We start from the raw sequence: 72089 nt of genomic DNA, 5'->3' as shown, positions 1-72089 counted from the left end.
TGCACATGACAGATTTGATAATCTTATGTCCTAAATAAGGATGTTGCATATTGTTATCCAAAGATGTTGCAAGGTCACTGCCTCACAAACCAATATGATTATTTGAAGTTTTTGGAGTTGTGGTGAATCCATAGTTCAATGAAATAAGGTGTGAAGGAATTTGTCTCTCAAAATGTATCTTGGGTAACCGCACCAATGTCACTAATAAGTTTATTAATAGTATTGGAAAAGATTGTTTGCATACTACTCCAAAGATTAAATTTGAGAACTTATGCGTTGATAGAGACAATTTATTTGTTGATATGTCCATGAGATTTGACGTAGAGATGTTTGCAAAGGATAAAAGTTCAGTGGTTGAGGTCACAATATATTATGTTCTACAGAGGCATAAAGCTTGTAGTTGGGTTTAATGCATTGATTGTAGAAGGTTATAGCTTATATTAGCTATGTTGTAATTGAAGGTAGGTTTTTGATTTATGAATGTTGTGAAAAGGATTGGAGTTGAATTTACAGGGTATTGAGAAATCTTGTATGACCATATTGTGAGTATGCAGAGATCTTTATATGTTGCCACAATCATGTTGAGTGGAGATTTATTTATGAGTAAAAGAATATTTTGGTGTATCTTGTTTGGTAATCAATGTATTGAGCACAAAATTGTGTTGCAATGAGAGGAGAAAAGTTCTCAGACTATGGCTCAAAACTCCTTGTTGCCATAAATAAGGCTTGGACCAAGTGTGTTCTACACACTTGTGTTGAGATATTTTGGGATCCTAAAGTATGATATGATGGATTGAATTTTTTTTTACAAACTTGTGTAGAAATATTTATTTTAGTTGCATTGTAGGAAGCAATGTGTTGTTTTGAAGTTGCAGAAAATTGTACTACTCTGGAAATATTTTTGTATAATTGACTAAAGGTTATTTTAAAGTATGCATTACAATGTAAATACATTTGTTAATGATGCTAGGGTGTCATTGTTTTACCCTTGCTATTGTTGAGATATGATCAAGGAAAGTGCTCCAGAAACAGAGGGAGTTGAAAAGAGAACTTGTTTTAAGAACCATTCTTGAGAGACCTGATAGTCCTAGGTTTTGTAAACCCTAGATAAATCTTGAAGGATATGATTAAGAAAACCCTATGATTTTTGGACAAAACCATAGATCTAGTCCTCGATAAATGTTTTCACTAAAAGAAGAAACCCTAGCTCATGAAAGGGAAGCAGCATGATGATGATGAGGATGAGAATGATGAGTTTGCAAATGGATTTCATTTGTGCAAAAAAGCAAGGGTAAAGAGAAAGTTGTCAATTCCTTACAATCCTCAAAGATAATTACTTGATGTATTTCCTCCTTGATTGTTATTATTTTATTTCTGATCAACCTTTTGTCATTGTATCTTTTACTTGGTTATAATCGTTCTTCCATGACTTCCTGATGATGCTTACAGGTACATTATGAAGGTTGCCAAGACTTTGGTAGCAGGTGGAAGCATCAGGAAGAACGAAGCAAAGTTTATGACAAGAGGACTATCTCAGCAAGAGTGATTTACATTCAAAAGGGAGAAATAGTACCATTCCATATGGCTAGAAGAGATTCCAATTTAGAGGGAGTAGTTTGCCAAGCCAGCAAGTCTGAAAGAAATATGTATATGGAAATTATATTGAGACTTGAAGGGAATTTAGTTGTCACTTCCATGGGGATCTACAAGTAGATGGAAGCATAGAGAAGTACAAATCAAGATTCATGAAAAGTGTCCTAGTAAGAGGGAGAAGACTATGTTGAGACATTTTCTCCAAATTATCAAGTACACTTCTGTTAGAATTATTATCTCTATGATTTATGTTGAAGGTTACACCAGATGGATGTAAAGATTGTTTTTTCTTGATGAAGTAATTAAAGAATAAGTGTACATAGAGCTATGGCAAAGTTTTTGAAGTGCATGAAGGAGTCTCCTTCTTGCAAACATAAGAAGGCTTTGTACATGCTCCTTAGACTTGGTATTATTGGATTAATAGATCAAGGTTGATTTTATTATCATATGACATGTTACTAACAAGAACATAAGGACCCATGTGATAGAGTGAGCAGTTAAGCTTTGCTTCAACTTTAGAAGGAGTTGACCTCTGAGTTCAAGATGAAGGACCTAGACTTAATGCACTACCTCCTTGGTCAAAGAAAGCACCCATTCAGGGTGACCAGAAAGTAGTTGTGATGTTGGCTCCAGTAAAGGAATAATTGAGCCAACATACATTGAAGCATCAACATGGTATAGTTAGTTACGGGATAGTTGGTTATGGTACAATCAGTTATGGTTTGAGATATGTCTCAAATATTGAAGTACAGTTGCAGGGATACACAGATTGAGAAATGAGTGCAGAAGATAGAATGAGTACATTAGGATGTTACTTCAATTCAAGCTCCACTATGATTTCTTATATGAGCAAGAAGCAGACATTTATCGCACTCAGTACTGCAGAAGCTAAGTATATTGCAACCTAGTTGGTAAGTTGTTAAGAAATATGGCTTCACTTCCAAGATTGTTTGATCAAGTGCAGGTGCCCACCATGATGACAAGTTGAAGCACATTGAGATTCAGTATAGAGACATGGTACAGTAGGGAGCAGTGTGGCTCCAACACTTTTCTATGAAAAAAATGTTTCTGACAAAGCCTCTATCCAGGGATGAATATTGTATACTTTGAGGACAAGCTTGGAGTAGTTGAGAGTGCCTCTCTCAGCAAGAGGGAGTGTTGATCTGATAGCATCAGGGGCAGTCATTCTCCCTGAATCAAGTATATTGACCAGGCTTAGGAAGAATGGTCTAATAGAGGACAGTCATTCTTCCTAGGTCAAGTATGTTGACCAGGATTAGAAAGAATGATCATAGGGGCCCAAAATTACTCAACCACGGGCTTGAGTGGGTGCCTTTCAACATCAGGCTCGGGATTACTCTCCAGATAGGTTGAGTGAGCCCATTTAGCACCATGGCCTAGAAGTACTCATGTAGAGTGAGGCCTTTGGATTTGGGACAAGGATTACTCAAATTGATTGAGTGTGTCCCTAGGATTTCACCATGGGCCAAAGATATTGACCAGGCTGATGGTAAACTAGGACTAGTCTGTATACCATGGGTCATAGGTACCAACCAGAATTATGGTGACTAGTTGATGCTAATGATGTACCATGGGTCAGAGATGTTGACTAGAATTATGGTACCTAGTTGATGTTGTATATTTTTAAAATGGGTCAAAGTTATTGACCAAGATTATGGTAATCTGATGACGTTGATGTTGATGAGTTGTTTTAACCTTTTCTTAGAGAAAATTTTCAACAAGAGAACATCTAGATAGTCATGATGAATACCTTCCTAGATAAGAGGTAGTGTTGAATTTTGTAGCTATGGTCAGTCTTCATAATAAATGTTTTAGCCCTTCAAAAAAATATAATACATGTTCTTCATGTCGACTTCAAAAGAGAGGGAATTTTGAATTTATAAACTTGAACTTTTGGCTCCAAAAAAACCATGTCGTCCCTCCTAAAGATCAAGTCGGTTTGCCCTTATAGACACACCTATTTGGGTTCATCCATTCACTATATATACTCATTAGAATTCATCAATTCAAAGGCAATTCATATCACTTTTGTGCAAGTGAAGGAGAAGAGAGATAAGGGTAGATCAAATTGAAAGAGAAATTTGTGTTTTTGGACAAAACAAATCTAGGCAAAATATATTTTAGCATACCAAAATTCCCAAAGGCAACAACAAATTGATTCCTGAGGCAAGAGGCCGAAATTTCAAGAGTGTCAAATTTGTCTTTGGTTGGCCAGGTTTGACCTTGGCATATTTGTGGTCATTTTGACTTTGTTTTTTACTGGAATTTCAGATTGTATCTCTTGTTGAGTTGAATGATTTCTCTAAGAAAAAGGTTGTTGGGTTTTTCCCCCAAGTGGGTTTTCCCAGGGTAAAATATTTTATCTCTTGTGTTTGGTTGTCTCTTTATGATCCTACTGTCAATTTTTGTTCTATTGTCGAATATATTCTATGTAATTGGTTAATGATGAAATGTGAATATAAGGGGATCTAAAGTAGAAATCATTGGAAGTAGTTATCAACTAGAAGATCTTGAAAAAATCAACAGGAACAACCTCCCGACTATGTTCAAAGTGATTCCCACCTTATTTTTCTCCTTAAGAAATCTCTCTATGTTCTTAAACAAACTCCTCGAGCTTGATATGCAAAAATGGATAGCTTTCTTCTTGACACAAGATTCTCTATATGTCATTTTGACCCCACTGTCTACACCAAAAAAGTATGAATCCATCTCATAACCCTTGTTCTTTGTGTTGATGACCTTATCCTCACTAGTAGTGACCTTAAACCTTTATCCCATGTGAATTCAAGCCTTCAAAAGAAGTTTGAAATGAAAGACTTAATATATTTGGATTATTTTCTTCGCCTTCAAGTCTTGCAAACCAAGGAAGGAATTTATCTTTACCAATATAAGTGTGCATGTGACCTTTTTCATTGTTTTCACATGGAAGATTGTAAAACAACACATTCTCCCTTTCAATCTAGAGTCAAAATTATTGCTACCTGCACTACACCTGAAGTTGATGCCACTTTGTACCGTTAATTAGTTGGTAGTCTCTTATATTTGAATCATAATCATCCTGATATTTTCTTTGTTGAACTTGGTCTTGTTTCTCAGTATATGCAATCCCCACATGAAAGTCATTGGAAAGCAGTAAAAAATATACTTTAACATATTCGGGGTACAACTCAATTTGGGATGGTGACCCTAATGATCATAAGTCTACTGTAGGTTATGTTTTCAATATTGGTTTTGAACCTGCTACTTGGGCTTGTAAAAAGCAGCAGGTTATTGCTCTTTCTTCAGCAGAAGTAGAATACTAAGTAGTGGTTAATGCAAGTTAAGAAGTCTTATGCATTCAACAGATCCTTTCAAAGTTTGGATTCTAACAGCAACATTTTACCATCCTCTGGGGCGACAATCAGATTGTCATCAATCTCGCAAAAGATCTAGTTGAACGTCAGTACAACAAACACATAAGTCGAGCTACAAATTCACTTCATCAAAAAAAGGATTCATGGTTGAGTTATTGAAGTGTTTTTCCCTATAGATAATCAAGTTGCAGACATTTTCATAAAATATCTTACAAAAGTGAAGTTTACTAAACTTCAATGTATGTTAGAAGTTCATAAAGTTGTCATTAAGGGGGATAAGCTCCAATACCTTCTTCCTTCACCTATTGTGTCACCTTTTTAAATCCTTCAATCATATCCCAAGTTATTATTAAGGGGGGATGTTAATATATTTAGACACTTAGGAGTTAGTTAAGTTCAACTTGGTTTAATGTGTCTATTAGGTAAAAGTGTGTTTCTTTAGTATGCATAACTTGCATTCTAATGGTCACGATATGTTTTAGACATATAGTGATATGATGGTTCATATTCTCCTCAATACTAATGGTAATTGATTTGTGGCTTAACACCTGATTGGTCCATGATCTCTATTTAAATGGCATGGAGTGTTGTGGCCAATGATCTATTATGAGAACTCTCTTATGTAAAACATTTTATTTTGCATTAATAAAATTTCCTCAAGTGGTCACGTTGGCTAGGGTCGTGGATTGTTTCCTTCACATAGGGTTTTAACCACATAAAAAAATTGGTGTTGTGATTTTTATCTCATTGTGTGAGTGATTATTGAAGGTGTTCTTCCTATATGGAATGCCATGTTTACCTGAATACTTCCCACTTCTTCATCCTCTATGTTGCATCTATCAAGTGCATTTGAGCTATCTCCAACATTTCCTACCAACTTTTTATAAAATTTAGAGATAAATTACTCCTCCCATAATATACATGCATGACCATGTGTGGGGCAATGGGAATCCTCCCATTAACCAAATCAAATGGATTGTATCTCATAGAAGCACTCTTCTACAGGTTGTAACTAAACTAAATTGCATCCAACATGCTCGCACAATTCTCCTGATCAACCCTCACATAATTCTTGAGGTAATCCTCTAGTATGGATTTGATATGTTCTATTTGTCCATATGTTTATAGATGAAAATTGAAACTATGCAACAACTCTTCCCCACAAGTTTGAATAATGAGTTCCAAAACTTCCCTATGAATCTCGTATCTCGATCTAGCACAATTTTCAACCGCAAACCCCACTAATTTACCTTGTTCCAGAAGAACTCTGTCTCTTCTGCACTACATAGTACCTTCGTAGGTACAAATATGGCATACTTAGAGAACTAATACGTAATTACCAACACTCCATTATATCCTTGCACCACAGGCAACTACGAGATGAAGTCCATCGAGACACTTGCCCAAGGCCTCTCTAGAATCAGTGAAGGGTGAAAAAATATTACTTTTCCTCTATTGTTAGGATTATCCTATTGACATATGATGCAATACTTCACATACTCCTCCACATCACGCCTCATGCTTCCCCAAATGTATCCTCTTTCCAATAATGTCACCATCCTCCATAATCTTGGGTGATCAACCCAAGGCAAGTCATGACACTCCTTCAAGATTTCCCTCCTAATTCCACCTACTCTCGGAACGTATATGCAGGATCCACAGAACAAGAGACCATCCTGCAATACAAAATTTATCGTCTTTCCCTCCTTTCACCTACTCCATTATGTTCTTTATTGTCTTGTCGCTTTTGAATCCATCATGAATTCTTCTTTACAGCTCTTCAACAAACTGAATCCAGTTATCTCCTAGAGTAGGAAGGTTCTCTTCTTCTTCCTCAATTGTTTACAACTATGCCTTTTTGCTCAAGGCATCCATAACTGCATTGAGTTTCCCCATCCTAGACTCAATCGTCATGTCAAACTCGACCAAAAGGTCTTGCCATCGAGCCTGCTTCTGAAACAACTTGGGTTGGGTTGCAAAGTGGCTCGTTGTGATGTTGTATGACTTCATTATGAATGGATTTCCTAATAAATAGTGTCTCCATGCCTAAAGACAGTGTACTATTTTCATCATCTCTTTCTCATGAACAAGATATCTCCTCTCCTGATCTTGGAACTTCCTACTCTTGAAAGCTACAGGGTGACCATATTGCATCAAACTCCTCCTATAGAAAAATCAAATGCATATGTCTACACCTCAAACAATCTCTCATAATATGGCAGTTTCAATAAGGTAGGTGTTACTATCTTACGTTTAAGCTCTTCAAATGAAAGTCTACTCTTCTTGTTCCACTTCCATGGCATGTCCTTCTTTAGTAATTATGTCAATGGGGAGGCTATCTTTGAATAGCCCTCCACAAACTTTCAATAGTAATTGGTCATCCTAGTGAAGACCCTCACATCATGTGCACTGCGAGGCTTGTCTCAATCTGTTGTCACTTTTATCTTCTCATGGTCCATGCAAATACATTCTTGGCCTACCTAATGGCCCAAAAATGGTATCTCCCCTTAGGAAAACATGAATTTGGTCTTCTTCAAGTACAAATGATGTTGCCTCAATGCCTTAGATACTTGTGCTAAATTTCTTATATTCTCTTCCAAATCATCACTGAAAACTATAATATCATTGAAGTATACCACGACAAACTTATCTGAGAACAGATGTAAAACTTCATTCATCAAAGTCGAAAATATAGTAGGGGCATTTCACAAACCAAAAGGCATAACTAGGAATTCATAACTTCAAACTTTGTTACCATGGTTTTCTTAGCTTCATCACCCTCCGTAATTCAAACCTGATAATAACTTTGTCTCAAATCCAGCTTCATGAACACTTTGGCCTTGGCCATATTGTTGAAGCAATCTAATGCAAGTGGAAGGGGGTATCGGTTCTTCACATTCTTGTTTAAAGCTCAGTAGTTAATACACATCCTAAACTCATTTGTATCCTTCTTCTTCTCGAAGAGTATAGGAGTACCATAAAGGGATTGAGAAGGACAAATGAATCTTGCATCAACCAACTTTGTCAATTGCCTCCTCAACTCATCCAACTCTGGTTCTAACAACCTGTAAGGTGCTCATGTCAGTGGTGGAGCGCCAAGATCAAGCTCAATGCCATGATTCATTGTTGTTCTTAGTAGAAGCACTTTCAGCAACTCATCCAGTATCATGTCCACATATGTCTCTAGCAACTCAAAAATTTCTAGTGGAATAGGTGTCCCCACTCCACATCTCCTACCTCCTTGATCATTGTTAGATATATCTAGGCATCTGGATTTTGTGTTGCTCTCTTCATACTCAAAGAAGACACAAGTTGCACCTTCTCCTTCTGTTGTTCTCATGCAATTGTATGCACAACCCACATCTTGTTGTCATCCAAGATAATGAGACGATCCATATTTGGTATCAAAACCACCCATCTTCCTTTCAAGAAATCATGTCCCAATATCACCTTGAAATCATCCATTAGAATCACTGTGAAATCCAAAAGTCTCTTCCAACCATCAATATGAACTAGCACGTATGCTACCAATCTCGTCATTGTTTTAACCTTAGAGTTGGTTGCCTTCATTGTTGTCTTGCTCACGGTTACTTTCAACCCAAGTTGTTCTGCCAAGCATGCCCTTAAGAAATTGTGTGAGGCCCTTGTGTCAGCAAGTGCAAGTACTATTTTCTTGTCGATTTCCATGTTCATAAAGGACAATGTGTGCCTCTAGTTGTCTTGTTCCCTCCCCATGACACCTATCCTCTTAACAAAATCTTCAAATGAACATGAACCAAAAAAATATGACATACCTCTTAACTTGCACATCTCCACCTTTGGTTGCATCACTGAACTGTTTCACTTTCATTGGGTGGTTGCTCTGATACCAATTTTCATGACCCATTAGGGGAATTTTGAGGTTTAAAATGGGTCTTCCCAGGAAAATAATCAAATAATAGTTATGAATTTATAAAGGAAAAAAACCTATATTTTTGTATTGTATCTTTGGTTTATCTCCTTATAGGTCTACTCAAATGTCAAGTGTAGACGTCCGTTGGACGGAATTAAATTCCACATCCAACGAGCACCCACTTTGCATAATTTTGAGTATACCCACATTGAAAAAAAATTGAAAATACATTAAGAAACGTGTTGAACACGTTTTTTTCATGTATTTTTCATTTTTTTTTTAGTGTGAGTCTACTTAGAAACACAACACACTTTTTTCATGAATTTTCAATATTTTTCGATGTGGGTCTACTCAAAAGTATGTGTAGTGGGTACTCGTTTAATGTAGAATTTAACAACTAGGTGTCTACACTTGACATTCAAGTAAAACCTAAAAAGAGATCAACCGAAAATATGATTAAAAAAGGTAGATTTCTTCTTTTCCCTCCAAAATATTTTCCCTTAGGGATGATGTCATCATCTTGAATCCTATTGGTTTTTTTAAAGTTAATTATGTTGGTGCATTTTTTGTTTTGAGACCCACTCTTTTACTTCAAAAATCCCCTAATACTAGGGCCTCCTACGGTCACAAGGGACATTTTGGGTGCATTACAATCCCTTGAGCATACAGCACTGACATGTTTCACAACTGCTTAGTGTAGCACAATGTTACTTCACTCAAACTACGTCTCACAGTGTATTACCCATGTTATTTTCTATATTATATTAAAACGCAAAATTTCTTCAAACATAGAGCAATAATAACATTGTCACATTATCTTCCATTAATACGGTCATGAGCATCATATGAAAGACATCAAGGTAATATCAACACCATCACACATGCACAATTTCAATGGAAATGACCCTCCAACCTGTTGAAGAATCAAGGGAAATTATGAATAGTAAGATTCTTCTAGACTTGATAACAATTTGTGAAGCACTTTTACAATTCATCTTGTTAGCTTAATCTTCTTCTCTTCTTATTAGTGTATGTGTGTTTACTTCATCAAACTGCTAACAAAACACAAGAAACAAGAACACAAGATATTGGCTCTCTACTAGGGAAAAACTTCTCTCTCTTAGAGAGGAAAAGTCTTTCGTAAATTTCTCTTATTGAAGCTTCTATTGATCAATAACAAACCCTAGACCCTTGACAAGAACATCCTCCAAGCACAAGTCAATTCCTTCCTCCTTCATGCACTGCGTTCCCCGGCACTTCGTCCTCCTTATTTCGGCACTTTGTTCTTCTTACAATTGTTGGTAGTCCTTGTTGCACTTGCTCTAGAAGAGACACTTATCCTTGATCTTTAGTGAGACCCTTTACTTGTGATGATCCCTTCCTTCCTCTTAACCAACCGAGCTCCTTCTTCAAGGTGTAGTTGCAAACTTGATATGACAGTCTCGCAGCCCTAAATTCTCGCATATGTGGGAGGTTTCCTTGAGTATTTGGTTCCTTTCTTCTTCAATTGAGAGAGTCTCTTCTTCGCTCTAGTGGGGGGCCTTATAGGCCTAAGTTTCAAGCCCAAACAATGAGAATTATGAGACTATTACGTTGTTGTTATGACCACAGAGATGCCTCCTTTTCTTGCACGTGTCACTGTGTTTTACCCTAGAAACCATCCTCCAACCTTCAGTGATGACTTATCCTTCTTCGCTACACTAGAGGCTACTTATACTCGTCCTTTTTCACCCTTTTCTCGGTCTTCCTTGCTCGCTGATTTCAGAGGTGGATTGTTTGTCATTTGAGGGAGTGGACAACCTCTATATATAGAGGATTGTCCCTCCTTTAGGCCGACTTGAGGCCGACATGATGACTGTAGGCCGACTTGAGTTTCCTTCATCATTTTTGCTCCTTTGATGATGTCGTTGCATGGAGAGGACTTGTCTTTGCTTGGAGGGACATTCTTTGATTCTTATACAAATATGTACATGGTGTAACATGCCCTTAAGGGTCTTCAAACTTTATTTTAACTCTTTGACTTACCTATAGCACTTTAACATGTGCTAGACCTATTTCAATGAGCAAGAAACTCATTGATAAATATAACAAAAATAATATTTATTTTCTTGAATAAATACAAATATCAAAAGTACATTTATGAAGACCGAACCTAGTTACACTTTCTTCAACACTCCCTCTTAACTAGGGAGGTATTCATAAATCATTACAAGGTGTTTAACTATTTTTCAATCTTGAAGAATTCACATAAGAGAAACCGGATTGGAAATCCATCTATTATAGTATTATAGTAACAAACATTGTTCTTAGCAAGGCCTTGACTAACGGCTCTATCTCTCATAAGATTAGAGCACAATCTTGGCGAGACCAATGACTTATAGACACCTTAGTCATTGTCTCTCAAGGTACATACCCACCCGGGTGTTCACTGAGTATGACCTTCTAAGATTATTCTTGTCTTGGGTTCCCAGCCCTCAAAGAATGATCAGGTGCTTAGTGTTTAGCTCAAAAATCAAAGTTCTCAGAATGGCTCGAACCCTGAACGACTGTGTTCGTCTCAGAAAAACGATCCTAATGCAACTCGTTTTGTCGAAAACCGAGTTCGTATGAGAAAGTTATTATGTTCTGATCGCTTTGCTAAACAGGGGAAATTTGCAACAAAAAAATGCTCAGTGATTGCACAGTCAGCAATTTGTATTGTGACGTGGCAAGTGACTAGGCAGGGTCAATTTTGGTCAACGATGAATCATAGATGGACAAGTGGCATCGGTTGATTGGGTTATACAGGTGGTGTGTTGGCGCAATGTGATTGGTTTATTTTTGGACCAATGGAAGAATGCCACGTGGCAAGCCCGGAGGCCGCCACGTGGCACCTCCCAAAGGCCTTAACAGTCTCGACATAGTGGAACAAAATTTTATGGTGGAGGTCAGGGTTGAACTTGCGACCTCCGGCATACCATCCACAAGTCCTAACCACCTCCACTACACGGTGTTTCTTACACCATATGTTTTCCATTTATATTTAAAGTTAAGCATTATGGGTTTAGGCGGTTAGGGGAGGGCCAGCGCGCAGGCTAGCCCTCCCCCATGTGAACGCAAATATGTTAACCGCATACAGTCAGCGTTAATCTCAGCGGCTCCAACCTACCAACTCTGTGACAGTTTAATATACGCCATGTGAACGCGATTACCGCAACATCAAACAGTCAGCACTTCCGATGGACCATTAACCCGGCGGTTAATGCGATGCTAACCATCACATGTGAACAACCCACCAAAAACCGTTAGATGTTAAGGATAAGGTTTGTGCTAATCCGGATTAATTTAATTAAGTGTAGTTTAACTATTAGTTAACTCTCAATTTAGTCTGGTGGAGGATTTGGCGGTGCCCCCAATTTCAGACCTGCCTCCAAATTTAGCGCACTAACTGGAATCATTCCAGATTTAGCGAAACTTATCTAGGAAAAGACTGACTGAGTCATGGAGAAGGTAATTTTCGACCAAATGGAGCTCAGGAAGAGGTTTTCTTGGCTAATTTGGACATTGTGAACACATTGGTGCAGGTATCAGGAGCCATAGAGATTTGTAAAATAACATTTTTTCCACATTGAACTAATACATAAACCCAAGTCATGGAAGCTGGACCAAAGAGATATAACCCAAGAGGGGTGAACTCCTTCATCAAAACACTGTGTTAAAGAGTCTCTTTGATGGTTTGTTGTACTTTGAATGTCAGATGTTCAGTATTTGTTTTTGAAGCTATTTTTCTCATGAATGCCATTTTAAACTTAAGGAAATTTACATGTTTATATGCACAAACAACTAAGGAAACCCCAATACAAGAAACAATAAGTAAGCACATGTTTAGAAATCTATAATTGTTATTAGCACAGCAAAAACTAATCATACAAAAACAGATCAAAAAATATTGGTCCTCTTGCCTACTCTTGTCTTGGATGCCCTACACATCCTCAAAGAGCATCAGATGCTAGATGATTACCCAATCCTCTCATTCTTTCTTCCCAAGTGAAGACAAGAATGTTGTGTCTATCTCTTCCTCTTAATTGAAAAAGACATGCCCAAGTTTCCTCTGACAAGGAACTTGCCCAAGCTCCTTTGTAGTTGGGAACTTGTTAAAACTCCCTCTTAGCTAAGGACTTTTCCATTCATCAGCAACTTCTTTGTGGGTCCTTTAGCGGCTTGATCTCCTTTCCTTCACTGTCATGAAGTCTTTGTTTGAACTTCTTCTTGGTAGGGCATCGGTCATCGATCACTTTCCTTCCTGTTTTGACATGTCATGTCTCATTTCATGGAAAGTGGACTTCTTGATATATATCATGTCCTCTTTTCATCTGGCTACTCATTTTTCATCTTGTCCATGCTTCGGAATACTTTTCACATAGATGCTTAGTCGTACTTGCTTGTTCCCATACTTTGATTTAGTAGCCCTTCATGACTTCATTATGATATTGCTTCAACATCAAATAGTGCTTTTGTTGGACGGCTTCTTCATAATGACATCTTTGTAGCGTTGAATCAGTTATATGTACCTTAATATCTCCAAGGCCTTCATAGGTGTCAAGGGTCCTTTGATCTTTTACCTTCCTTTGTCAGAGTTGCCATGCCTTCTTTTAGGAGATGTCTTATACTGGATCTTTTTCAGATAATGATTCTTCGTGTCCATGGTGTTCTTACATGCTTGATCTCTTTCTTCATTTGCTTCTTCTTGGATAGTTTAGTCAACAACCTCATACTCCTTATGGGAGCACTTCTTCTTTACCTGCTTCTTGGATTAGTCAACAACCTCATACTCCTTATGAGAGCATTTCTTCATGTTGACCTTCATTAGATTGTAGTACATGCCTTCGAGCATGTCATTGGTGAAAGAGATCCTTTTATACTTGATCATGCCATGGAACTATTCCCATGACCCAATAATATATATGATGACATGACTTAAACTTTGATGCATACATACTTCATCGTGATTCTATTTCGATCATCTTGGCTTCATTTGATGGTTCTTCTTGATTGGTGTAGCCTTTCTTGTGTCATCTTCTCTTGCCTGCATATAATCCTTTCTAGAATCCCATAAATGGGACTCCCAATGAAACATCTGCTCTTATGTATGAACCTTCTTTTGAAGATTCTATCAAAGGATCTTGAAGACCCTTATCTTGCAAATGTTTATTCCTTTGATGATGGAGGCCTTCTAAGAATTTTAATCATGGTCAATTATTCATTGTGGATGAGGACCTATAATAGGTGTGCTCTTTCTATATGAATATCTTGAGCTATATCTACACCATGCTCCTATATTATAGAAGATATATTTAAGCATGCAATCTATTCTATTTCTATATGCTCCTATACTACTCAAAAATTTGAAAGAAGACTTTAAGCAAAGAGGTTGACTTAGTCATAGTAGAGATCCGGAGGATCTTCCTTTTTCTGCTTCTTGTCTTCTTCTTTCACTTCTTGAGTTACATGAGTTTCTTCCCTTTTTCTCTTGTTGTTGTTGTCCTTCTTAAGTTTAGGACAATCCCTTTTGTAGTGTCCATATTCTTAGCATCCAAAGCATTGGACTTTGGACATATCTCTATTGCTTGATCTTCGTGGACCAAATTTTCCAAATTTTCCCTTTCTCTTGGCCATGGTAGCAAATGCTTGCTCCTTTGATCCCACATCATCTTTTGCTTTGAGTCTAGTTTCCTCTATCTCGCATAGAGACCATAGCTCACTTAGTGGGGTAGCTTCCTTCTTGGCATATATGCTTGATGTGAAGTTGCCTCAATCCTTAGGGAGAGCATTGAGTACTACAGTTGTCATTTCTCTGTCAGACATGACTTCTCCTAGCTCTTGAAATTGATCCCTCATCTCAGAGATCTTCATGAAGTAGGGAGCTATTCCTTCCTTTGATATCTTCATCCTGTACAAATCATTTCGTAGATATATCACTTCTCCAGTTGTGCTTACCGAGAATAGCTCTATTAGCTTGTCATAGATTTCTTTTGATGTTTCAAATTTGGAGACATAAGGGATGAGAGAGTCCTTGATAGATTATATTAGAATCCTTTGAGCTCTTGTCTCATCCTTATTGTACTTGACTAAGGCTTGAGTTTGTTCCTTAGCAGGGATAATGATATCCCTTTGATGTGATATAGAAGTTCATTCTCTTTGAGAAGTAAATTCGTCCTCTTTTTCCATGCAGGGAAGTTATTGGTCCCAATCAATTTGTTGCTTTCCTTGCAAAAAGACATTGATGTATATTCAAAAGGGGGCATATACTTACTTGATAAAGTTTGAGATGTAGTGGACTTGCTTTCTTCTTGAAGACTTGATGGCTTGCCTTCCTTCGATCTTGATGTTCTTCAAGTTGCTTTCTCCAAATGGACTTGCTTGATGATGAGATTTGATTGATGACTTGACTTTGTAGTGTTTTTCCTTTATGAATGATAGATGGTAGACCTTTCTTGTCCTCGATGTGATTGAGACTTCTTGGCTTGATGCTTCAACCTTGGAGATGTTCTTGAGATGTCCTTCTTAGATGAGTCACCTTATGAGTGTTCTTGAGATTCCCTTTCCTTGATGTGTAACCTTAGCTTTGATACCATATTGAAAAATCAAGGGCAATTATGTATAGTAGGATTCTTCTAGACTTTATAACAATTTGTGAAGCACTTTTACAATTTATATTGTTAGCTTAATCTTCTTCTCTTCTTATTAGTGTATGTGTGCTTACTTCATCACACTGCTATCAAAACACAAGAAACAAGAACACAAGATATTGTCTCTTTGCCAAGGCAAAACCCCTCTCTTAGAGAGGAAACCCTTTTGTAAATTTCTCTTATTGAAGCTTTTATTGATCAATGCCAAACCCTAGACCCTTGACAAGAATATCCTCCAAGCACAAGTCAAGTCCTTCCTCCTTGCTGTACTTCGTTCCCTGGCACTTCGTCCTCCTCCTTTCGGCACTTCATTCTTCTTACAACTATTGAAAGTCCTTGTTGCACTTGCTCTAGAAGAGACATTTATCCTTGATCTTTAGTGAGACCCTTTACTTGTGATGATCCCTTCCTTCCTCTTGACCACCCGAGCTACTTCTTCAAGGTGTAGTTACAGACTTGATATGAATGTCATGTAGCGCTAAATTCTCACACATGTGGGGGGTTTCATTGAGTATTTGGTTCCTTTCTTCTTCAATTGAGAGTCTCTTCTTCGCTCTAGTGGGAGGCCTTATAGGCATAAGTTTCAAGTCCAAACAATGAGAAGTATGAGATTGTTATGTTGCTTCTATTATGACCACAGAGATGCCTCCTTTTCTCACACGTGTGACTGTGTTTTACCCTAGAAACAATCCTCCAACCTTCGGTGATGACTTCTCCTTCTTCGTTGCACTAGAGGCTCCTTATACTCGTCCTTTTTCACCCTTTTCTCGGTCTTCCTTGCTCGCTGATTTCAGAGGTGGATTGCTTGTCGTTTGAGGGAGTGGACAACCTCTATATATAGAGGATTGTCCCTCCTTTAGGCCGACTTGAGTTTCCTTCATCATTTTTGCTCTTTTGATGATGTCGTTGCATGGAGAGGACTTGTCTTTGCTTGGAGGGATATTCTTTGACTCTTATACAAATATGTACATGGTGTAACATGCCCTTAAGGGTCTTCAAACTTTCTTTTGACTCTTTGACTTACCTATAGCACTTTAACATGTGCTAGACCTATTTCAATGAGCAAGAAACTCATTGATAAATATAACAAAAATAATATTTCTTTTCTTGAATAAATACAAATATCAAAAGTACATTTATGAAGACCGAACCTAGTTACAATTTCTTCAACACAACCTAATACAATGTTTGCTCAAGACATACATGATATGTTTCGTTGTAAAATGTGTTAATCAAAACACTCCACATATATCATCATGTCTTATTTCTCATTGTAAAATGCAATGGTTTTCATTATTAAAAAAATCATTTTTATAATAAAATCTCAACAATTTGTGAGAAATATAAACATAAATAATCTTTAATCAAGACAATTACAGACTTTAACCCAAAAAAATCACATCTTAGGCATAGATTAAAAAAAAAAGTAAGATTCAAGTATCACTACGTGAAGTACAGTATAAGATGCATACAAGGACATCATGTGACAAACTTTTTGTAAACTTTTTTATTGATGAGGATAGTACAGAATGGTTACTTTGTAAGTAGGTGTAGTGATGTGGTTTCTCATAAAATAGATTCGTTTTTTCAATCAAGTCCAAAGAGGGCATATTTAAATCTGACATTTGTGTTGGAGAATATTTTAGTAAAAAATATTAAAAATAGTTTCGTTTTTTCAATAAGTCCAAAAAGGGCATATTTAAATCTTACGTTTGTGTTGGAGAATATTTTAGTAAAAAATATTAAATACAAAATGTTTTCTACTGATTAGTATAAGCGTATGAAAAAATAAATTTAATTTAAATAAAAAATTATTTCTAAAGTTCATAAATAGTATTTTTTGAACAATTTTTTTAGAGTTTGCGATGTTGGAAAGTGAATCTAAAGCATTCCACTGGCATGTTTGAGGCCTTCATTTTTCCAATCAAGTCCAAAGAGGGCATATTCAAATCTTACACTTACGTTGGAGAATATTTTAGTAAGAAACATTAAATACAAAAATGTTTAATACTCATTAGTGTAATCGTATGAAAAAAATATCGTAGAAGTAAATAAATCAATATTTAATTTAAATAAAAAGTATTTTTAAAGTTCATAAATATATTTTTTTGGAACAATTTCTGAGAATTGGAGGTTGGAAAGTGAATTAAAGCATTCCATTGTCATGTTTGGGGCGTCTTTGCAATAAAAGATGGATTAGCATTTTCAATTTATTTACTGGTCTTTATTTTTGCCTTTACCAATTTTAGTAATCCAGTTTAATAAACATAAGCCAAAGTAAATTTCATAAAATATAATTGAAGTTGGCCATTTTGAAATTCTCAATACACCTTGTGAAAATCATTGATCAAAATTACCTGAAGCATAAATTAATTTTTAAACTTGCTTAAAATACCAGTCAAGCAAACAGTCCCTAAAAATATGGTTAAAGATCCAATCCACCAATACAAAGATCCAATGTTCTGGTACAGAAACTTTTTGGAAACATTTTCCAAAGTTTCTCTATGGAAATATTTTCCATACTCTCCGAGCAGATTCCAATATGAAAATGTCCTTTCCTGTTTGTAAAAATAGCATATTTTGTTTCTTTAATTTGGCATAGGTGAGTTATGAGTAAATAGTATATTTTATTATTTTAATTAAGCATCGTGAGTCCCATCAAAGCCCAAGGGGTTACTCAACTAGTTGTTGTCGATGCGGCCAGGCAATTGGTTAGTTCCATGCCAGCAGGCGTTCAATTCAAATCCTTCTAGGTTAGGCACACTAGTTTATTTCAACTGGTTTATCAATTCAAATCCAAATCCTTCTAGGGTAGACACGCTAGTTTACTTCAACTGGTTTATCAATTCAAATCCTTCTAGCGTAGGCACACTAGTTTACTTCAACTGGTTTATCAAGGATGCCAAAAAGCACTCCTTGGATTTTATCACAAAATCTTCCTTTTCCAATTATTGAGATTTTATAATCATTCCCTGTAACCATAATATTTATCAAACCCATGCCAACTTTCCTATTCCTGGTAATATAACCACATAGAAGGCAGAAACATATGACATCATCATCAGACCTACAGATAAAAAGACTATCTAAACCTAATAAGAAAGCACTTTCAAAGCAAAAATCTTGGGATGTGTGATCATAATAACTAAACGTACAGTTTTTCCCTGCCTAGAGATGGCATGTATATATAGTTCATTATGTACATGGAAAAAAACATCTAGATTACAGCGGGAGTTTCCCAAGGCAAAAGCAATTAACAAAAGCTTGCCTGCAAAACTTTATACTTAGAAAGGCCACCTGAAAACATTGACTCAGGTTTAGGAAAACATTTGCCGAGAGGATTGGAGGATCTTTTGAGTCACAGTTCTCCAGAACTTTCACATGAGCTTCCAACATTTAAAGATGTATTACCAACTACAAGTTTAATTGCCTTTCCACCGGAGAAATTTAAGATGTCAATGCACTCATGTAAATCCGCATCACACACTAGTAAAACCCACTCACAATCATCATCTAAATACTTCAGATCAAATGTACCTGCCTCTAATTTGAACCTTTTTGTGACTTCATCACGCAGTTCTGAAATTCCTGCATTCAAAGGCAAACGAAAACGTACAGTGTCTTGTTTATATGTTACTTTGAATATCGTTGATTTGTTCCCCTCTTGGATAATCCTGTCTCTTTGCATACCTGATAGATTTAAGATTCTAGAATCACATCTATGTTGTGGAGACAGGCTTCGGGAGTTTGACTGAATAGCTTCAGCTAAACATTCACCCTGCCCACTGAAGTCTATAGGCTTTTGGATGCTTGAGAATTTAACAGGTAACTTTTTGCGCTTGTGATTGACAGCTGTTTCGCTGTGTGTATTTTTTGGAATACTTGAAGTAGCTTGTCTTTTGTGCAAGCTAGTTTCTCCATTGTTAATGGATTCCAATTGGGGTGTTAAGTTTTCTCCACCTCCATGGCATTGAGATGCTGGTGGCCTAGAAAAGGCAGTGATGGTAGGTGGGTCCGCAAGATCTTCAATTGAATTGAGATAGCTCGGAATGAGATCACGCCGAGAAGTTTGAGACGATGGCTCCCCGATACTTTCTTCAGGTGACTCGCTATTCCTTGATTCGGCAATGCCCTTAGTTGCTCCATGCACATATGAGTCGTCTATATTTTTCACCTGATGAAGATTACCATTGGTATTTCCATCTATCACAACATCTTTCACATGTACAGCATGGTCGACAGAACATGTTTTTTCAAAAATAAGAGTGCTCCCTGGCTTTCTGGACTGTAATCCCGATGACACACTCAAACCTAAAGTACTCATCACCTGGCACTGTGAAGATGAAAAATCCTCGGGCGTGATGCAATCTTTTCCAGGAAGACTAGTTTTAGTGCCTATAACTTCTTCATTAGTAGCTGGAGGAATCATGTCAGGATCATGATCAGCAGCACCCTGAACAGCAGCAGGCAACGATTTACCATGATCTGATGTAGTATTGCTTGCTACTATACTTGGTGCCATTGCCACAGAGACCAAACCAGTTGAGAGATTTCCAATTTTAAATGCTCCCGCGCTTTTTACAGATTCAATAACTCCCTGCAATTTCTTCAGCGAACGGTTCACCTTGCTGATCTTGCGAGATGGCCACCTAGAAATTCCATGCTGTCTACAAATCCTTTTCAGTGTAGTTGGGCAAACTGCAATACCAAATTGAAAAACCTTTTAACCAGAGAATTATACGCAGCCATGCAAAGTGTACATGCTTTCTCCCTGAATATCAATATGGCAATAAAGTGTGCGAGGCCTATGCCCTAAAATCACAGATAACTACAAAAGGTATATGTTTTTTTCATAAAATTGTAAAAGCAAATAAATATTTAGATCCATACGACAAATGTGGGGTATGTCAGTGAGTGCAAGTCAATGTAAATAGTTATAAATATTAAACCAAGTGTTAAATCTGAATAAGATGTCAATCATAACTGTAAGCAGGCGATAGGGAGCAGTAATACTGAAAGAAGGTAAATCTAGTTTTTGTAATTGACAGTCTGTTTATCACATTGTTCTTCATAACGGACTTGAAGCAATGCAGGAAGCCATCCCAGTTAGCATGGAATTTCCATAGCATGTTGCCAAGAAACAAATAAGTGATCTGTCCAAACAAAAACAAAAAAATTGCATCTAGCATGTACCATTTTCTACAGAATCATATTTCGATATCTTTTGAAATGTGGTTTGTAAACTTTCCGTCATGAATAATGACAACAGCATACAGAAAAGCTGCTTGATATAATTATAAACACAGATACAAAGTTCATTATTCTAGATTTCAAATTATCTATTATGCGAAGTCTCTTTGTTGAAAATACTTGGAAGTACAAACAAGTCTTTCCTCGGCATCTTTCAAAGTTATGCCCCTTTTCACTGTTCAAAACTTTTAACAGATAATTGCGAGGATAAACAACATAACCTTTTTATACGATGTCAACAAGAATAGTTTAAATAACTACTATTAGGTGATTATATCAGTTTGGCTCAACTTACTGCTGGGTGAACTTAAACTCGAACGTGTAATATTTTAATATAGTTTTCTGAAAACGGGTCAGAAAACGAGCACATATAGAAGGCTGTGCAGCTGACTGTGCAACAATTGGATGAACATTAAGTATATGAACTGTTGGGATGGAAGGCTCTTAAGAGCCTCAAGAAGCTATGTCTTCCGGTAGTCCTTGAAAATACAAACACAAAGCTAAAATGATGTGGTCATGGGCATTTTTAGGTACAACTTAACTCGTCTTTCATGGCACATCCACATATGGAGGCAAGCTGAATTCTGTTCTGTTCTCATTCAGTGATTATTTCACAATCATTCTGTTAATGTTATCATTGTTATGTTTATGTTCTGTTCATGACTCGATAGCTGTGTTTCCATTCTAAGCACATATTGCTGCATCATGTTCTTATTAAGTTTATATAGCTTACCATTATGGTTGTGTAAGTGTGGTTCTTTCATTTTTTACAGATTGGGAGGATACTGCTTATAGCTCTCTTTGGCTAAGCTGTCATGCTATGAGGGGTGTTTCTATGCCATCACCCAGGGACTTGCACCTGACCTCATCTGCACCTAGTTTTTACCAGGTTGCAGATATGCTGATATGCTGTTAAGGTTGAGCCATTCCCTCTTGGGGTTTTGTTGGCTCTGTTGAAAAACCTGCAGCCTCATTTTTATGCTGAACACTTACAAATGAAGAAATTTAGTTCTGATTAGAGGATAATTCCCTGTTCTTCAGTTCAACTCAAATCCATATATAGGATGTAGATGCATCTGTAGATTTCATGATTGAAATTAATAATTTCCAGATCATACCTACTAGACTGCAGCAGAAGAATACCAAATAAATTAGCTTCATATCACCTCTTCTTTGGATTGCAACGCCCACTGCAGTGTAGCATCAACAGGAAAAGTAGAGGACTAGGTATCCCATACTATCCACAATCACCTGTGGATGATGGTGGTTCATGCCATAATCACACTTAAATATATTTCACAATGTTTCATATAAAACAGTTTTTCCAGTCAAACACCAATATAGATACTAACATCTAAAACCTATACCAGAAATTTAATCTATGCCTTTGTCAATAAAAAGGAAATATACTGCATCAGATCTTTAGTAAGCACCTTAATCTATTTATTAACATGAAAATAAAATAAATATTTGGTCGGTTCACTTGGAAGAAAGCCACTTCTTCCCTCCCATGCCCTAAGGCTCAGACTAACTGCAGTGGACAAAACACAGGAGCGCCAACAGTTCCACCTCCTTTTTTGGCCACAATAAGAAGAAATACTACAATTATCACAAGAAACCTGATCATTCTGATGACAAATGTCATGCCTTGCACACAAAAAAAGCCAAGAAAGCCAAAGAGGTATCTGCTAAACAGCAACTGGAAACTGGGATTCAGTGGTTGATGTCAGCAAACCCACATCTACTGATTCTCAACTCATATTGATAGCCACGGACTATTCCAACAACAAGAAAGAAGCTCTATCCATGTAGAACTGACAAATCAAAAATATGTTGGCCTGCATAATGTTGTCTCAGTCAAAAGAACCTTGTATCCTATACATTGCCAGAGGAGCTCAAACTGCCAACGTCAACTCACCCCAAGCCATACCAGCTTGGATGGGTCAAGGTCCAAGGACGTCAACCAACCCACCCTGATCAGACCAAGATGTTCTGTTACCTTAGCTATTGGACCTTTTAGAAACAGAGTGGACCGTGATGTTACTCAACAAGACTGCCACTACATGATTCTTGGCAAACCCTACCAGTTTGATTAGGGGCAATTTATGATGAATTATACAATACCTACACACTTCACAAAGGTTGTAAGACATACAAACTCAGTCTCTTCTTTTTTTAATTCTCTATCGACTAGTTGGAGAGTTGTTAAACAGGTAAACCTCAGCGAATACATAACCCTCCAAATCAAAGAGGACAACCACAGAAAGATCCCTCCCTCTGATCTTCAGGCACTCATAAATTCATATACCAATATTTTTTAAGGAGTCAAAAGGACTCCCTTCCTTTATAGTCACTGGCATTTTATTCACTTGCCCTCAAGTTCTTCCCTGCCTCGTTACCTTGCTTACCAAACCGCACTTGTGGAAACCACACAGATTGAGTGACAGATTAAGTAGTTGTTCTAATTTCGTAAGACAACCAAATCAGACCTAGCATCTCACCCTGTAGATCTCCATCATTCACCATCCCTGAGAAGGAACAACAAGAGTGAAGACATTGCACAGATTACAGGGCCGTGAGATAACCCTTCAAAACTGTTACCCACTTTCAAGGATTGATGAAATTCTTTACCACCTCAAGCGAGTGAGGTACTTGACCAACATTGATCTACCTTTTGACTATCACCAATCCCATGCCTAGAGATGTATGGCAAAGAGTTTTCAAGACTTAACTTGGGTTTCTACAAGTGGTTGGTCATGTCTTTTGACCTCACCATCGCCCTTACCACTTTTATGGAGATCATCAATGACAATTTTTGCCCTCACCTTGGAGGCTTTGTTTGTGTTCCACTTTAATAATATCCTGATATATAATAAAAACTGGGCAGAACATTTGGAGCACATTCACATAGTCTTGGATCTTCTTCACAAAACACAAGAAACCTTTGTTTGGTAAGACTTGTGACTAATACATGGGTTTTGTTATTGATGCAGCAGTTCATACAAATCTAGGGTTCTAGAGTGGCCAACTCCTAATACCATTTTGAATCTCAATTTTTCCAGGAGAATAAATTTCTATAGAAAATTCATCTACCATTACTCCCATATAGCTCGCCCCTTCAACCAAATTGACAATCAAGACTCTCAATGGACTCCAGAAGCAGATAGAGCATTCTGGAAGCTGAAGGATGCCCCTTGTTAGGCACCTATGATTGCACTCCCAAATCTGCAATAACCATTTGAAATAGAGATTGTTGCCACTCAATATGCAATTGGCACCATTCTTAAGCAAGGAGGACACCCAACTGCATCCCATTCAAAACCTTGACTCAAACCAAGCTCAATTCCCGCATTATGACAAGGAGGCCTACTTGTTTCAAGTACTCAAGCAATGGCAACACTACTACTAAGGAAACCATCATCCACACTAATCATCAATGCCTTCAATTTTCAAATTCTTAATCTAAAATTTAGGCACAACACCATTTGAAATGAATGTCCTATGTACAACAATTTCATTTAGTTATTAAGAACAAAAAGGGCAGCTCAAATACAGTTGTTGGTTTGCTTAGCAGACCCCCTCCAAGTCTCTTCACATACTCTATGTAAGGTATGCAGCATATGAAGAACGGAAAGACATTTATGTCACTGAACCGTGTTTTGTTCCTATTGTGGAATCCATCCAACATTCCACAGTAATTAATCTGACCCATTCCTTAGACTATACACTCAGAGATGGCTTGTTTTATATGCTGAATCCACTGTGTTCCAATACGGCCAGCATATCTTTGTCTCAAGAGGATCACTCTTCATCCTATGGAGGGCACCTTGGCATATAGCAAATATTGTTGCATTTACAACAACACTTCTTCTGGCATTCCGTGAGAAAACAAGTGGATGACTATATCAATGATGCCTTTGTAGCCAAACCACAACTTTAACAAGAAACTTGTCCTACACTGGCCCTTACTAGTGCCCTATAAACCATTGGAATCCATTTCTGTTGAGAGGCCTCTTAGGCTGATGGGTCATCACACATTAGATATTAAATATTTAGTAAATATATCAATGTAAATGTAATAAAGGATAAAGTACGCCTAACAAAAGATTGATTCGAAGCCGATACAACTGCTCCCACCATTTCTCCTATATATAAATACTTATGCTCCAACCATTTCTCCTATGTATAAATACTTATGAAAATGAATAAGAACTCATTTGGATATGCTTCCCAATTATATCTCTTCTTCGTTGAATACATGTGTGTTCTTGATGTTCTTGGCAAAATGTAGGCTCTTCTTGAATGTGTGTTGAAGCCCTGCTTTCAAGCTTTGGCTCCATTGTCAATGGTACAAGAACCGGGATTTCAGCAATGATGAGATTGAAGAACCGCAAATTATTCGAGAAGATGCTCTTAAAAAGACTTTCAAGTTCGAAAAAAAAATGCTCATGAATGCTGCTCAACAAATCTGCACAAAAAATGAAAGAGATGATGAGATCAGCGTGCTCATGGATGCTGCTTGCTGCACAAAAACCAGCAAATTATGGGATGAAGAAATTATGATGCCTCTTCAAGTACAAGCTCATGGATTAGCCGTGTCTCTTGGTTTTTGCTTTCTCCAAATGTCGTCAGTTCATGTCATGTGATTGTCAAATTCTCCACATGAATGCTGAACTTTTTTGAGTGTTGAAAACCAATCTCATTAACTTAATTCTGAAGAATTGGTGATGCAAAATCCAATGGATGGTTGAAATAGGAACAAACACAGAGTCCATGTGGTAGGTAAGAGAAGACTATGGGTTCGCCGCTCCCATCATATGTACACAATAGGATTGAAATGTCTTCAAAAGAAAGGAGGAGAAATCAAGATATTGCCAGAACAGATTTCATCATTGATGCACAGTCAAAAAAGAGGTAGACAATTGGTAACTTACTGTTATGCTAATAATTGATGGTGGGAGAATGGTGCCACGATGAAACGAATTATCTTTTCTTGTGTTTAGGTCTACTTTTTGATAGACTCCGAGCTGAGCAAAGTTACTCAGAGAAAAGCAGAACAATTCCCCAGGGGAAATGGGGTGCACACAAGGGCAAAGCCAAGGAGAACATCTGCCATTAGTTTATGTTAGGAATTTAAATTAATTCCACTTGCTGTGTCATGATTTACTAGAGAAGCTTCCCAGCTAGATGAGTTAGAGAACATTGATAAAGAAGACATTGAGGACAAGGAAGAGAGGGTTGAAGATGACAACGAGGATGGAGAAGAAGATGTAAAGCCAAGAAAGTCAAATCAACCTGCATCTGAGAAAGGCAGCATTGTATAAAGAAGTGGACCTGCTGAAGAGCATCTTCCCGAGTGCAAGCAACAATAAAGCACCAAAAACGTCCTATATTACAGGCTAATACGTGTGGTCGTATATTTGTCCTAATTTCATTCACTTACTGAAGGTTTTTTCAGGATGTCTCTGCAAATGAAAGAATTTGTCATGTTGTCCAAGAGATATCGAATAATAATCCCCAATATCTTCCTGGTTGATGCTTCCTTTTCATTGCCTTGGACAGCGATCCACGAGTCTTTGATGATCGATACTGATAAGAGAAAGGCCAAGAGTTTTCTGCAAAATTTCCAATCTCAACTGGGGTTGAATCCATCTCATTGAGACTAAAATTGTTCAACCACTCAACCGAACTACATTACTATATGATTGTTCAACAGAACCTAGTTGGGTCTCTGTTGACTAGTGGTCAAATGGACTGCATGCGGGCTAGACCCGGTCAGGGGACCAGGGTGGGGAGCACACTCCATGGGCAAGGAGACACCCGGGGAACATTTCCCCAGTGTGGAGGATGTGTTTCCCCAAAAGGAGGACATTATGGACGCCCTCCTCCTCAAAAAGGGGGACATATGGACACCCTCCTCCCCCAAAAGGGAATGCCTGGGCAACCCCTCCAGATTTTTTGTCCAACAACACCTGAAGAGAAAACAAGATAGAGGACAGAGCTTTGACGAGTCTGTGACCTTGGTAATTAATGGTCATATTGTTGGCATTATGGTTCAAGTGTTGTCCTTGATGGCAACTCACTCAGTGGATGGTACAGGTGCTCAAAGGTTAGTACAGGTGATGGCAACTCAATCAGAAGACAGATCTCAGTACAGCATGGCAAGAAAGCTCATACACGCTCTTTCGTTAAGCCCAAGTCGCGTGTACACGCAAGTTAGATTCAGAAAAAGCGCGTGTATGTGGAAAGGTTCCTTTGGTTCATGGTGGTTAGACCTTGGAAGTTGTGCCTATGATTTCGGACCATTATGTCTCGACGGGCGTGTCGATCCCTAGTTTTAAAGTTGATGGTATTGTGTTACTATGGTTTTGGCTCTTGGTATTGAGAAAGGCCTAAGGCTATATAAGGAGAAGAAGATCATTAGGCAAAGATCATCTTTCGACAAGGCATGAATATCTAAGAGAGAAAGAGATCTAATATGCAGGTTCTGAGTTGGTTGATCTGAGCTAAGGAGAGATCTCATCGGTTGATGGAGAACTAGATCTAAGGAGAGATCGGGATCAAATGGTTTGAAATGCACTATCATGTTATGGTTGATTATGCGTATTTCTAGATCTGCATATTGTCGCAATGTTACGTTCTGAGTCTAACTAATATCTGGTACAGCTGCAAGTTGAGAAAGTTTATTTTTAGATCTGTACGCAGGTTGGCTTCGGTAAAAGCGCGTGTATACGCGGTTTCTGCTCATTAAAGTAGCGTATATCTTTTGAAGCTTGATTTGGGTTTACAGTGGGATCTGACTGTTATTACAGAGTTCTGTAGTCTGCTCTGTGTTCTGGTAACTGGTGATTGACAGGGTTCAGTGGTTCAGTGATTCAAAGTTGGTTGTTTTATGCTTCAATGATCTGTTGTGAAAATTGAATGAATTGTGGTCTTCAGATTGTAATGTTGTGCTTCAGGAATATCCAAGTCTGAAAATGTATGAAAAGTGATACCTGGAAGAAGGAAGATTGTAGGTCAGCACCTACGTACTAGTATCTTGGCTAGTACAAAAGCAAAAGGGGGTTGGAGCTCCCTTCCAAGGAAGTTTGGAGAACGAGAGAAGGTTGAAGCCTTCTGCAGGTTGTAGCCTGCGTACTGGTATAAGGCTGCACCAGTACAAAAGATTGTAAACTGAAGTTTCATATTAAGAAAGATAGAGACAACTTGCAGCAGGTGGTTTTCACCCACATTGGGTTTCCACCTTATATCTTGGTGTTCATGTGTGTGGCTTTTTATCTGTTCTGTTATACTGCACATGTTTACTGTTAATATGATGAATAATGTCCTGATGCACTTAATTGAAGAATAAGCCAACTAAATTGTGAGTTTTCTGCTTATACGCTGTTTTACTTCGTCACAGTAGCGTGTACACGCTGGTTCACTTAACTGAAGTAGCGTATATGTTTTGGGCATTTGAAAAGTTTGATTAATCTGATAATACTGATTCACCCCCCCTCTCAGTATTATTTCCAACAATTGGTATCAGAGCAGGTCCTTCAGAGAAGCTTGATCGCTTGAAGGAAGATCATTCATCATGAGCAACTACGAGAAAGAAGCATCAATCAGGCCACCGGTTTTTGATGGAACAAATTTCAATTATTGGAAGGTAAGAGTTACTGCATATCTTCAATCTCTTGGTACAGAAGTTTGGGACATTGTAGAAAAAGGCTATGCTTTTCCTTCAGCTACTCCTACAGATCCAGATGAAAAAAAGGCATATGAAACAAATGCAAAAGCAGTCGCTACCCTATTAGGAAGTATATCTCAAACAGAATTCATGAAGGTCATGCACTTCAAATCAGCAAAAGAAATATGGGACAAAATGATCACTAGCTATGAAGGAGATGAACAGGTAAAGGAAGCTAAACTTCAAACACTCAGGATTCAATATGAGACTCTCAGGATGTATAATGATGAAAGTGTGGCTAATTATTTTCTCCGGGTAGATGAGATTGTTAATTGTATGAAAAACTTGGGTGAAGAAATAAGAGAAACTATAGTAGTTCAAAAGGTTCTAAGATCTTTATCCCCCAAGTTTGAATCTAAAGTATCTGCAATAGAAGAAAAAGAAAATCTCCGTGTTCTCACTATGTCTCAGCTACATGGAATTCTAACCGCTTATGAAATGAGAAAGGGAGGTCCATCTGACAGAAGGGAAGCTGCTTTTAAGGCATCAGGAAAAGAAGATTACTATGAAGCAAGCCATGTTCCAGAAGAAGAGGAAGAAGAATCAAACTTTGTCAGAAATCTTCAAAGGGGTTCTGGAAGGTTCAGAGGTAAGCTACCTTTCAAATGTTTTGCTTGTGGGAAAGTAGGTCATTATGCTGCAAAATGTCCTTATAAGGATAAAGGAAAAGAACCTGCTAGATGGAACAAGAAACAAAGTGCAAATAGGAAAAGCTACTACACCCATGAAGATAGTGATGGCTTATCAAACAGTGATGAAGATGAACAAGGTAATAAATATAAGCTGTTAATGGCATTTGAAGATGATGATTATGAGGATGCTATAGATGTGGATAATCTCTATAATGAAATCACTAGACTCAAGAGAAGCATAGAAGAAAGGAATGTGATTATTGATACTTTGCAATTTCAAATTGATGAAAAGGAAAAACATCTTGAAAAACTAGAAGGTGAAATTGTTGGTCTCAGAAAAGAAATTGAGAAAACAAAAACTATTAATCTTAAATTTGTCAAAGGATCTGAAACCTTGGATGAGATTATTAGTGTGCAGCGGTCTCCTCTAAACAAAACAGGTTTGGGCTATAATGGAGAAACCTCTCAAGCATCCACCTCAAAAAGTTATCTTGATGCAGCAAGAGGAAATGAGCGGAAGAACAATGAAGATAATCAGGTAAAGCAAGGACGAGTTACAAACAGAAACTATCAGGGACAATCCTCCTTAAGGATGAACAAAAGCTACAACCAACCACAGGTAAAATCTTCTCAGTTTGGCTCAAGAATAGATGAAAATAGAAATTACAATCAGTTGGCTGGTAGATTCAATAACCGCAGAAGCTTCTTCAATGGACAATGCTTTTCTTGCCACAACTTTGGTCACAGAGCAGCTCAATGTGTTGCATATAAAACAATCATGACTAGGGAAGCTCAAAAACAAAGAAGTATGACAGGGATTACAAAAAGGACCTATAACAACTTTTCGGTGCTTGAAAATGAAGTTGAATGTTCTATTTGCAATAATTTTGGTCATAAAGACTCTGAATGCAGGAGCAGGTTTCAGGAGAAAAAGGAACAAGCCACAAGCACCAAAACATGGAGAATAAAGGAACCTCAAACAGAAAGATGTGGGATAGCATTTTATGCAGAAGGACAGGAAAATCTATGGTACATTGACAGTGGATGTTCGAAACATATGACAGGTGATAAAGAAAAACTTGAATCTTATTCTACTTTAGAAAAGGGAAAGAAAGTCTCTTTTGGAAATGATACTCCTGCTACTATAAAAGGAAAAGGTATTGCTCCTTTAAAAGAAAAGGTCAAGGCTGGAAATGTTTTGTATGTTGATGGATTGAAACATAATCTTCTAAGTGTCAGCCAGATGTGTGATCAAAAAACAGAGGTTATTTTCAGATCGAATGGATGTCTTGTTCGTGATCTTGATACAGGTAAAACAGTTCTCAAAGGCAAAAGAACTCCAAATAATCTGTACATATTTGAAGAAGAACAACAACAATGCTATCTTAGCAAGGATGAAGAGCACTGGTTATGGCATCGAAGGTTGGGACATCTAAGCTTCTCACAAATAAGGAAAGCATGCAAATATCAGGCAGTTCGCGATCTTCCAGATATCAAAATTCCAGACAACACCATATGCAAATCTTGTCAGTTTGGAAAGCAGACCAGAACTAACTTTCCAGAGAATGAAGGGTCAGCTAGCTTGCCTCTTGAGCTAGTCCATACAGATGTATGTGGTCCATTTAGAAAAGGTCACCTCGAGGAGAAGAATATCTGATATTATTCATTGATGATTTCTCAAGGTTTGTTTGGTTAGGGCTTATGAAGCACAAAGATGAAGCATTCGAAAAATTCAAATCCTTCAAAGCATTGGCCGAAAATGAATCAGGACACAAAATCAAGTGCCTCAGATCTGACAGAGGTGGGGAGTTCACATCAAATGAATTTTTTGATTTCTGCGATGAACATGGGATAAGAAGAGAATTCTCTACAGCTAGAACTCCTCAGCAAAATGGGGTTGTGGAAAGAATGAACAGAACTATCCAACAAATGGCTCGTGCTATGCTCGATGAATCAGGTACTCCTGCAACCTTCTGGGGAGAAGCCGCACATGCTGCTGTTATCATTCTTAACAAAACAAATGTCCGAGTAAACAGCACTCAAACACCTCATGAGCTTTGGAGTGGTAAAACTCCTTCCGTAAAGCATTTCAAAATCTTTGGGAGCAAATGTTATATTAAGAACACTGATGAGCAACTTGGCAAACTTGAACCTAGAGCAGATGAGGGCATTCTTCTTGGTTATTCTCCACATAGCAAAGCATACAAGTGCTACAATAAAAGACTTGGCAGAATTGTTGACAGTATTGATATAGTGGTTGATGAGAAGGGATATATTCCTAGGCAAGTTCATCATGAAGAAGATGAAGGTTACTCTCAAAGGCGAAATGATGAAGAAGAAGAACCTCAAGAAGAAGAAGAATCTCAAGAAGAACCAGAGGAGCAGACAAGAATAGAAGAAAAGACTCCATCCAGATATGTCCAAAAGAATCATCCAGAAACTCAGATTGTGGGGCAGAAAGAAGCAGGAGTACAAACAAGAAGGACACTTGCAGAAGCTTCAAGCTACTTGGCTCTACTCTCCTCCATTGAACCACAAAATGTGAAAGAAGCATGCAAAGATGAATGTTGGGTCAAAGCAATGGATGAAGAACTTGAGCAAATCGAAAGGAACAACACTTGGGAATTGGTTCCTAGACCTAAAGATAAGAATGTAATAGGAACAAAATGGGTCTTCAAGAATAAGTTAAATGAAAATGGAGAAGTAATTAGAAACAAGGCCAGACTTGTTTGTAAAGGGTATGCACAGCAAGAAGGAATAGATTTTGAAGAGACCTTTGCTCCTGTGGCAAGACTAGAGGCCATCCGAATGTTCCTTGCTCTCTCAAGCTTTCAAAACTTCAAGGTATTTCAAATGGACGTGAAATCAGCCTTCCTGAATGGAGACTTAGAAGAAGAAGTATATATTGAGCAGCCAGATGGGTTCATTCTTGGGAATGATCCAAACCTTGTATGCAGATTGAAAAAGGCTCTCTATGGGCTCAAACAAGCTCCAAGGGCTTGGTACTATCGGTTGGACAAATATCTTCACCAACAAGGCTTTTCAAAAGGATCAGCAGATAGCAATCTCTATATAAAAGTTGAAAATAACAAATTGCTAATTCTTGTTGTTTATGTAGATGATATTATTTTTGGCAGCAATGAAGAGACTATGAGTCAAAACTTTGCCTTGGTTATGCAGAAAGAATTCGAAATGTCACTTCTTGGAGAATTGACATATTTTCTTGGATTGCAAATCCAACAAAATGAAGGAGGTATCTTCTTGTCTCAAACCAAATACCTCAAGCAGATCTTGAAGAAGTATGGCATGGAAGAGTCAAAACCAGTATGTACACCCATGGTTACAGGATGCAGCCTCAGTGCAAATGATGAATCAGCAGCAGTCCACCAACCCACTTATAGATCCATGATTGGGAGTTTGCTTTATTTGACAGGTACTCGACCAGATATTACACATGCAGTAGGAATGGTTGGAAGATTTCAAGCCAACCCAAAGGAAACTCATCTTCAGGCAGTCAAAAGAATCTTCAAATATCTTCAAGGGACCCAAAACTATGGCTTATGGTATCCTAGAAATACTGATCTCACTCTTCATGCTTACACAGATGCAGATTGGGCTGGAAGTGTGGATGATAGGAAAAGCACAAGTGGAGGTGCTTTCTTCATGGGTTCCAGATTAGTATCTTGGTTCAGCAAGAAACAAAGTTCGATTGCCTTATCTACAGCTGAAGCAGAATATGTAGCTGCAGCATCTTGTTGTACACAACTTCTTTGGATGATGCAGACCTTGCAGGACTTTCAAATCACTTGCACTCCACCTGTCTCTATCTTATGTGATAATACAAGTGCAATCAGCATTTCAAAGAATCCAGTCATGCACTCAAAGACCAAGCACATACCAATCAAGTACCATTTTCTTCGGGAACAAGTGCTTGAACAGAAGGTCAAGTTGGAGTATGTTCCTTCTAAGGAGCAAGTTGCTGATATTCTCACAAAACCACTGCCCAGGGAAACTTTTGAATATCTCAGACAAAAGCTGGGAGTAGTTAATGCTTCATCCTGTTGTTGAAATTTGTTTGTTCTACTAAAAAGTTGGTATACGCAGGTTACGGAAGTAATATTAGCGTATACACGCGGATTCATGGTGGGAAAGTCGCGTGTATGCTGGACGCTTGTTGCAGAAAGAATATCCGCGTACATACGCTGTTTTATACAGGATAAAACGCGTATATGAAGTTCTGAACAGCAAAGGAAAACTCTGAAGTTCTGAACAGCAATAGGAATGTCAGAAGTATTCAGGCACAGTTTCAGGGAGTGCAACAGGCACAGGTTCAGGGGGAGCAGCTCAAAAGTCTCATAAAGCATTGTTGGCATTCAGATGTTTTGGTTGATTGGTTTAAGAAGGAGCTCAGAAAGAAATTCTCGTTGCTGATCTAACAAGATGTTTATCAGATGCTGCTGGTGTCTTTCCTAAGTCTTGGTCTAGATCTGTTGTCTCTATGTCATGTATCTCTCTTGTCTCTTTTATGGTGTCAAGGTCATGTAACGGCCTTTGTTGATTTCCCCACTATGCCTGGGATGAATGATGAAATGTTCATGTATTATCATGGTTAGGTGGATGAGTCAATATTGATGTATCCCCACTTGGTTGGGTGGATGAGTCATTTTTTTTGTATATCCTCACTTAGTTGAGAAATGGATGTATGTATGAGTCTTTGGTTATAGGAAGGTCTTTTATGATGTATAGAGTCATGTTCTTCTTGAAGAACATCTTTTGCAGATCTTGCCTACAGTCAAGGGGAGCATGAACAGCACTTGGTGAGCAGGATGGATAGATTGGTACTCTTTGGCATTCACAAAGGGGGAGCACACTTGGAGTTTTCAGCATGTACTCAGGGGGAGTATGGACAGCAGTATGGACAGCAGAAGGATTACCAAGGAAGAGAATATCTTGGTCCTCCCTTTGCCCTTGATGTCAAAGGGGGAGAGTGACTTGGTGTGGTGGTTGCCATCAAGTCCAAAGGGGGAGATTGTTGGCATTATGGTTCAAGTGTTGTCCTTGATGGCAACTCACTCAGTGGATGGTACAGGTGCTCAAAGGTTAGTACAGGTGATGGCAACTCAATCAGAAGACAGATCTCAGTACAGCATGGCAAGAAAGCTCATACACGCTCTTTCGTTAAGCCCAAGTCGCGTGTACACGCAAGTTAGATTCAGAAAAAGCGCGTGTATGTGGAAAGGTTCCTTTGGTTCATGGTGGTTAGACCTTGGAAGTTGTGCCTATGATTTCGGACCATTATGTCTCGACGGGCGTGTCGATCCCTAGTTTTAAAGTTGATGGTATTGTGTTACTATGGTTTTGGCTCTTGGTATTGAGAAAGGCCTAAGGCTATATAAGGAGAAGAAGATCATTAGGCAAAGATCATCTTTCGACAAGGCATGAATATCTAAGAGAGAAAGAGATCTAATATGCAGGTTCTGAGTTGGTTGATCTGAGCTAAGGAGAGATCTCATCGGTTGATGGAGAACTAGATCTAAGGAGAGATCGGGATCAAATGGTTTGAAATGCACTATCATGTTATGGTTGATTATGCGTATTTCTAGATCTGCATATTGTCGCAATGTTACGTTCTGAGTCTAACTAATATCTGGTACAGCTGCAAGTTGAGAAAGTTTATTTTTAGATCTGTACGCAGGTTGGCTTCGGTAAAAGCGCGTGTATACGCGGTTTCTGCTCATTAAAGTAGCGTATATCTTTTGAAGCTTGATTTGGGTTTACAGTGGGATCTGACTGTTATTACAGAGTTCTGTAGTCTGCTCTGTGTTCTGGTAACTGGTGATTGACAGGGTTCAGTGGTTCAGTGATTCAAAGTTGGTTGTTTTATGCTTCAATGATCTGTTGTGAAAATTGAATGAATTGTGGTCTTCAGATTGTAATGTTGTGCTTCAGGAATATCCAAGTCTGAAAATGTATGAAAAGTGATACCTGGAAGAAGGAAGATTGTAGGTCAGCACCTACGTACTAGTATCTTGGCTAGTACAAAAGCAAAAGGGGGTTGGAGCTCCCTTCCAAGGAAGTTTGGAGAACGAGAGAAGGTTGAAGCCTTCTGCAGGTTGTAGCCTGCGTACTGGTATAAGGCTGCACCAGTACAAAAGATTGTAAACTGAAGTTTCATATTAAGAAAGATAGAGACAACTTGCAGCAGGTGGTTTTCACCCACATTGGGTTTCCACCTTATATCTTGGTGTTCATGTGTGTGGCTTTTTATCTGTTCTGTTATACTGCACATGTTTACTGTTAATATGATGAATAATGTCCTGATGCACTTAATTGAAGAATAAGCCAACTAAATTGTGAGTTTTCTGCTTATACGCTGTTTTACTTCGTCACAGTAGCGTGTACACGCTGGTTCACTTAACTGAAGTAGCGTATATGTTTTGGGCATTTGAAAAGTTTGATTAATCTGATAATACTGATTCACCCCCCCTCTCAGTATTATTTCCAACACATATTAAATTTTTAATGTAAAAGGATACAAAAGGTAAGATAAAGGAGAAGTATGGAGAAAGTAGAATTCCATATCCCATTTAGAATTCAGCAGACTCAACAGTTTTCAGGATTTCAGCATTGGCAAAGATAGCATTTCCACTGGATTGCACAAATGATGAATTTGCATGGGATGAATTGTCCTTGTTGGGATTTTATCATTTAATTTTTAATTTATAATTATAGAGACAAACCCCTATGCTAGGTACCCTGACGTCACCCTGTCCCCCCTGAATTTCCCTAAAATTTGGGAGCTAAGTTACCGGAAATGCCTAGCAAAATGGCTGGAAATGTCATTCGCCGAATCATATACGGATCTAGGTACGAAATGGTACAGAAACGGCATGAAAACGTATTTTAGCTGTTTCGAGTTTGACGGAAACGGAGAATCCGTTTTCTCCGGCGTTTCAATTTTGTTTGGCCGTTTTGGATCCATTTCTAAAACAGATCACGCAAACGCAAAAGGATCGTGATCCGTATGTGGATTTCCATAAACGGATCACGCAAAAAGATCGTTGGGTTTGGATCATTGGCCGGGAACGGATATAATTTTTATGCGGCTAGGTTAAAAAATCGCGGTTTAAACTTTTAGGGTTTTACCTTTAAGTTTTTAACCTTTGACGTTTTAACATTCAACTCGCCCTTATCCTCATTTGACTGTTCATTTCATTGTTGACATTTCATTTGCATGCCCGCAACTTGGAGACAAAGTAGTCGAAAGCAGTCGACAATCATTGTGTTGGAGGAGTCGAGAGTCTCAGGTGCAACTTGGAGCAACTTAGGACTCGATACCACTGTCCACTGTCCAGTCGGATTCTTGAGCAGTGAGCTTGGAGTCATCGCTGGTTGCAGTGACAGAGTTGCTGCTTGGAGCCGATGGAATTGTGTAGCTTGGAGTCAGTCGAACTGCAACTTGAAGTCGCTGCTACTTAGCCTACGACTGCTTGAGCGGCGCAAGGTATGTACATTGTAAACTTGGCAAGTTGGCAGTGAATAGAAGAGTATAAATTATTAAATAACTCTACCCCATTCTGGATTTAAACAAAAAAGGAAGAGTTTGTCTGCCCATTGCCTTCAATCATGATAGTAATTTGATTTGAAAAAGAGACAGAGTGCTTGTTATAGATCAAGGCTAGCCGCTATATATATAGTATATACACGATTTGGAGGTGATCGTTTGAACTCTGAAACTGCACTAATCCTTCACTCGAGTATGTACTAAGCAAAGTTCAAACCCAGAGGAAGTATAGATATGCAATGCAACCCCCCTGACCTCGAAGTGTGTTTTTTATAAAAACTTCCAAATTTCAAAATAAATAAATTAACTAACTTTAAATGCTCCAGCGTCCAATTATTATGTATCAAATAGATTAAACTTCAATTTTACAAACTATGCCATGTTTGATCAACAATGGCATAAAATTATATTGATAATGAATCATTAAACCCTCCAAATTATGCATGGTAATTCAGACACTCTGCCCTTGCATCTTATGGTCTTGATAAGTCTATCGGATCTCATAGTCTGAAGAAGCTTCAGCTAGGGAAATGAACAGTGGGAACCACCCAAAGAGCTAAACTCGCTATTAAAAATTGAAAGAAAACTTCCAAATTTTCACCACCTGTTGAAGCAAATAATCTTTTGTGAAGAGCAATTAGAGCTTATTTGTATGTCTCTAGATTAAAATTTAAATTCAATCGTAACCACATCTCAAGCTTAGTAGACTACAGTGTTTTGTCAATTGTTGCAAGGTGTTTTAATTAGCATGGGAGCTAAATTTGTCAGTTTTATTTTGCAATTTCATTTACATCATCATCATGGCAACTTCAAGTTTAGCCATTCATGAGGCAAATGAAGTTGAACATGAAACTGAATCTGCCCCTAAAGTTGATCCCAAGTTACCACTTTGGAAATATGTAACAATGGTTGGGAAGATCCAAGGAGGGGGATCATTGGCATGGGTTTGCAGTGAATGTAAAAAAAAGTATAAGGGATCATACACCCAAGTTAAAGCACATTTACTTGATTTGAAATGCATTGGGGTTTGAATATGTAGTGGCCCACCTAAAGAAAATGGGATAGGATAGATGGAAATGGTTTAAGCAAAAGCTAGACTTGCAAAATATCATAAAGAACAAGACGAGGCAGATGCTAAAGAAAATGAGGCAAATCCAGCCTCTCAATTCAAACAACCAACAAGGTTGGAGCATCTTCATTAAAACCTCCACTTCCCTCTCATGGAATTGTCAGTTCAAAGCGATCTAATTTGGGACTGCTTGAAAGGAGTTTTAATAATGATGCTTGAGAGACAGCAGATGCAGCTAGAGGTCAATGCATTTAGCAAATGGCCTTCCCTTTAACCTTGTACAATTTCCTTACTAGGCAAAGATGATAAAAGCAATGAATGAAGCCCCAAAAGGGTACAAGAGCCCTAGATATGAAAAGGTCTGCATTACAATGTTCAATGCGAAGAAGTTAGATTTGGAGGTTAAATTAAGCCCCATTCGTAATTCATGGCGCATTTCAGGGGTGTCCATCATTTCTAATGGATGGAAAGATCAAAGGAATAGGCCTTTGATCAATGTGATTGCTCAGAGCCCAAAGGGGGCAATGTTTTTTAATGCAGTGGATTGTGAGGGGCAGATGAAAGATTTTCAATTCATTGCTAACATCTTGATTGAAGTAATTGAATTGGTGAAGCCAGAAAATGTTGGCCAAGTAATAACTGACAATGCAACTGTGTGTAGAGCAACAAGCGTAATATCTTGAAGGCAAATATCAACACATTTTTTGGAGCTCTTGTGTTGTACATTCATTGAACCTCATGTTGAGCAAGATGAGGAAGAAATTTGAGTGGATTCGAGTTATTTTTGAAGAAGCAAAAAAAATTCAAGCCTTCATCACAAACCACCACATGTTCTAAGGCATCTACAAGGAATTTGCAAAGTTGGAGCTCCTTAAGATACCTAAACTTTAAATTTTATTTCATAAATTCTAATTTCTATGACTCTAAATTCAAATATGTAAATTGGATTCTCAAATGTCATGATTCGTGAATCATAATAGTTATTCAAACAAACTATGATTTTTAATTTATTGAAACATTGGAAATTTGGCACTTCCACGTTGTCGAGACTTGTTTGCTTCTCACATCTGTAATGTCCCCGTCCCCATAGGAAGTTTATGACAAAGTCCGCTAGCCTAAAGTGGTTTCCGTAGGCTAAAGTGGGAAAATAATTAATAATGGGACTTAAATTTGCCTAAGAAGACTTTATTAAAGAAGGGGAAAGGAGGCAAGTTGGATGTCACTTTAACTTTATAAAATGAAGTATCATAAAGTGACTTTATAAAAGTGAATTTAATAAAACTAAAAAATAAAGAGAGAAAAGGGAAGGGAAAGATGAAAAGACAAAAGGGAAGGTGAAAATGAAAAGATAATCCCAAACTCATTAAAGAAGGGAATTGAGGAGACTCTCTGCATTCGTGCTTTGTGTGAGTTTGAAGAGAGAGCTCTTGGAGAGAGTTGGAAGAGAAAGATGAGGGTTTTGGAGCCATAGCTACCATAGCAGACTTCGGTGTTGCAACAAGGGACTTAGTTTGGACTTGAGAGTGAAATCACCTAGATTCATAGCTGAGCTTCAATGGAGAATAAGTTTTATAAGAAATATTGAGGTATCCGAGCTTACTCACTTGATTTATATCCTTATATTGCATTTCCTATTTCTTATGACATGCGGGAGATTTTCATGGAGAACAGAGCACCAAAAACAAATCTGAGCCAAAAGAAAGAGAGATTGTGTACAAGAGCAGTAATTTCTCCAGCTTCCTGGGGCCCACGAATTATCTGAAGGAGCCTACATATTTTATTGTGGGGACCAGCCTACATATGTCCCACAGAGTAAAAGCGGAGAGCCTCACGTGACTAGATTGTCAAGGAAGTTATGGGAACGAGTTTCTATACACCAGTGGCACGATTTTTACCCTTTTAGTGAGTTGAGTTATTTCAATTTTATTATTGGGCAGCGGCCATAGCAAGCACAAGTTTTCTGGAAGAGACGGGTTCAAAATTTCCTTGCATTTGTTGTTGAACGTGCTACCAATTTCCTAGGTCAAATCTCTGCATTAAAGGGACGGATATATCTCTGTTGGAAGGCCAGAGACACTACGTGTGCGTATGTATCAAATTAATTACATTTGGGTGCATCTTGGAATCATCATAGACTGCGTGGGAGCTGAAGACTTTTGCCCATGCATACATCTCTTTCTCTAAGTAACGTGTTGGTCATATTTCAATGGAGGGCCATCCTGGGTGGTCCCATTTATCACCAGAAGCTGACTGGACATGTGCTTAAAACTGGAGGCTTAACTGTCTACGTTTTACTTGGGCATTACATTCCAGAATTTCCAAATCAGAGCATCACTTATCTCTACTGGTAGCGAAATTTGTACCCAGGCTCTATGTTATTCTTCCTGTTGTGAATTATTTCATGTATAAGAAATGAATGATGTATGTTTTTCAGAACATCATTATTACACAAGTCTCTCAGTGATTTTTCCAAATTTCTGATGTTTAGAATTAAACAACAGTTGCTGATTACAGTAGTTATTTCCATACACGTGTGTCACTGTGCATTGCAGTTAGCTCCAATAAATACACTTATTTACTGCAGCGAAATTATATCAAGTTGTTAAGGGACTACATTGAATGAAAATAACAAGAATTCATAAATTCATGGGTCATTTTGGGAAAAAAAATTAGTGGGAATTTTACAACATCATAGTCTTAACAAGGCTTATGCAGGTGAAAGAAGCATTTGAATCAACGGTATGCAGTTCTCTTTGGAATCAATGGAAGCAATCCCAATCTGATAGAGCACAAGTAGTGAAAAGGTTGGTTGTTGATGATGAATGGTTGGATAGGATGGAGTACCTCTTGGCATTTACTAAGCTAATTGTGGATTTGTTCCACCTGTTTGACACAGATATGCCTGATTTGGGAGAGGTTTATGAGAGCATTGATTCCATGATAGAGAAGATAAGGGTGGTTATAAATGCCAAGGAGAATGACCCAGATGAATTCTTTTACAGAGAAGTAAAGATATATTGACCAAAAAGTGGAACAAGATGACAACCCCATTGCACCTTTTGGCCTATGCAGTGAATCCAAAATATTATGCTGCAGAGTTGCTAAATGATCTAGAAAGAACTGCACCAAACAAAAACTCAAAAGTCTCACAAGGATTTAAAAAAGCTTTTTGTAGACCCTGAGATTGGGATTCGGATTCATTCAGAGTTTGCTAATTTTGTGGGATTAGAGGGTTGGGGTGCTGATATTGACTATATGCGGGACAAGACCAGATTTAAGTCCAATTGATTGGTGGAACTACTATGGTGGGGAACTTCCACATATCCAAAAATTGGCCATCAAGATCTTGTCACAGGTTGCTAATTCCTCTTTAGCAGAAAGGAACTGGAGTACATATGGCTTCATTAATTCAGATAAGTGAAATAGATTGGGCTCTAAGAAGGCTAAAGAACTAGTGTATGTTCATTCAAATCTTCACCTTCTGTCACACAAGAGAGATGAATACAAATTTGGGTCTGCCAAACTATGGGATGTGGAACCAAAGTTGTCTGAGTTGGATTTGATGTTGAATGCTAAGTCTCATATGACTTTGTTTGACGAGGAGGCACCAATAGTTGGACCTTCAAGTGGACATGGCAATGATGCTCCCACTTTTGGAGAGGATGTCGTTTTTAGTGACATGAATGTCAATGAAAACATATTTGATGATATGTAAATGTAATTTATGATGGTGTTTTAAACTTTTAAACAATGAATATTGAATACCATAATATGCCATATGAATTATGAATAATGACAGTGGATTGTCAGTGATAGTTCATTTTATACTTTGTACTATGTAGTGTGCATTATTAATTTTGGTGATGTTGTAACTTGTCATGTTAATGATTGAATTTTGAAATTTGAAACAGAAACTTGATGATATGTTGAATCATGAATGTTATAATAATCATTATTGATGATAACAATGTTTATGTTGAATTGATGATGATGATGATAGACGATAATTGATTATGTATTTTTAGATATAGAATCTAGATTCTAAAAGATGAATGGTAATATGATCAAACCCCATATCCGTATCTGTTCCCATATCCCAATTATTTATGCTCAAAGGGTATAATACAAAGTAGTTATCAGCGCAATGAAATTGTGCAAGTGATTAGAATTTATATAGTAATGTAATCATATACCTGAAAGAGATACAAACATGCTCTCCCTGTCATTGATCTCAAATAACCCTAAAACAGCACATAACCTACCTCAAGGAAAGCTCAATCTAAAACATGCCCATGATAAGCTTGATGACCTATTAATAGCTTCATTTCTCAAACCATTTCTTATTTATCTCTATACATCACCTGCTGCATCACACATTTTATGCTTGTGGTAGCCTTTTGTTGTCATTAACTATTATACAAACCATACATGTCATGATATCCAAAACCCGTTTATTCTAGCATTCATAGATAAGGCAACATCCAATTAGAATAATTTAATGAGCGATACATTATATATGCCTGTTTCTACAAGCATTCATTTAAATGGCCTACCCTTTAAGCATAAATGATTGCGATTAATTGATAGTTAAGATAGAATGGGGTACCTAGGAAGGTCATATCTATTCATTGAAACGGTAAAAGTGATTATAATTAATTAGTTAAGAACCAAGGTTAATGTAGGAATGTAACCACTTACCTGAAAGAGGTACAAACATGCTCTACCTTCTTTGTTATGTGAAAATAGACATCATTAAAAGCAAAAAGCTATGGTAGCACCAACAGGCATTAACTCCAACAAGCTACTTTTATTTCTACTTAAAACTTTTCAATCGGTGATCTTGGAAGATAAAATGCCCTAAAGGAAAATAGATTACCTGGAGAGATTCATTATATGATTCTTTTCTCTATATGTCCCTGATTGGGATGGTAAGTTACAGAAAGAGTGAAGTTGAAATCAGAAAAGAGTAGAACAGGTTTCTCTCAAGTATGGCACTTACAGTCATTGAGAATTTACAAGTAAAATGAATCAGCAGCGAACTCCACATGTACCTATCTCCCAAAACATGACATTTTCTTAACGGATGCTTCCAATCAACATGAACATGAGTACACGGACTTGAGAAAGCAATCTTTGGGCTAAGCTGCAGCAACTAAGGAGTAGCTGCGACAACAAATTTCACCCCAGAACTTGCACCTGAGTCCATGTGTTGTCACAAGTACTGGTGTGCTATGCTGCAGCAACTAAGGAGTAGCTAAAACAGCAAATTTCACCCAGAACTTGCACATGAGCCCAAGCATTGTCGCAAGTACTGGTGCACAATAAACACAAGCACAAGGATGTCCTAGGTGAGACTTGAACCTTGGTGGGGCTCTAAAAGCACCCCACTTTTACCAACTTGGCATTCCACCATTGAGAACCCAGGTTATGGGCAATATAGAAAGCCATGGCTGTTTGTTCTGATGGCACATGGAAATGGACAACTTCACCAGAAGAAATGGCAGGAACAGAACATTGTGAAAGGAAATCACCTCATACCATACTTGCCAATTGCAACACTCTAAAAAGAAGCAGTGGGATAAAACATCTTCAATAAGCCATCCATCTTCAATAAGCAATGTTTTCAATTGAGTTTTGCTCGCTTATCTCCTTTTCCCTTTTATGAATTTTTGAAATAATCTCTTTTTCTAAGTTACGATTTTCTAAAATATGCAAAACCCAACCCATGACTCAACAAATTTGCTATAGATTTGGATAAAGTATTTACCACCAATATTCTTTGCAGCATCTTTCAGGCTTCCAGCGAAGTACTGCTGAAGAACTTCTAAGCTGATCGTTTTCTCAAGTTTACCTCGCTTCTTCTCAAGTCCCTTCCCGATGTTCGTATGCTCTGGGAATGAACCAGAACAAGAAATATCATTAGCAAAAACAGCAGAAATTTCCATATCGGCATGAGTTGATTCATGCCCGTGACATTTCAAATCTGATAGATTTGATTCCTCAAGTTCTGGCTGTTGTTGTTGACAACTGACAGAAGGTAATGAGGCAATGGGATGTTGCCCCATCTGGATTTCATTCTGATCACCCTCACTCCCCACCTGCAAAGCTTGTTGGAAAGAATCTTGCCTGACTGTTTGTTTCCTCTCTTGGCATTGAACAAACTCGGCCCCTGGAGAAATTTGCAAATCTGGATATAATCTTGAAATATTATTATAACTCGTCCATTGCATATCCTCTGGCAACTCATTCTGACAGTCAATGTTTTCAAACTCTTTTGAAACTTCTAGTGGCATTTCATCTTCCAGCTCCTTGTCAGTCAGCATCCGTAAACTTCGGCATACATGACGCATAGTGACAGATAACGAATTCAACAACATTTGTATCTTCTGACTGTCTTTGCAGTCTGGGGGCAAAAAAAACTCCAATATATAGTCATCATTGCCAGAGTGGGTGCTTCGAAGGCGAATAGCAACCGCAGCTGCTAAGTTAAACAAGCGTGTATAGTGCACTAGAGGATATTGCATCTTGCTGAAGCTACTGATATCATTGGAAAAGCATGGTTGATTGGATGCAAATGCCTTTCCGGGGAGACCCTGCCCTTTCTGCAAATGGTGTTCAGTACATGCATCCCGAAATCCCCACATGTGAGCATCAACTACATAGAATGCTGAATCAATTGTAGACATACAGACTTGTCCCATGCAACTTCCGTCAAAACTCGCACAATTTTTCTTCTTGCCACCCCCAGTATTGATGATATTTTGATGCCTGCATGGAACCCAAGTCTGAGCCAACGGCAATTTATGTGCCTCACAAACTGCAGTTAATACAGCTAAAATCTCAGCTAGTGCAGCTTGGCGACCCTCATTACATATCTGGTCAAACATATATCCTCCCGAAATATTCATCAGGCTAAATCCATTTCAAGAAGATGTATTCAATGCAGCACAAAATATAAATAAATAAATCACGGCAAAACAAACGCATGAAAGGAATGAATCATTTACCTGCAACTGTGGGTGGTCCAAGTAATCCGAGCTTCTCAAATTAACAGCCTGCATGGTGTTTTTTTTCAAATATTTAGTCCAAACATAACAGAAATTAGAGAATTTTCTGAAGTCAAGTTTCAAAAGGCAGCATTTTTGCTAGTATAGTGTCGGTTAAAAGGTGAGCATGATGGCTTGTTACATCCACCAGGGTTCCAACAAACATGGAGTCTCACCACTCTCAGTGGTGCAGCTGTGTTTCTGGAAGGTCAAGACAATTAGTGACTCTTTCTATGTAATTTTCAAGCATCTCTTTAGAAAAAGGGGAGAGAACAGAAACAACCTTGTTCTTATTTGTGTTTCTGTCAGCTGGATAATTTCAGTGAGGTAAGTGGGAATCGGGATAAACATTCAGTTGAGAGGAGAGTGGACTTGACACTCACAAGCTAAAGGATACACAAAGCACACAGGAACCTCGATGCAACGTGAGTAAACTTGAGTGACTTGGATGCTATTACATCAACTCAAGGATTTGCCCAAAAGTTATCTTTTAACTTGACAAATTTCTAATTTCAGTGAGGTAAGTGGGATAAACATGCTGTTGAGAGGAGAGTGGACTTTGACAATCACAAGCTAAGGGATACATAAAGCACACAGGCACCTCGATGCAACGTGAGTAGACTCGAGTGACTTGGATGCTATTACATCAACTCAAGGATTTGCCTAAAAGTTAGCTTTTGGCTTTAAATTTTTGGGTCGATGTAGTAGTTTATATTAGATAATTATTTTTAAATGTTTCATAGTTGTTGCATCGTGTAAAGATTCATCTTGAGTCAAGATCTACTTAAAGAATATTAAAAAATTAAAGTATAAATCTTTATATTCATAAAAGCTTGAATTTAATATAAATCTTTGCTAATTTTATTTTTTAAATCAAAGAACTCTGGATTCTTAACAGATCTGAGCTTAAAATGAATCTTTACTAATTTAGATTATTCCATATGTTTTTATGAAGCTCAAACTTTTTTTCATTTTGATTCTTTGCATTAAAGAATGTAATGCATCTCATCCATACACAGCTGTGAAGTGCTACTGTGTTTCTAAGATTTCCATGTTCGCTTTCGAATTGGTTTGGTCTCCCCCACCAATTTTGGCAGAATAGCTAACCCTTGAGATCTGGCACCTGATCCGAAGAAATAAAATAAAAATTAGACCATATAACATACCTGGAGGGCTCTGCAAACCTTGTCCACATCGGGGCCATAATTAATCTTCTGCGCAGTCATGACGAGCTCCACCACGCCGACACAAGACTGACCCCGGGGCTCAAACACCGGAAGAGCCAAACTCCCCTGAACATTATAGTGCTGAGCATGAGCGACACGAGGGTATTCGTTCACGGAGTAGTACTGCACATTGGGCGTCCATTCGGGCAATTTCTGCCGGAAAACCCTCCCAGGCAGGCCAACAAGCGCGTGGGAGTGCCCGCACCCGTCACCGTCACCTTCCTCCTCATCCTCCCCTTCCTCCCCTGCCGAGAAGAGATAAGTCGAGGATACATTACGGTACTGGAAGAGAACGCCGTTGGAAGAGGCCACAACGAAGGGCTGCCCACAGGTAGTGAGCATGTGTTTAGTCCCCTGTCTAACGGGCACCCACACCTGCGCCAGCACATTCTGCTCGGTGGACTCAGAATCCTTTATGTACTTCAACGCCTGCATCATTCTCTTCCTCAACGAGAGATCTCCGTCCCCATCCGACACGTTGAACGGTGCAGGGGGAGGCGGAGAGTCGACAGCTGACTGCAGCGGGCTTAGCGAGGACAAGCCAGTCTCCTCCATCCATGCCTCCCAGTCCTCCATTTTTGGTATCTTCTTCTGCTGCCATAAAACCTTAAAACTCTTGTCAACCCTTCTTTATCTCCGCCATTCCGGAGCGTTTCAAAATTATATATTAAATTCTTAATCAAAAGGACCCACAGCCCCTTGTCTCTTCTTCTTTCTTTAATGGCCGAGTGGATTCCATTGAAGCTGCTGCGAAATCAGCCGTCCGAGCTGCGATTCGATTGGAGAGTTGTTCTCAGGGTTCAACGTATTTCCATCCGTGGATGTTGCTCAAGCTTGCCATCGTCACTGCACAACATATTGGAAAATAGTGCTAGCTAGATTCTGCTGTTCCAAAACATAGAATTCTTGAGAATCTTTTAACGAATAAGCTATCTTTGTCGTAAACAAACAGAACCTATTTTCCAATGGATCCTTTCCATAGCTCAGTAGAAATGGATTCACACCATTTGGACTAACCAAAATCTAACCCAAATTTTTTAAGATTTTTTTATATTTAAAAAATAATTTTAAATTTTACAACGACAAAAAACACATAAATTATTTAATTTTAACAAAGACAAAAGTCATTACATCGGGCTTTGTTATATTATTTGTGATAATTTAATAATTCTATATTTTTATATTTTAAATGAAGAATATACCACAAAAACACAAAAGTCATTACATCAAACTTTATTACTTTACTTGTGAGAATTGAACACTTCTACATTTTATATTTTAGATGAACAATAATATATAACAAAAACACAAAAGTCATTACATCAAACTTTACTGTTGAATTGATCACTTTCATATTTTAGAGGAATTGAACACTTTTATATTTTAGAGGAAGAATATACATGCTCCAGCTATTATATCAAATTTCAACAAAAACACAAAAGTCATTACATCAAACTTTACTTGTGAGAATGAAGAATATACATGCTCCAATTTTTATAAATAATTTCAATAACAAAGTTAAAAGTTATTATATTATATCAAATTTCGTATTTTTTTTTTGAGATTTGAAAAAGTGGAAAAAAATATTATTTATTTTATGGTGGTAAATGTTTATAAACAATCAATTCATAATAACTATCAAATATATTTTATTATAGGTTTTATATTATTAAAATAAAATAAATTATAAAAATAAATTTTATTATTATTATTACTGTTAAAAGAATTAATATGTAAATTAAATATATATATTTACGATGAAAATTTTTAATATGTAAATAGACTTTATTATAATATTATGACTTATTAATACCACAAGCTCAAAAATCATAACTCATCTCATATGACACTTGTTTGTATGTCATTTTTTTAAATTAATCAATTTAATTAAAAAATTAGAAAAACATAATTACTTTTAAAGATAAATCTTAAACTTTGATTTGTGTATTACTATGGATATTCTAGAATATTTTGTCCAAGTTATATCTCCACCATCCACTTAATAATTATTGATAAATAAATTAAATTTTGAAAGCCTAATTTCAAAATAGACACACCTAATTATTTTTTTAAAATATTATAATTATGTTGATAGGCATGTATATTTTGGAATATTGATTCTAAAATTTTACTTTAATTGTCAATAATTAGTAAGTAGATGGTAGGGATTGAACTTTCATGGAATATTCTAAAATATTCATAGTAGTATACACAAATCAAAAGTTGAGATTTATCTTCAAAGTAATTATGTCATTTTTTGTTCCTTTAATTAATTTGATTAATTAAAACCAACTTAAATCCATTTTAACTCCAAATCTATCAAGCATTGAGAGGGATCAGATATCTCATGGTGCAAACCTTTTTTAAGAGCAAATCCTGAAGAAAAGTTTGTACATTTAAAAATGTGATCCTTGAGAGGGATCAGATATCTCATGGTGCAAACCTTTTTTAAGAGCAAATCTTGAAGAAAAGTTTGTACATTTAAAAATGTGATCCTTTGGGGGCTTAATAAATCCGGAGATAAGATGGATTTAAGTTATATATATATATATAACATTTTTATTTATTTATTTTATTTTTATTTGATCCAGTGAAAATGTTTACATAACATGACATTACAACATCTATTCCATATTGAGTTGGAGAGTGCCTATTGCCTAAAAAGTTCAATACAAACAAGTGTCATATGAAATGAGTTATGGTTTTTTGGGCATGTGGTATTGATAAGCCATGGTATTGGCCCATTGTATTGTAACAAAGTCTATTTACAAATTAAAAATCTCCATGGTAAAGTGGAGGTTAATCTCCATGGATAAAAATCTTGTTCCGTGTTTCTTTAAATGTATATGTGTTTAACTTATATATTAATTATTTTTATAATTAATAATAATAATAATTCAAAATAAAGTTGTAATTCAGTTAGTTTATAGTTTCTTTAACTTTAACAAGGTGAGATGTAGTGATCGCAAGCTTTCATAGTTGCTCATATTGTTAGAGATTTCCAAAAATCTGTACATAGTTCTCCTCCAGAATTCTCTAACTAGGTGAGATGTATTATGAAGTAATTGCTTGGATGTTTTTTATGAATTGATGCATATGTCATTTACGAGCCATTTAATCTATATGGCTACACTAATATGTAAGTCAAAAGAGCTTAGCTTGAATGATATGATGAACAATTTGTTTCCACTTGCATGGGTTCAAGTCTTTGGAGACATGTTGTATCTTGTTATCACGCCCATTAGTGGCATTTACCAACCTAGATCCATCTTAACTTGGGATCTACCAAGCGTTGAGAGGGATCAAATCTCTTTTCATTGTAAAATAGGTTTACACCTTAACAAATTTGATCCCTCTTGGCCCTTGGTAAATCCGAAGTTAAGATGGATCTAAGTTGGTAAAATATATATATATTGGTAAAACTATAGAGCCCAAAAATTTCTATAGTCATGAATCATAATGAGCATCAAAACACTTACTTCAACATACATCTCAAGTTGCTAAAAAAAAAAAATTCATAATAATTAACTAAATTACAAACTAGATCCATCTTAGCTTTGAATCTACCAAGTGCGGAAAGGGATCAAATATGTTTTCATTGTAAAAGAGGTCTGCACCTCAAGAGATTTGATCCCTCTTGGTCCTTGATAGACCTAGAGTTAAGATAGATCTAGGTTGGTAGAATATATATATAATGTCCACTAAGACCAGTGTGATCTATTAGACCTTAAGATAAGAGATTAATTGACTCTTTAATATTCTATTTCTTTGATCAAAAAGAAGGGAAAGAAGTGTGCCTATATCACTATAGTCTTGATGACTTCAAAAATCAAGAAAATTGGTAGTGTAGCAAATGTTTTAGAAATGGGAATGGATGTGAATAAGAGTCGGGCAATCCAAGAGGAAGTGTTTTTCATCTTTAACCCCCTTAGTATCAAAAGGTGACATATTCTATCATCCCAAGGTGTTTTAGGAATAAACTAGTGTCTGATTTCACTTGAAGCTCATGAGAATTAGTTCTTATCTTCGCAAACTTCATTTTCTTCTTAGCAATGATCAAGACAAAAAGATAATTTAATTTTGGTTAGCAAGAGTGGGGTTTATCACCTCCTTATAATACCTTAGCTTCATTTTCTCTTCTAACTCCTTATCATCCCACAACTTGTCCTTAAATTTGGTAGTAATAGTATTTTTAATATTATCCTTCTTTTCTAAGGTAATCTCCTCCTTTATCCCCCAATAGTTGAGCCAAGTCTGGGCATCCTTGTGTCATCCCCGCTTGAGCCTGAGGTGGGGGTTTTGGCTAGAGTTGGAAGCATTTTTAGGGAACCTCTTAGCTTCCATGTTATAAAGTTTCTTCTTATACTTTAGATACCTAAACATTGTCATTCTTTCGATGGGGGAAAGGCTAGCTTCAATCAAGAGGATAGGATAAGGAGTACTTCCTTTAATCTTGAAGTTGTAGGTTATAAATTACTTTTGGATCAGCACAATCTCCTCCGCGTTCTCTAAATATATTGCAACCCCATACCCCATAGCCATATAAAATAATAGTGGTGACGAGAGTCTCAAAGAGGAACTTTTTTACTCCAAACCCAAAGATCAATCGACTTACACCTGTTTTCAAGCTCATAATAAGCTTTCCAGACTCCAGTAATCCTTTTCTTAATGCTATAATTTTAGTTGAGCTAATGATGAATATAAATACCTAAATATTTGTATGAAGGAACCTTCTCCAAGTGATTGTTATCATAGATAAAATTATCATGGTTGATCTTTTTGGATTTAATTATCATGACTTTAGTCTTGTCGATATTAATAGTCATACCCATCTTGGAGTAGTAATCATGGAGGATTTTAAGTTGTTTGTCGAGATCATCATGGCTTTTGGCTAGAAGAACGATATCATCAACATAAAGGAAAGGAGTAATGACCATACTAACGAGCTTGGGGTCATTGCATCCCACAACTTCCAAACACTCTTCTAGCTTATCAATGTAAATGTCGAAAAGGGTAAGGGAAAGGGGACACCCTTGCTTAATGTCAATATTGCATTTAATTTCTTTGAACCAACCCTCAGTGGTCTTAAGCTTGGTGTCAACATTCTTGTATAGCCAAATTATAGCAACCCTAACCTTGAGAGGAACCATCATCTCTTCAAGTATTTTCCATAGCTCATCCTGAGGAACTGTGTTGAAAACTTTTCTAATTTCAACCAAACAACAAAAGAGATCAATTTTAATATTGTGACATTCCTCGACAATGATCTTAAGAGTGACAAGATGGTCAATAGTTGAGTGGTGTCTCTGAAATCCAGCGTGCCCTTTAGCTATCTTACCATGGCTTTCAAGCCATATTCTATTCTTCTTTTCTAAAATGAGCCCATATAGTTTGGCTAAAATGTGGCTAGTCATAATGGTCCTATATTTGGAGGGAATTTTTTTATCCCCACTTTTAAAGATATACACAATAAGGCTTTGTGTCCAAGGCTTAGGGAAGCCATGTTTTACCGCCAAATTGAGAACTTTGTGAATATGAGGGATGAGGATATGCCTTCCCATTTTGAATATTTCAGTTTGGTAGCCTTTAATACCCCTAGCTTTTCCATTAGTGAGTTTCTTAATCCCAAACTCGAGTTCTTCTAAAGAAAAGATATCTTCCTTTATAAGAGTGTTTAAGATGTTTCCCATGGTGTCCGTGGAGTCATAAATATTCTTAAGATAAATATCCCATTTCTTTGAGGGGATTGAATTATTATCCTTTTTTTACGAACAGGTATATTCCTCCAAAACTTTGTAGGCTTAACTTTAGAAAGGTGAATAAGATGCTCTTGTCTCAATATAGGACCTTTTCTTCCTTTTGATAAGAGTTTTATACACACTTATTTTTTCAAGATTTACAATTTTGTTAGGAGCATCTTTAATTGATTTCCTGGCAGTTTTACAAACATTATCATATACCAAGGGTTGGAAGTTCTATTATTCTTTTTATATGACACCTTGGTAGAGAATTTGTTAATGGTAGTGGAAAGGGTTGTAGTAAAATTGTAGTAGATGTGATCAATGTTATCATTATACGTTAAGAAACCTAAATCCATCTTTAAATATTGTAAGAAGATATCCATTTTACTTTTGTCAAAATGAATGTTCCTTTGACGCTCATAATTCTTTTGCATGTGGTTAGTGTGCATGTCAATATTTAGGGTTAAGGATAAAGGTTTGTGGTCATAATCAGGCTCATGGTCATTTAGGAGGTCAAAACTTACAATATGTTTGAGAACATGGGTGTCAAATATTTCATAATCCACAACACTACTGCCCAGCCCCTGAATACAATTAATTTGACTAGAGGTTGGCCACTTATAAATTCCATTACAAATTATAAGGTCTTGGGAACTACAAAACTTGATAAGCTCGGTACCAAATTGGTTTTCAGTGGTCTTCAAAATTTCTCTTGAATCTATTATCTAAGTCATAGTCCTCATCTAGCCATATGGGGTTAGGGTTAAATTTATTACTTAAGAGAGTAGCTTGGTGAGTAGTGGTTCTAGCATTGGAATCCCCAAGCAAAATGATATTACCTTTGTTCCTTAAAGTGTGGATACCATGTTCTAAGGTATTGAAGGGGCAGTTCTTACCCTGGTTGTTTTTCTTATTGGAGGTAGAGTTAATAGGAGTGAAATAACAAATTGCAAGAAAAAATTGATTGGTATTAGTATTAGAAATTTTGATCAACATGCACTAATTGAGGGAGTCGATCTTCTGAAGCCGAATGTGAGAACAAATATTATTTTTTATATAACAAGCTATATCACCAAAACCTTTGATACCATCTATCATGCCACCATGGATGACACACGAGTCTAATCTAGTCAAGTCATCAAGACATGCGGACCAATGAGGTTCATTGTAAAGGTGAGACCTACTTACAACTACTTACTCCCGAACTATGGCTACAAGCCTGTAAATTTCATAACGTGCAGTGGCTAATTAGCCTTGCGAAATAAAGTGTTTCATCTACTTACAAAAGTATACAACTTCCTATTATCTTAAGTGTTATGTGCAACAAGTTAAAAGCACCATAAACTTGAGCTTCATGCAGTAGTGTGATATAACAAAAAACCAATAGCAATAACCAACAAGAGAGTGCCAACATATATCATGCAAAATCTTCTGTATTATATTACAGAAGTGTTTTTACATCAATGGGAGGTTGGACTAAGTTGGCCGCAACTCTCTCTTTTTACTTCATAAAATATAAGTACAAAAAATCAGTCTTTATAGCCAAACATAGGGCAGCCAAGGCTTCACTCTTTTACAAGCAGATAGACCCACATAAAAACCATCGCACGAATTTGTCTAGCTCACCCAAGGCAAGCACATCTCTTATGTGCTTCCTTTTTGTTTCTCCCACCTCTTGCCTTGTTTCCTGCCTTAGATCCTTTCGATCGCACCATAGACTTATGTGTTTTGTGATTTTGTGAGTCGTGTATGCCTCCTTGGCCGCATCCTCTATTTTATTTATACGCATATCAACCAATTGTATGGGTGGTTGCACCTTAGGTCAACAACCCATTCCATCGTTGGGCTTACATAAGTTTATGCAGGTACTCCCGGTGCCTTGTTGTGCAGAACCATTGGAAAAACCATGGGGTGTCAAAACGTGGAGCCCAAAAATTGCCGATAAATTGATTATTTTACTTCAATTTTATTTTAATTATTAATTTTAATTAATTTTAATTCAATTCAATTTTAATTTTTATGTTAATATAATTTGAACAAAGAAAAATGTTTACATAATGGAACAGGACTGGATGGGACATTACAACATTTCTTCCATACTAGGTTGGACAACGTCAACACAATAAATTTATTTAAAATTATTATTATTAATAATGATAAAAATAATTGTGCCGAAAGGCGCTCTCTAACCCAATATGGAATAAATGTGTTGTAATGTCCAGTCTTGTCCTATCCTTTCTTTTCCTACCCTGCAAACAAAAATAATAAAATAATAAAAATACAAATAACCTTAAGTTAAAATAAAAGTCACTTCCAACTAATTAATTTGAGTCATTGATGGTTTTTGAGCTAAATGTTTGTGAGAACCCATGGTATTCATGTTGAATATAGCCTATTTAAAGGGGCAAAATAAACCAACAAATTAATAATTATAATTAAACTGACAAATTAATAATCATAATTATAATTATATGTTTCTTAAGGGGGGATTCGAAGAAGATGGAGCACACAACTAAGTTTTACGGAGACGTCTACTTCTGCCATGGATCAACTAGTGATGGCCAAAGAATGTGGTATTTTGCAGAGTATGTTGAGCTAGACGACCAGTTTTGTGACAACCCCAAATTACCATTTTCCACTTATTATAAATTAAATAAATTAAACATGGGTTGAGTAAATGAGGCACTAATTCTAGGGCTGAGAAGGAATTTCTCCTCAGGACATACCTTGGTTTTTTTAATCATTATTACAAACATAAAGATTGATAAATGGAAATCAAGGGGGCGGGTGGTATTGAGGTGATTGGTTTACAAGAATGGGCAAACATACATGAAAAAAAAAGGATGATAAAGTTAACCAACTAGAAAAAAAATATGGAAGTAAAAAGACAGAAGGGCAACATTGATTTGCACACATGATTTGGGCCAGGCTGGGAAACAACAACGTGGAAGTGGAAATTCAACAATTACAAGAACAAGGAGGGGATATCATGTTTGATATTTATTTTGGAAGATTTGAATGGGGAGTTTCAGTGAACAAGGGGCAAGGGGATCTTCAATTGTAACTCTTATCTTTGTATAATATACATATCCTGTTAAAAATCACATGGGGGGGTACTCATCGTAAAAGATTGATGCTACTCGAATGAGGCAGACCATAGTTATAGTGGGACCCTGGTGGGAAAATAAGCACACTATTATCCAATCAGTGAACCTATGCTTTGTTAGCATTGTACATCAAAATTTTAGTATCACACTATTTTGGTTATGATTGTTACAATTTTGTTCGTTTATATGCAAGTGAAATTATTTTACTTCAAGTTTATTTTAATTATTAATTTTAATTCAATTTAATTTTTATTTTTATGTTAATATAATTTGACCAAAGAAAAATGTTTACATAATGGGAGAGGACTGGATGGGACATTACACGTTTCTTCTGTACTAGGTTGGACAACGTCAACGCAGTAAATTTATTTAAAATTATTATTATTAATAATGATAAAAATAATTGTGCCGAGAGGCGCTTTCTAACCCAATATGGAATAAATGTGTTGTAATGTCCAGTCTTGTCCTATCCTTTCTTTTCCTATCCTGTAAACAAAAATAATAAAAAAATACAAATACAAATAACCTTAAGTTAAAATAAAAGTCACTTCCAACTAATTAATTTTAGTCATTGATGGTTTTTGAGCTAAATGTTTGTGAGAACCCATGGTATTCATGTTGAATATAGCCTATTTAAAGGGGCAAAATAAACCAACAAATGAATAATTATAATTATAATTATAATTAAACTGACAAATTAATAATCATAATTATAATTATATGTTTCTTAAGGAGGGATTCGAAGAAGATGGAGCACACAACTAAGTTTTACGGAGACGTCTACTTCTGTCGCGGATCAACTAGCGATGGCAAAAGAATGTGGTATTTTGCAGAGTATGCTGAGCTAGACAACCAGTTTTGTGACAACCCCAAATTACCATTTTCCACTTATTATAAATTAAATAAATTAAACATGGGTTGAGTAAATGAGGCACTGATTCTAGGGCTGAGAAGGAATTTCTCCTCGGGACATACCTTGGTTTTTTATTCATTATTACAAACATAAAGACTGATAAATGGAAATCAAGGAGGCGGGTGGTATTGAGGTGATTGGTTTACAAGAATGGGTAGACATACATGAAAAAAAAGGTTGATAAAGTTAACCAACAGGAAAAAAAATATGGAAGCAAAAAGACAGAAGGGCAACGTTGATTTGCACACATGATTTGGGCCAGGCTGGGAAACAACAACGTGGAAGTGGAAATTCAACAATTACAGGAACAAGGAGGGGATATCATGTTTTATATTTATTTTGGAAGATTTGAATGGGGAGTTTTGGTGAACAAGGGGCGAGGGGATCTTCAGTTGTAACTCTTATCTTTGTATAATATACATATCCTATTAAAAATCGCATGGGAGGGGGGGGGTACTCATCGTAAAATATTGACGCTACTTGAATGAGGTAGACCATAGTCATAGTGGGACCCTAGTGGGAAAATAAGCACACTATTATCCAATCAGTGAACCTATGCTCTGTTAGCACTGTACATCAAAATTTTATAATCACACTATTTTGGTTATGATTGTTACAATTTTGTTCGTTTATATGCAAGTGAAATTATCTAGAAATATACTAACATCCTATGTCAGGATAAGAGGAGGAATGATTGTTGTTTTTCCACGATCTTGGTGTCTGGGATAGAATCTTAAATCATTGATGCTACCAAACCAATAATCACAACAATATGACTTTGCACAGTGGAATATAAACAATAATAAATCTACTTGTGCACAAAATATGGACAACTTTTTACAATTTTGTACAATAACCCAACTTCGTTATATTAATCAACATATAATACAATAGTTTAGGGCTCCTATACTAGGGATAATGGCCCTCATATATCCACTAGTATAAAAATACAAAATTGGGTCTTGGTGTCAGTCCATCGACAAACAATCTACCTCCAACAAGATACTCTGACCATATGGCTAATGAAGTAGACTCTCTCAGCTCCCCTCTGTAGTACCCTGTACATGCCCAGTCATTCTGCTCCTGATCTGCATCTCTTGCCTCTATCAATGCTTCAAGTCCATCTGACCACTAAACCTTCGTTTTCAATATGCTCACTAGTTGATCGTTCGGCCATCAACACATCAAGACTCCTGTCAAGATGTTCATAGCTCCACTTATGAACAACTCTCAATCTTCCCATTGTTTCTCCTCAGCTACTCTGGGAATTCATCCTGCTATGGTCTTCCTACACTGCTCCAATGAATACCAACATAGGGCACAGAGGGTTGCCACCTATCATTGCAAGATGTCCATCTCACACGATGAACACGGGCTAGGAGGATTTTTCATCATCTGTTGTAGATGTCCTTCTCCACACACAAGTCTATGGTTGCACAAACTGCTCCTGGTTGATCAAACCCATGAGCTCAACACTTGCCACTCTAGCAACCACTTAAGTCCATGAATATGGTGCACATCAGGCTCCAACTTGGGCACTATCACGATGTCCTCCAACATACCATAAATGCCCAATCCACTATCCACACTTAGATCACTCTCACGCTGCCCTCCAATAGACCATGAGTGACCAATACTTGTTGTAGAATATGCTCCTAGTTAGGGAATCCAACCACCTAGGAAACCCCTCCTCTTGGCTGCTAACAGATTTCCAAACTGTCCTCTCCTAGGGCACCATCCAATAGCATCAATTCAACCTTAACACATCAATACAATATGATGAGGCTCATCATTAGGTAAAATATATGAACCTTAATACACCTCCAAGCTTACTAAAATCAACTCTTCTCATAATTCTTTACATGGTTTAATTATATTTTGCTTAATGAGATGAGCGAAAGTAAGATGTTATGCCTAGTGGTCTAATGTGCATTGATTGTAGGTTTTTGGAGCAAATTATGGCTAATTAAGGTGCAAAAACTCGAATGAGACAAGAAGGAGAGATTATAGGAGATGGATCTACCTCATTAAATCCTCACTCATTCAAATATCGCTCAATCAAATCACAACAGCTCGGAGTTGCAAGCAGCCGAGTCATGAGGATCATTGGCAACCGAGCCAGTACTAGTTAAGAACCAGTTAATCTTAAGATTGGGAGCCAAGCCTCCCTAGATTTAAGGAAGTTGTTGGAAACTTCAGTTGTATAAATAAGGAGGCCTAGAGCCTCATTAGGATTTGGATTTTTTATGCAAAATAGCTAAGCACTTTCGAGTTGAAAAATTGTGACAAAACATTGTTATGTATTTTTTGAGATGTTAATGAAAATGAGCATTCCCTTGATCCAGCACTGAGTTGACTCAGAGGGCTGAAGCTCTTGGGTTAGGGCCCAACCCTAGCAGAAGAGGTTCCTCTTACTGTACTTGTATGCTTAGGTTATTTCATAGATGATCCAGGTGGATATTGGTGGCCACCTGCCAAGTCCACCTGGACCCCCACCATTGTCTTTCTCAGCATTTTCAGTTTCCTTAATTGTAGCACAACTTACTATTTTTAGCAGTTTTTCGGGTCCTGAACTTCCGGAGCCGTTTTGAGGCCCTAAACGACGTTTTTTGGGGAATCCGGGGGCAACATGGGTCCATGGAATGGACCGATGTTGCCTATTCCAACAATGATAGTGCTCGGATAGATCTTTCTAATGAGCTATTGTACGCGTCAAACAGAGATCATATGCCAAAGTTACTACCCCGGGAAGTTGATGTACCAATTTACCCCAAACGGGGCCCACAGTTTGGCGTTTCATCTCCTAGGGTTAGGTTTTGGAATGTTAAGGGTTTTCCATTGTTTCTCAACAATAAATAGGCCTTCGAGCCTCATTGTAACACAGTTCAGAGGCATGTAGCCATCACATCTCTTCTCAGAGATAAGCTACCATCGCCCTAGCTGGTTTATTTCCATTTCTGGTTGTAAGCATATTTCAGTATTTTCCATTAATGAAATGAAGTATTATTTTCGCTGCATCTTTGTGTATATGGTTGTCTCTGTAATTTGTTGCGTTCCTGTTTAAATCCGGATCAGTGGTATCAGAGCGGTCTGCTTTTTCTCTGTTTTTCTTTGCATGTCCCCAACAAGGTCGGGATATAAGGAGTTAGGGCTTGAACTGGTTGAACCTTTGCAAGACCAGCCTCGCAAATCCCGACGACCTCCCATGGCGGACGAGAAGAAAGACGAGGGGGCAGGAGATCCCATCAAAATCTTGCTCGAAGAAGCCCTCGAGCGACAACGGAACGCGATGATGGACAGCTTTGCCCAGATCCTTCAGCGGCTACCCAGAAGCAACGCATCGGCTTCCAGCAGCTACTCTGGAAATGCCACACCCTTTAAGGTACAAGTTAATTTTGAAATCCCCATATTCGAGGGTCAGATAGACGCAGATGCCGTAGATAAATGGTTAAATCTGCTAGAGGGTTATTTTTCTGTTCATGAATTTTCGAGTCGGGAAAAGATTGTTTTTGCTCTTCTCAAAGCAGCCCCCCACGTCAAGGACTGGTGAGAAACCTACTGCGAGCAGAAGGATGAAAGTACTGGCTCACTATTTTCAGCCGCACCCACCTGGGATTCGTTCCAGGATGCCATCAAGGAGCAGTACTACCCTGTCGGAAGCTATGAGGATGAATACATAAAGTGGACCACGCTGCGGCAGGGAAGGGACCAAGACGTGCCGGAGTTCACCAATCTTTTCCATACCCTTCGCACAAAGTTGGGTATCAAGGATTCGGAGCAACATTTGATACTCAAATACCGTGGCTGCCTGCACAAGTACATCCAGGAAGAAATACAATTCCTAAACATCCCCTCGCTCGGCGCAGCATACCGATATGCCGTCAAGGTCGAGCAGAAGTTTAAACAAAAGAAGCGAGACTTTGGATCTGCGAATCCAAAGCAGGGGAAAGGTGCCCCTAAACCACAGAACAAAGGACAAAGCCAAGGCGGGACAGCCCAAGACAACCAGCCGAAGCTGCAAGCAAAGAACAGCGCCGCGAAGCCGAGAAAGGACACTGGAAAATGGTGTGAGTTCCATAAGAGCTCCACTCACAACACAAGTGAGTGTCGGGCCAAGCAGTCACTGGTGGCTGAGCTAAAGGTTTCAGAATCAGATGCATGTTCCGACTCTGAGTCAGAACCCGATAAGGGGTATGAAAAAGGGAAGCAGATCATTGATGCGGATCCCAGCGCCACTGTTGCTACCGCAAAGATCCAGAAAAATGAACCCGAAGATCCAGAGGAGGAGGAGCGTCTCTTCCACTCCCAGATGTGGGTAAAGGGCTCCCCGATACAGTTCATTGTTGATAGCGGGAGTCAAAAGAACCTCATTTCGGCAGAGGTCGTGAAGCGGTTGGGCTTACCGACCACAGCACATCCACAACCATACACCATTGGGTGGCTTCACCAAGGACGAGATCTTCGCGTGAGCCAGCAGTGTCGCCTTCCATACAACATCAAGCCCTTCACGGATGAGGTATTGTGTGACATTGCTCCCCTTGAAGTTTGTGATGTATTACTAGGACAACCATACTTGTGGAAGCGACATGCTGTGTATGAATCAAGGCCCCGTGCTGTTATTATTACATTGGGAAATAAGTTGTTCAGGATACCAGAGGTAGCACCACCTGCCGCCATCTCTTTGATTACTGCAAAACAATGCAGTAAGATCATTTCCAAAACCAGGAAATTTGTTTTCCTGATGATACGCCCTCAAGGAAAGAAGAAGACAGTGGTCGCGGCCTCCAAACGGGGTCCCTCTGCACGACAACTACAGATGGACAAGGTTGTGGAGGAGTACGAGGACATCTTCACCTCCCCAGCAGGGGTCCTCTGCACTGTCAAGTCAAGCACTCCATCGATCTGACCCCAGGTGCGCCGCTACCCAATGGACCAATTTATCGGCGCTCCGTTCTGGAGAACGATGAAATCAAGAGGCAGATTCAGGAGCTCCTGCAGAAAGGTCACATCCGTCCGAGTTCATCGCCCTGTGGGAGCCCGATCGTGTTGGTACAGAAGAAGGATGGGACGTGGAGACTCTGTATTGACTATCGGGCGCTGAACAAGATCACTGTCCGTAATAGGTACCCGATCCCGCGGATTGATGACCTCCTAGACCAACTAAAGGGGGCGAAATATTTCAGCAAGATCGATCTGAAGTCAGGATATCACCAGGTACCAATCGAACCCTCCGATGTGTGGAAGACTGCCTTCAAATCCAAGGAGGGCCTCTTCGAATGGTTGGTCATGCCTTTCGGATTGACGAATGCTCCTGCAACCTTTATGAGGCTAATGGATGACATCTTGCGGCCATTCACCAACTCCTTTGTAGTAGTATACTTGGATGACATTCTGATCTTCAGCCAGAGTTGGGAAGAGCACCTCCACCACATCCGACAGGTTCTCCAAACACTGCGGCAACACAAGCTATGTGCCAATTTGGAGAAATGCACTTTTGGCATGACCCAGGTTCAGTATCTGGGATACATCATTGATGAACAGGGGGTGCATGTCGATCCAGCCAAGATCCAAGTCATTCGGGATTGGCCCTCTCCAACCACTCTAACAGAGCTCCGCAGCTTTCTAGGTCTTGCCAACTTCTACCGCAGGTTTGTGTTGGGGTTTTCTCATATTTCTTGGCCCTTGAGTCAAGTCACCAAGGGCGGGGCGAAAGCAAAATTCTTTTGGTCTGAATCTCAACAGAAGGCATTCAGGGAGTTGAAGGATCGCCTCTGCACGGCACCAGTGCTCGCGTTACCAGATTTACAACAACCATTTGAGGTCGAGACAGATGCCTCTGACTATGCTATTGGGGCAGTCCTTACTCAACATGGACATCCAGTGGCATATCACAGTGAAACACTTTCAGACACAGTCCGGAAGTACCCCACTTATGATAAAGAGATGTATTCCATTGTACAGGCCTGCCGACAATGGAAGCATTACATTTTGGGGAAGGAAACGGTCATCCACACAGACCACCGACCTCTGCAGTTCATACAGACCCAAGGGAAATTGCAGAATGATCGCCATCAGAAGTGGTCTACATACCTGCAACAGTTTCACTTGAATATCAAGTATAAAAAGGGCAGCACCATAATGTTGCAGATTGCCTCAGTCGACCACCGATCATGGCGCTAACCACCGTGCTCAACTCTTGTGGGCACGAGACTTCTGATTGGCCACTTCTCTACAAAAGCGACCCAGAATTCGGCCACACATACCAGACACTCTTGGAGGGTCGGCATGTTGCAGATTTTCACCTCCAGGATGCCCTATTATGCCACCTCGGTCACCTTTGTGTTCCTTCAAGCGAGCGTGCCAAGATGATTTGGGAAGCACACTACAGTCGGGCTGCTGGGCATTTCGGGGTCGAGAAAACAGTGGCAGTACTGCAAAATTATTTCTATTGGCCGAATCTTCGACAGGATGTTGGGAAGTACATCCGATCATGTACTGCCTGTGCCATTGCCAAACCGACCATTAAGAAGCACGGCCTCTATACCCTGTTGCCTACCCCTAGTCGACCTTGGGAATCCATCTCCATGGATTACATGTCAGGCCTTCCTTCCACTAAGCATGGAAATGACTGTGTTTTTGTGGTCGTCGACAGGTTCTCGAAGATGGCCATTATGGTGGCCTGCAAGAAGAATATCACAGCAGAAGCCACTGCTAAACTCTTCTTTGAACGAGTGTGGGTGCACTTTGGGATCCCACAGTCTATCATCTCAGATCGGGACAGTCGGTTTCTCAGCACATTTTGGTCCAGTCTCTGGTCAATGCTGGACACCAAACTCACGAAGTCCACAGCCTTCCATCCTCAAACTGATGGCCAGACAGAGGTTGTCAACAGGATGATTGTGCACATTCTGCGCATGTATAACTCAAAGCATCCACGCACATGGGACGAGAGCCTCCCCTATGTTCAGCACAGCTACAACCGAGCTCTTCACAGCTCCACTGGCCATAGCCCTTTTCAGGTGGGTTTGGGATTCCAGCCACTATGCCCCATTGATGTGGCCATGCCACTTGCAGCTACTCACATGAATTCAGCTCATGTCCAGTCCGAAACAGATAAGGCCACCAGCTTCATTGAGCGCATCCAACATATTCGCCAGCAGGTCCATGACATTCTTGAGAAATCAAATGCCAAGTACAAGCAGCGACATGATCAACATCGGGTGCCACACAAGTTTCAGGTGGGCGACAAAGTCTGGTTGCATTTGCAAAAGGAACGCCTTACTGGAGCCTATCGGAAATTGAGACCACTCCGATATGGTCCTTACACCATTACTAAGGCTATGGGAGACAATGCATTTGAGCTCAGCATTCCCCCATTCCTTGGCCTGCACCCAGTGTTCAATGTGGACCGCCTTCGGCCATACTTTCCACCATTGCTAGACACATCCGACATTGCAGAACAGCTCAAACCCACAGAATTAAATCCAGATTGCATGGAACAAGCTGCAACTGATCGGATCATGGACACACAGATCAAGAACACTCGCCAACAGAATATCCAACTGTATCGAGTTGTCAAAGCAGGCCAACTCCTTCAGCAGGGCAAGTGGCTCACCAGGGAACAAGTTCAGCAGAAGTTTCCTCATCTCATGGAGGAGCTCAACGCAATGGGGACCATTGCTTCCTAAGGGGGGAGGAATGATCCAGGTGGATATTGGTGGCCACCTTCCAAGTCCACCTGGACCCCCACCATTGTCTTTCTCAGCATTTTCAGTTTCCTTAATTGTAGCACAACTTACTATTTTTAGCAGTTTTTCGGGTCCTGAACTTCCGGAGCCGTTTTGAGGCCCTAAACGACGTTTTTTGGGGAATCCGGGGGCAACATGGGTCCATGGAATGGACCATGTTGCTCGTTCCAACAATGATAGTGCTCGGATAGATCTTTCTAATGAGCTATTGTACGCGTCAAACGGAGATCATATGCCAAAGTTACGACCCCGGGAAGTTGATGTACCAATTTACCCCAAACGGGGCCCACAGTTTGGCGTTTCATCTCCTAGGGTTAGGTTTTGGAATGTTAAGGGTTTTCCATTGTTTCTCAACAATAAATAGGCCTTTGAGCCTCATTGTAACACAGTTCAGAGGCATGTAGCCATCACATCTCTTCTCAGAGATAAGCTACCATCGCCCTAGCTGGTTTATTTCCATTTCTGGTTGTAAGCATATTTCAGTATTTTCCATTAATGAAATGAAGTATTATTTCCGCTGCATCTTTGTGTAATGGTTATCTCTGTAATTTGTTGCGTTCCTGTTTAAATCCGGATCAATAGATTACTTGTTGAATTGATTTTGGCATTGTTACATTGCAAGTATTAGTGAATTTGATTAGTTTGCTTCCATTTGTGCATAGCTTTAACAATAGCATTAGAGAGATAAGGAAATATCAAAAAAGGCTAATAACAGGTGGATCTTACCTCATTCCTCCCTTCAGGGACCATGGTTTGAGGAAAAACTCCCATTCAGCCCAAAAAGACAAAATTCTGGTTTCTTATGAAATTTAGGGTTTTTCTACTAATTAGGTCAGCATCTTTCAGTTTTAGAAGATAGGTTACAGTTGTCATTTCTGATATCTTAAGCTTTGTATTAGATTTCATGGTGCTTTCATAATAGGCTTCAAGCATTTCCATGCATGAACTAGGCAAATAAATGATGAAATTTTGTTTTCCTATGTTGTTGTAAACCTTTCTTGTTTTGAAATGATTTATGGATAAATTCCAACAATGATGTGTATATTGCAAGAGTTTCAATATTGCAGGAAGACCTCATATCATCAGCCTCATCCAAACCTTATCCACCCATGATCACCAAAGTCCACTAAGTTCACAATCCGAGTTATCATTTCACAAGGACAACTTGCCATGCTTGTTGAGCAAATCCAACCATCATAGAGCTTTGGTTTGAGTTCTGAGTGAGTTCCAACCACTCCCCTACCTTATTCCTTCCATCACTCACCTTCCCTAAGCTCCATACCACCGTCCAAATCACTCCTTATGCTTTCGGCCTGTTCCTGTAGGAAAATAGGGGATCCTGTAGGTGAATTAGGACATCATGTAGACATCCTGTAGGACGACCTGTAGTGGCCTGTTTTGAGCCCAATTTGTGAGAAATGCATCATGAAAGTTAGGAGAAGACCCCTGCTTGCCTCCCAAGCCATTTTACCCATCACAACCATCTCTCTCTACACCTATTCCACCTGCCATGTAATTAAGAAGGATTAACATTCATGTTTTCACAAAAAGACAAAAAGAAAAAGGTTGTTATGCTTATTCATGTGCACAACAGTTAAGTGTTTGATTAGATCAGATTTCATGCTTAGGTTAGTTAGGATTTCACATGTGTTAAATTAGAATTCTTCTGAAGCAAGGTATCTTAACAAATAGCTAGATGAGTTGTGTGTTTTAGGCATCTATTTCAGTCTTTCATTACTGCAGTAGGTAGCATTTCAATCCTCTCAATTAGGGTAAAATTATCCTTTCTCAATTGGTAATCAAACTTCTTCTAAATCAATAGAAGGCTGGTTTGAGAAACCCTAGTGGTCTATCACCCAGCTCAGCAGTGACAAAGAGTGGACCCATTGCATCTATTTGTGTATACAACACTGTCACCTCCAGGTTTGTACGAACCCCAGGTTGATGAACTAAAGTTGTAGCCCCAGGAGTTGCAGCATTCTTGCTGCAATACTAGTGCTCATCACTTTTTGGCACCATTGCCAGGGAGGTGTTTGAGTATATGTGATTTCTGCTTTCTTTCTTCCATTTCTTATCTCTTTCATTCTGCTATTAGTTTCATTTTTGCAAGATAGTTGTAAGTTGGTTTGCTTTCCTTTCCATTCTGCAAGTGATTTCATTCAACAGTTAGTTTCAATTCAGTTTGTCTTTTCCATTCTACAATTAGTCTTAAAGCTTGAAAAACAAAACAAAACACTTCTTTCATGCCTCGTAGGAATAGGGATAACTTAGGAAAATTTCTACCAAATACCCCCACCACTTCAAACAACCAACCTTCCCTCTTCTTCGGTGGCTGTGAATTAGAGGACCCCTTAGGTGAACAACCAAAGATTTTTGAAGAGCCTATAGGGGAAGAAGAAGAACCCATTCCAACTGACATAATGGCTGAAAATAGAAATGAAAGGGGAGATAGAGAAAGAATTGAGGGTGCTTTTCCCATCAGAGAAACCAATGGGGATGCCAAGATGAAAAACATAAGCCCCTCTGCTCTTCCTCACTTCCATGGCCTGACCTCAGAAGATCCAGATACTTTCTTGTTTGAATTTGTTATCATATGCAGAACTTATGATTACACCATTGATGATCAGAAGTTGAAATTATTCCCATCCACTCTCAAGGATGTAGCTCTACGCTGGTTCATGGGTTTACCTAGGGATAGTATCACCACCTGGGCTCAGATGCAACAAGCTTTCAACAACAAGTATAGGGACTACTGCAGGTCCAAAGACACCAAAGAGGAAATTTTTAGAATGACCTTGGGGCATGATGAGTCCTTAGAGGATTATGAGGAAAGATTCCAGCTCAGCTATAAAAGGGCCAGGTGCACACTTGATCCTGAGTCACTTAAGCTAGTCCTACTCAGGGGGATCAGGGAAGATCTCCTAGATACCCTAAACCTGCTATCAGGAGGGGACATCTACCAACTACCCTATGAGGATATCAAGACCATTTTTAAGAACCATTCTAGGGCAGCTAGAAAAAAGGGTAGGGTTAGTCAAACAGTGGCCAACTCATCCTCTTCCAACACATCTATAAAAAGTGAAATTGGAAACATGTTGGAAGATTTTAAGAGTGAAATGTTGCAAACCCTTGCCCTACAGATGGACACTATGCAAATCAAGAGGAAGCAGAGAGAGCATTAGCCATATTCTACCCTAAATGCACAAGGAGGCACCCTAGGAATGAAGAAAAGCACTCCACAAACAACTACCCTTCTCTACCTGGACTAAAAGATCTGTACTAGGGAACTGAAGGGGTAATTGAACAGCTCTGCTACATAAATCAAAGGAGGCCTCATGGGCCTCGACCATAGCAGCATGGCATGCAAGGGTCGTCCTATGCATATTACAACCCTAACCAAAACACATCAATTCCCTTTTGGGGCCCCTCCTGCTCATCCCTCCTGGTCTACGCCTTCTCCTTGGTCTTTTGCACCTCAGTACCGTTCCTAGCTGACCAACCAGTCATTTCAGCCATATACTCCTCCACAACCTCAATGGAATGCACCACCCTAGGGGTGGAGGCCCCCATACAACAATGCTCTAGCTTTCTTGCCTTCACCTCCTACTCAACCACAACTTTTACACCCTACTCCACCTAAGCAACCTCATATGTCTGCTCAACCAAACCTAAACCCGAACAACAGACAGGCACAACAGGTCTACAGTGGAGAGACATCCTACCCTGCTTATGCTGTGGAATTCAGGAAATCAACCTTAGGTCTGGGAGAGTGCTCCTAGATAACCAACCTCCATCTCCACATAGGGAGATTCACGAGGAAAGAGAGGAAAGTATTCCTAGAGTGAATCCACCACCTTTTTTTGAAAGATTAATGCATCCAGTCCAGCATACCCCAGAAGAGAATGAACTTCTGGGTGAATTGAAAAATCTGTGTCAAAATCCCACTTCTCCAAGATATTAAGGATGTACCTATTTAAAACAAACTAATTAAAGAGAAGTGTTTCAAACATCTAGGGAGGCGAAAAAGAGACACCCCTACCATTAATGTCATTGGACAGCTATCCAACTTAATATTGGGGTAGGTAATTTGCCCAAAGTATTTAGACCCTCGAATCCCTATAGTAGATGTACACATCAATGGAACCATTGTCCCACATATCTTGATTGATCTTGGAGTTGCCATTAATGTAATGACTAAGGACACCATGCACAAGCTAAATCTCTAGGGTTCAATAAGAAAGACCACAACAGTCTTGCAGCTTGTAGACCGATCCACAGTAACCCCTGAGGGGATTGTTGAGAATGTGATGGTCTCCATTGACTCCTGAGAGTACCCTGCAAACTTCTTAGTTCTCCATCCTAAGACCAAATTTAATGGTTATCCTCTCATACTTGGGAGGCCTTGGTTAGCCATTGTCCATGCCTACATCAGCTGCAGGGCTAGAAACATGACTATCAAAAATGGGCATCTATCCAAGTAGTTGGTTCTATACCGTCCTTCTCAGCTATCTTTAGAACATGACTTACCTTTATGGCTAGAAGAGGAGGAAGAAGATGAATCCTACTCCGCCCAACTCTATACCCTAGAAATTGCCATGGGAGGAGGACAGCCTGATGAAGATGATTTGATTGAACACATCCTCCAAAATCCAACTCCCAACACCATGTCTCTGGAGGAATTAGTGAAGGAAACCAAGAACAACCATCGGATTGATCTATGCTTAGCTGACTCAAACCCTACTCATGTTAAGACAATAGAATTTGGCCCTAAAAGAACATTGAAAATCAACCCCTCTCTCTGTACACCAAGAAGAAGAGTTATGTAATATGCTAAGAGAGCATTTGGATGCCTTTGCTTGGAATTACAAAGAAATGAAGGGAGTGCACCCCTCGGTGTGTACTCACCACATTTACATCAAAGAAGGTTGCAAACCAATCCAACAACCCCAAAGGAGAATGAATCCAGCTCTCAAGGATATAGTCAAAGAAGAATTGCAAAAGCTTTTGGATGCAGGATTCATTTACCCTATCTCGGACAGTGAGTGGGTGTCTCCTTTGGTGTTGGTTCCAAAGAAAAATGGAAAGTGGAGGATTTGTGTTGATTACAAAGAGTTAAACAAAGCAACAAAGAAGGACCATTTTCCTCTACCTTTCATTGACCAAGTGTTAGATGGCCTGGCAGGGAAAAAGTTTTTCTCTTTCTTAGATGGGTTCAGCGGGTACAATCAAATCCAGATTAGCCTAGAGGACCAGGATAAAACCACCTTCACCTGTCCTTGGGGTACTTTCGCTTATAGGGTCCTTCCTTTTGGTCTATGCAATGCCCTTGCCACTTTCTAGAGGGTAGTCCTGAGTATCTTTGCAGAGCTAGTCCATGATGTAGTAGAAATTTATATGGATGACTTTACACCCTATGGGTGTGATTTCTAGGAGGCTCTCTCTAACCTGGGTAAGGTGCTGAATAAATGCATTGAAATGAACTTATCCCTTAGTCTCGAAAAATGTGAGTTCTTGATGACTGCATGGACTGTTCTAGGTCACTCAATATCCCAGGAAGGACTGCAGGTAGACCCAAATAAGATAGCCATCATCAAAAGGGTCTCAACTCTGCAAAAACAGAGGGATGTCAGAAGTTTTTTAGGTTTAGTCGGATATTATAGGATATTTATAAAAGATTTCAGCAAGTTAGCTTCTCCTTTATTTGTGTTATTGGTCAAAGACTCCAAATTTTTATGGTCAGAAAGCTGTCAGGAAGCTTTGGACACCCTAAAGGACAAGTTGACTATTGCACCTATTCTCCAAGGTCCAAATTGGGCTCTTCCTTTTCATATACATGTTGATGCCTCTCACATAGCCATAGGAGAAGCTTTAGGCCAGATAGATGACAAGCTACCTTATGTCATTTACTTCATCTATAAGAATCTGTCGAAAGCCGAGCTGAACTACACAGTAACTGAAAAAGATCTCCTAGCTGGTGTGCATTCATTGAATAAATTTAGACATTACATTTCCGGTTACCAAACATTTGTACATACCGACCATGCTGCAATTAAATAATTTATGAATAAACCTCATGTAAATGCCTGGATTATTAGATGGTTACTTTTATTGCAACAATTTGATTTAACTATTATTGATAAGCCTGGCAAGGAGACTGTTGTTGCGGTTTTTTAATCTAGATTGACTTTGCCTGCAGGGGAGGAAGGAATGGTTGATGATCAGTTACCAGATGAACATTTATTCAGCATTTTAGTTCTCTCTCCATGGTTTGATGACATAGAAAACTACTTGGTGTTTGCACAGTCTCCACAAAACTTGTCCTCCAAGGAAAAGAGCAGGATCATAAGAAAGAGTGCCCCATTCACTTGGATTAGGAGCAATATCTTCAAGCTAGGCCCGAATCAAATTCTAAGAAGATGTGTCATGGAGGAGGAAGTCTTCGACATCCTTCTGGCCTGTCATGATGGGCCTTGTGGAGGTCACTTTGCATCCAAAAGAACAACATTAAAGGTACTATAAGCTAGTTATTACTTGCCCACTCTTCACCAAGATGTGAGGAGGTATACTAGTCAGTGTGATCGGTGCCAAAGGATGGGGAAACCTACCCCAAGGGATGATATGCCTCTGCAACCTCAAGTGACTTTCGAGCCATTTGACAAGTGGGGCATGGATTTCATCGGGCCCATTGACCCTCCATCCAAACAGAAGCAATACATCATTGTGTGCACTGACTACTTAACCAAATGGGCTAAAGCCAAAGCCATCAAAGTAGCAACAGAAGAAAAAGTGGTTGAATTCTTAAGGGAAAATGTGTTTTATAAGTTTGGGTACCCTAGAGAATTGGTCACTGATCAAGGCAGTCAATTTACATCTCACATGATTGAAAATATGTTAAGCCAGCACAAGATCAAGCACAGAACATCCACTCCTTACCACCCACAGGCTAATGGGCAAGTGGAGGTAACCAACAGAGCATTGGAAGGCATTCTGACCAAGGTGATTAGCAGCAACAAAAAGGATTGGGTAGACAGATTAGTTGAGGCCACCTGGGCCTACAATACCACCTGGAAGACCACCACTGGCTTCACTCCTTATGAGCTGGTATATGGGAAGAAAGCCCTATTGTCCATTGAATTTGAATACAACACCTTAAGGATGGCAACACAATTGGATATGGATATCACTAGGGCACGACAAGAAAGATTTCTCCAGCTGAATGGGTTAGAAGAATTTAGGATGCAGGCCCTCCTGCACACAGAGGTGACTTAAGTTAAAGGAAAATTTGGCATGACAAGAATATAAAAGACAAACAGTTTCAAGGAGGTGATTTGGCTTTGTTGTATGATTCTCGTTACAATGATTTAAAAGGCAAGTTAAGGACTAGATGGTTAGGGCCTTATGTAATAGAAAAGTATCATGATAATGGTGTTGTGCAGATAAGCACCATTGATGTAGAGGCTATCCCTTTGTTTGTTAATGGGTATAGATTAAAGATCTACAAGAAGCCCTTGTCAAGGTGAGAATTCATTAATAGCATTAGCAAGACAGTGATGGTGGTAGAGCAAGTCTCAGCTTCCACCCCACCAAGTCCCTGAAGAAAAAAAAAAAGAAAAGAAAAAAGAGAAAAAATAAAGAGACTCAGGTGAAAACCTCCATGAGGCACCTGAGTCCCACTGTTGGGTTGAAAACATCTTGAGGCAGCCCAAGGGTGTTAAAAAAAAGGGAGAGAAAAATAAAAAGATCTCTGGGTGAAAACCTCTTTTGAGGCACCTAGGGTAGGCAACTAGGATGAAAACCTCCTTGGAGGCAGACTAGTTGTTTTACAATATATATATCTATATATATATATATATATATATATATATATATATATATATATATATATATATATATATATATATATATATATATATATATATATAGATATAGATATATATATATATATATAAGATACAAATATGGCAATTCTGTTTTGCAGGTCTGCAAGAGGAGGATAAGCACAACATGAGAAGGACAATAGGACCTACAAGAGCCATGTTTTAATCCACCCATCTCATATCCTCCATTATTCACCTAGTCTTCCATTTATAAACCCCTCCAGCTCATTTCACACAAACTCTATGTTTTCTACAGGAGTTTCCTATGGGAATGACAATTGACCTTGAAAACCACAAGAAGGGCAGTCAGAGAGAAAACTGATGACACAAGCCTGTGTCTGGGTGAAAAACCATTTACCTCACCACACCACATCCATTCCTTTCATCACCATGTCGCCCCTACATCCATCAAAGAAATCAGTTCAAAAAATATAGATTACAAAAACAAAAAACAAAAAAAAGGAAGAGAAGAGAAAGAAAAGAAGGAAAGAGGAACCATACCCAAAGGAAACATTCCTCACCTACCATTCCATACCACCCTTCTCCACTCATTTAAACACCCCTTATACTTCAGAGCTGAGAAAAAATATGAAAGTTTAAGGGAGAGGCAGCTACAGGACATCCTGTAGCAGCCTATCCCACAAAGGAAACCACAAAGGT

The 72089-nt window shown here is 38.5% G+C and overlaps 1 protein-coding gene across 1 annotated transcript; it reads right to left on the bottom strand.

Annotated features, from left to right (window-relative positions):
• Window positions 1–18666: 18666 nt before the first annotated feature.
• Window positions 18667–47012, bottom strand: LOC149192615 (protein NLP6-like). Its single transcript, XM_089404654.1, has 4 exons — window positions 45984–47012; window positions 44779–44826; window positions 43539–44646; window positions 18667–20225 (listed from the first exon to the last, which is right to left on the bottom strand). The coding sequence occupies exons 1-4, from the start codon at window positions 46617–46619 to the stop codon at window positions 18886–18888; spliced, it is 3132 nt and encodes a 1043-aa protein (XP_089260780.1). The 5' UTR covers window positions 46620–47012; the 3' UTR covers window positions 18667–18885.
• Between the last annotated feature and the right edge of the window lie 25077 nt (window positions 47013–72089).

Source organism: Pinus tabuliformis, chromosome 2_2 (genome assembly GCF_031772625.1).
Source record: "Pinus tabuliformis cultivar Carrire ecotype Pingquan chromosome 2_2, CPIR1, whole genome shotgun sequence".
Taxonomy (NCBI): domain Eukaryota; kingdom Viridiplantae; phylum Streptophyta; class Pinopsida; order Pinales; family Pinaceae; genus Pinus; species Pinus tabuliformis.
Note: the sequence above shows the minus strand (reverse complement) of the source record. Positions and strands in the feature narration are given on the sequence as shown.

What these genes read in the sequence shown, in the direction of transcription:
- LOC149192615 (XM_089404654.1), bottom strand. Translation starts at nt 46,619, where the DNA reads ATGGAGGACTGGGAGGCATGGATGGAGGAGACTGGCTTGTCCTCGCTA. An exon ending in AGGTTTGCAGAGCCCTCCAG is followed by an intron (nt 44,827 to 45,983) that starts GTATGTTATATG and finishes AACACCATGCAG; the next exon opens with GCTGTTAATTTGAGAAGCTC. An exon ending in TGCTGCAAAGAATATTGGTG is followed by an intron (nt 20,226 to 43,538) that starts GTAAATACTTTA and finishes TTGGTATTGCAG; the next exon opens with TTTGCCCAACTACACTGAAA.